This window comes from Drosophila miranda, assembly GCF_003369915.1.
Source record: "Drosophila miranda strain MSH22 chromosome Y unlocalized genomic scaffold, D.miranda_PacBio2.1 Contig_Y1_pilon, whole genome shotgun sequence".
Lineage (NCBI taxonomy): Eukaryota > Metazoa > Arthropoda > Insecta > Diptera > Drosophilidae > Drosophila > Drosophila miranda.
Genome location: NW_022881603.1, coordinates 36,573,640 through 36,644,640, shown reverse-complemented (window position 1 = coordinate 36,644,640; position 71,001 = coordinate 36,573,640). Strand labels below are relative to the sequence as shown.

Here is a 71,001-nt window from a genome sequence, read left to right as displayed (position 1 = left end):
AGACTAATGGCTATTTAGTTGCTGAATGAATTGTCTTTTTTTATTGTATTCAAGAGTCTATTGTTTATTTCTGTGAGTTTGTTTATTCGTTTCTCAAATTGTGTATTTATTACTATTTGCTTATTATAATTTGAAATTATATCATTAAGATTATTTTGGATCATATTTAGGTCATCATGATCGGGACTTCCGGCTATATATTTCCATGCCGTGCCGATCATATCTATAGATCTACTGTGTCGAGTGGGTGTAAGTGTATTTAATATAATATAACCTTCAGTCATTTTAATACGGACATGGACATGGACCTATGAATATCGGACAGTTATTAACTTTTTATGTTACTTTTGTGAACAATTTTTCCTGACACAGTTTTAATTGTAGTGTTATTGTCTTCTTTTACTGTTTCTTTTTTAAATCTTGGAGACAATTTTGATCCTAACCGTGTGTTTATTTTTACGAATATTTCTTGGCCTGGTGAGTATAATATTATCGGTTTTTTTTTCTTGTTGTGATTTTTTAAATCCGAGTCCTGTTTGTTTTTAAGTTTGTCAATATTATTTTGTCGGCTTATTTAGTATTGGTCAGGATTTGTTGTTACGTTTCTACCAAAGAATACTTCTAACGGTTTTCTGTTGGTTACAGAATGTATCGAGAAATTACTCGTAAATGGCCTGATTCAGTAATTCTTGTAATGTGCTATAGATTCCTTTACTTTTTAAACACCGCATTATATCTGAGAGGGTTGAATGGAATCTTTCTACCTGTCCATTTACTGAGCTTTTGTAGGGTGGAGCTGTAAATATCTGAATTCCCAATTGGTCTTTCATCATAAACGTTATGGAAGCTGAATTTAAGGATTTTTCATTGTCAATTATTACATTTTTTGGTACGCCGAAATAAAACAGAATATCATGCAGGGATGGTTTTATATCTTCGATGGATTTGGATTTGATGATTCTTCCTTGGGCTAATTTGGAAAATTTGTCTATTACTGTCAAAACTAAATTTCTTTCTGTGGAATAAATATCAATGTGGTATTGGTCTGTCGTATTTTACTTCCTTACAAATCTGACACTGCTTTACTATAGTGGAAATTTTCTGTTTCATTTTTGGAAAATAGAATTTTTCGATGAGTTGTTTTTGATTTTCTACGGCATTCCTGTGGGCCCTGTTGTGAACTTTTAAGATCTCTTCTTCTTGTTGGCTTTCGTTACTTAGATCTTCTACTCTACTTTGTGTGAACGACGAAAATCTGGGGCATCCACAAATCTCAGAGACTATTAAGGCTAGAGTAACCAAATTTGGTATCCGCACTTCTGTTAGATCTCACTATAAAACGTATATCTCAGAATTTCGCCCCACCCCCTTCCGCCCCCACAAAGGACGAAAATCTGTTGCATCCACAATATTGCAGATTCGACAGACTGATTTTCTGTCTCTCTCGCACGCACTCTTTGCCGTGTCGTTTAATATTAGCGGCGTCTGCCGGAGGAGAGTTATACTGACTTAGTATCGGGTATAACCGTAGAGTTGCGGTGTCCGCAGCAACTCACAACGTTCCCCCTCGTTTTTATGCTACCACTAACGGTGATAGCGTTAAAAGGTTTTTGTTTTAAAATTGGGTTATTAACATGGGGTTGAATATAGCTTTTATTAGAGCCGGTATCTACTAAGATTTTTAAGGTCTGTCCACTCCTCAATCTACACTCTATATAGGGTAGTGAGGAGTTTTTATACCCGATACTCAAAATGAGTATTGGGGTATATTAGATTTGTGGTAAAAGTGGATGTGTGTAACGTCCAAAAGGAATCGTTTCCGACCCCATAAAGTATATATATTCTTGATCAGCATCAATAGCCGAGTCGATTGAGCCATGGCTGTCTGTCCCTCTGTCCGTCCGTCCGTCTGTCCGTCTGTCCGTCCCCTTCAGCGCCTAGTGCTCAAAGACTATAAGAGCGAGAGCAACGATGTTTTGGATCCAGACTTCTGTGATATGTCACTGCTACAAGAATACTTCAAAACTTTGCCCCGCCCACTTCCGCCCCCACAAAGGGCGAAAATCTGTGGCATCCACAATTTCGACGATACGAGAAAGCTAAAAACGCAGAATCTTAGAAGATGACTTTATCTTTTAGAGTGAACCAGATCGTATAATTCGATACTCAAAATGAGTATTGGGGTATATTAGATTTGTGGTAAAAGTGGATGTGTGTAACGTCCAGAAGGAATCGTTTCCGACCCCATAAAGTATATATATTCTTGATCAGCATCAATAGCCGAGTCGATTGAGCCCTGTCTGTCTGTCCGTCTGTCCGTCCGTCCGTCCGTCCCTTTCAGCGCCTAGTGCTCAAAGACTATAAGAGCAACGATGTTTTGGATCCAGACTTCTGTGATATGTCACTGCTACAAAAATATTTCAAAACTTCGCCCCGCCCACTTCCGGCCCCACAAAGGACGAAAATTTTTAAAGATACGATAAAACCAAAAACGCAGAATCGGTGAGGATGACCATATCTTCTACAGTGCAAAATCTGAACCAGATCGTATAATGATTATAGCCAGAATCAAGAAAACAATTTCATTCTTTCTCGCTCTGTCTCTCTCTAACACACAGGTTTCATGGTCGGTTTTGTCAATTGCAAAATATGAGATCAAGGATCTCAGAACCTATAAGAGCCAGAGCAACGAAATTTGGTATCCACACACCTGTGATATCGGACCTTGACCGTGTCGTGTCCAAATTTCGCCACACCCCCTTCCGCCCCCGCAAAGGATGAAAATCTGGGGATATTCACAAATCTCAGAGACTATTAAGGCTAGAGTAACCAAATTTGGTATCCGCACTCCTGTTAGATCTCACTATAAAACGTATATCTCAAAATTTCGCCCCACCCCCTTCCGCCCCCACAAAGAACGAAAATCTGTTGCATCCACAATATTGAGGATACGAGAAAACTAAAAACGCAGAATCATAGATAATGATCATATATATCAGATTGCTGAATCTGGATCAGATCAGATCATTTTTATAGCCAAAAGGAACAAATCAATTTGCACTGGCTACGCAGCACCCGACGTCACGCTCAGACTGATTTTCTGTCTCTCTCGCACGCACTCCTTGTCGTGTCGTTTAATATTAGCGGCGTCTGCCGGAGGAGAGCCATACTGACTTAGTATCGGTTATAACTGTAGAGTTGCGGTGACCGCAGCAACTCACAACGTTCCCCCTCGTTTTGTAAATATGTATGTGTTTATCATTTGGTCATTTAAGGCTTTAACTATTTTTAATCTTAGTTTAAAGAGCTCCCACCGTCCCGTGCCGTCCCGTCCCCCGAGCCGGCCGGGGCGGTGTAAATGCCTGAGGAGGACCTTCTCGATCTCGTTAATTTTCATTTTGCCAGATACCGAAATAGATTGCAGTACAATGCATCATAAAGGTACGCGCCAACAATAGACTGCAATACATTTTTGTAAGCGAAATGCAATTATTAGCAATTAGCCATAGATCCTAGATACGATACGATACGATACATATACGATACGATACGATACGAGTACAGTATTTGATAAGACAACAAATTTTAAAATTCCGAGTGCCAAATTTTCTGAAAACAAACGAAAAACAAAACCCAGAAATTTCACAAAAAACGTCATCGTATCTACAAACAATTTGAACCGATGATCCGAAAGCATTTACCACTTGGAGACTTACTTTAATATTTAGTTGGCAAGTGTAAATAGTTGATACTTTCGCGGAGGTAAGCAACAGCGGAAGGACAAGTGCGCAACTACAAATGTAATGAACGAAATGAAATGTCTTCTTAATCGTTATAAACACCAAAAAGTGCCTCAGTAGTGTGTGTTTTATTGTTTATCCTATATATCGTCTATGACTTATTCGTAGATAAAACAAATGAATAGCCAGTTATTCACACGACTTGTGTGTATTTTTTAATCAATAATTAAACAACAATAAATATCATATTTATAGGTAATTTTAGCGAAGTTAAGTGTAACAAAAGAATAGAGATCAAACAATATTTTTAAATGTAAACTTTCGTCTTTTTAACTAAATTTAAAATCCTCTTTTGGGTTCTTGCGATTTTTGATGCTTGAAGGATGATGTCAGGAGATGATCTTCAGCATCGCAGTCTGTGATCAATGCCTGCTTGAAAATCCATCCCTAGACGATATTTAGAGGAGAAGCGAGGATCAAGCATACCATTTCCGACTGTTGTCGCCTGTCTAAAGGTGGAAGGTAAAGGCCGCCCCTTGGCACATCTCATGAAGAAGTGGCTTTATAAGCATGCTCGGATGATTGCTGCTGCATTTGTAGCTGTCAATGTGTAAAGAAAAATATTATAAACAGAAAAACTGGCGAAGTTTGGCTACACTATGGAAAGGAGCCGAAAAGGTCAGCTTCCTCTGTTCAGAAACAGTGTATTCCGATGTTGCACCTTGTTTTTCACTTATCCATATTCTTAAACAGTAGGTAACAGTTTTTTTCTTTTCTGTGATTTTATTAATTGTTATATTGACAATATTATGATCTTAATTCGTTACTGACCTTGAATACGTTAGCAGTTCTATTGGCTCTAACCTAAATTTTACTGCGGGGAGCACGGGTTTGTTGATCAGATTCTAAATAAAACAAGCGACAACTTTGTGAGTATATAAGTTAATTTTATCCTTATTCGAAGGACAAAATAAAAGATTATTTTGATTCTGTTCACTTTAGCGAAGTGCTTTTATTGAATATCAGAATGTGACTACTTAAATCTAGAATTATAATTCTTAAAGAAACCTATCGATGAACAAGGCAGAGGGACTTCGGCAGAGGCCGAATTGTTGGGGTCTTCAGAATTATTGTAGGCGGCGGCGTCAGTGGCGACAGCGGAGTTGCAGTTATTGACCGGCAATAGGAAGTCAATGTTGCTGGTCGATGTTGGGGGTGAAGAACAGCGGAGTCATCAGAAATGCATTGTCGACATTATCGCAGTCGCGACGTCGAAGACGGGGTGGAGGCGATGGTTTCTCGTGAAGTGCTGACTTGAAGTGGAGCGCATAAGCACTTCCAGAAATACAATGTTTCGGTTCTTGTTTTAGGCAGGAAATGGTTTTTACTTTTTGTGTAAATTGTGACAGAATTCTTGCGCATTGTTATTACAATTGGGTAATAAACTATTGGGCAAGAATTTTTATACTTTTTTCTGTTTTAATTGGAAATAAGAGTATTGAACTCTTAGGGTGTTAACTCTTCCCCTCTTATTTCATTTGTCCTCAAATGAATTTTTAGAAATATGGTATGTTATTAAATTCAAGATTTTGGTTTGTGTTTGTTGGTATCTTTGTATCGGTTTTGATTTTGATGTCTGGTATTTCTGGAGGAATGTTGAGTATCACTTTTTGTGGTTTTCGACACACATGTGATATTATGATCAGTATTATTGCAATTGTAAATAGCGTAATAAGAGTCATACTATTTATTGAGGAGTGAGTTTGAAGGAAGTTTAACTGTTTCGTATTGTTGATGTGAAGTTCATCGAGTGCTTTGAGAGAAAGTATTTTTATGCGTTTTTCTTGCAATGGGCCTACTTGTACCATTGGAGTTTGTGGTTTGGTTATAGTTTTGTGAATGTTTGTAAATTTCTTGTCGTTAATGTTTATTGTATCGTTCCAGTACTTTAGTAAGTACGTGCCCCTTAGTTTTTCATAGCCGTTTTGCCATTTTATTGTTCCGTTGAAGTTATTTAGGAGGAGTGAGTCGGAATCTATTTCTTCTATAGGTTCGATGTGTTCTGCATTGCTGTAGTTACACGAGGATTCTTTCCCTATCAATAATCTACTAATACAGTTATCGTGGTTTAAGTTGATTACATTATTTGTTTTGCAAATTTTTACGTTATTGTAGTCTTTACATGGTTTATTAATTCCGTAAGTGTTCAATTCATTAATAAATATTTCTTGGAAAGGTAAATTAACAATGAGGTTTTTTCGAACGACCGGTCGAATAATGATATCTTTATAGGTTTCTTTTTCTAACTTAGGGATCTTAATAATATAGAGTAATGTGTTTTTATTATATAAAATTGAGACGTCTGCAAACTCAAGCATTTCTACTATTGAATTGAGTGGGGGGTAGTATTTCCTTAAAGTTTTCTTTAATTGTCTCTATTTCGTTTTCGTTAAGAAGGAATGTGTTTACTATATTTATTTTTGCCCATTGAATTGCATATTTTACATTGATTAGTTCTTCTTTTATAAGTCGGGTTTGAATTTGTAGACTAATGGCTATTTCGTTGCTGAATGAATTGTCTTTTTTTTATTGTATTCAAGAGTCTATTGTTTATTTCTGTGAGTTTGTTTATTCGTTTCTCAAATTGTGTATTTATTACTATTTGCTTATTATAATTTGAAATTATATCATTAAGATTATTTTGGATCATATTTAGGTCATCATGATCGGGACTTCCGGCTATATATTTCCATGCCGTGCCGATCATATCTATAGATCTACTGTGTCGAGTGGGTGTAAGTGTATTTAATATAATATAACCTTTAGTCATTTTAATACGGACATGGACATGGACCTATGAATATCGGACAGTTATTAACTTTTTATGTTACTTTTGTGAACAATTTTTCCTGACACAGTTTTAATTGTAGTGTTATTGTCTTCTTTTACTGTTTCTTTTTTAAATCTTGGAGACAATTTTGATCCTAACCGTGTGTTTATTTTTACGAATATTTCTTGGCCTGGTGAGTATAATATTATCGGTTTTTTTTTCTTGTTGTGATTTTTTAAATCCGAGTCCTGTTTGTTTTTAAGTTTGTCAATATTATTTTGTCGGCTTATTTAGTATTGGTCAGGATTTGTTGTTACGTTTCTACCAAAGAATACTTCTAACGGTTTTCTGTTGGTTACAGAGTGTATCGAGAAATTACTCGTAAATGGCCTGATTCAGTAATTCTTGTAATGTGCTATAGATTCCTTTACTTTTTAAACACCGCATTATTTCTGAGAGGGTTGAATGGAATCTTTCTACCTGTCCATTTACTGAGCTTTTGTAGGGTGGAGCTGTAAATATCTGAATTCCCAATTGGTCTTTCATCATAAACGTTATGGAAGCTGAATTTAAGGATTTTTCATTGTCAATTATTACATTTTTTGGTACGCCGAAATAAAACAGAATATCATGCAGGGATGGTTTTATATCTTCGATGGATTTGGATTTGATGGTTCTTCCTTGGGCTAATTTGGAAAATTTGTCTATTACTGTCAAAACTAAATTTCTTTCTGTGGAATAAATATCAATGTGGTATTGGTCTGTCGTATTTTACTTCCTTACAAATCTGACACTGCTTTACTATAGTGGAAATTTTCTGTTTCATTTTTGGAAAATAGAATTTTTCGATGAGTTGTTTTTGATTTTCTACGGCATTCCTGTGGGCCCTGTTGTGAACTTTTAAGATCTCTTCTTCTTGTTGGCTTTCGTTACTTAGATCTTCTACTCTACTTTGTGTGAACGACGAAAATCTGGGGCTTCCACAAATCTCAGAGACTATTAAGGCTAGAGTAACCAAATTTGGTATCCGCACTTCTGTTAGATCTCACTATAAAACGTATATCTCAGAATTTCGCCCCACCCCCTTCCGCCCCCACAAAGGACGAAAATCTGTTGCATCCACAATATTGCACATTCGAGAAAACTAAAAACGCAGAATCATAGATAACGACCATATCTATTAGATTGCTGAATCTGGACCAGATCAGATAATTTTTATAGCCAAAAGGAACAAATCAATTTGCACTGGCTACGCAGCGCCCGACGTCACGCTCAGACTGATTTTCTGTCTCTCTCGCACGCACTCTTTGCCGTGTCGTTTAATATTAGCGGCGTCTGCCGGAGGAGAGTTATACTGACTTAGTATCGGGTATAACCGTAGAGTTGCGGTGTCCGCAGCAACTCACAACGTTCCCCCTCGTTTTTATGCTACCACTAACGGTGATAGCGTTAAAAGGTTTTTGTTTTAAAATTGGGTTATTAACATGGGGTTGAATATAGCTTTTATTAGAGCCGGTATCTACTAAGATTTTTAAGGTCTGTCCACTCCTCAATCTACACTCTATATAGGGTAGTGAGGAGTTTTTATACCCGATACTCAAAATGAGTATTGGGGTATATTAGATTTGTGGTAAAAGTGGATGTGTGTAACGTCCAAAAGGAATCGTTTCCGACCCCATAAAGTATATATATTCTTGATCAGCATCAATAGCCGAGTCGATTGAGCCATGGCTGTCTGTCCCTCTGTCCGTCCGTCCGTCTGTCCGTCTGTCCGTCCCCTTCAGCGCCTAGTGCTCAAAGACTATAAGAGCGAGAGCAACGATGTTTTGGATCCAGACTTCTGTGATATGTCACTGCTACAAGAATACTTCAAAACTTTGCCCCGCCCACTTCCGCCCCCACAAAGGACGAAAATTTTTAAAGATACGATAAAACCAAAAACGCAGAATCGGTGAGGATGACCATATCTTCTACAGTGCAAAATCTGAACCAGATCGTATAATGATTATAGCCAGAATCAAGAAAACAATTTCATTCTTTCTCGCTCTGTCTCTCTCTAACACACAGGTTTCATGGTCGGTTTTGTCAATTGCAAAATATGAGTTCAAGGATCTCAGAACCTATAAGAGCCAGAGCAACGAAATTTGGTATCCACACACCTGTGATATCGGACCTTGACCGTGTCGTGTCCAAATTTCGCCACACCCCATTCCGCCCCCGCAAATGACGAAAATCTGGGGCATCCACAAATCTCAGAGACTATTAAGGCTAGAGTAACCAAATTTGGTATCCGCACTTCTGTTAGATCTCACTATAAAACGTATATCTCAGAATTTCGCCCCACCCCCTTCCGCCCCCACAAAGGACGAAAATCTGTTGCATCCACAATATTGCACATTCGAGAAAACTAAAAACGCAGAATCATAGATAATGACCATATCTATCAGATTGCTGAATCTGGATCAGATCGGATCATTTTTGTAGCCAAAAGCAAGAAGTCAATTTTCAGTGGCTACGCAGCGCCCGACGTCACGCTCAGACTGATTTTCTGTCTCTCTCGCACGCACTCTTTGTCGTGTGGTTCAATATTAGCGGCGTCTGCCGCAGGAGAGCCATACTGACTTAGTATCGGGTATAACTGTAGAGTTGCGGTGTCCGCAGCAACTCACAACGTTCCACCTCGTTGAAATATGTGAATAGGTATTTTGTTTGTCTTAGCTTTCGTAGGTTTGGGTTTTTATTTTCTTTTTCACTTTGGGGTTTTTGTTTCCCGTTTTATAATTTTTTGTATCGCGCGGAAAATTTATTTTTTTTAATTGTTTCACTTTTGCGAATTTTTTTCTTCACTTTATTTTATTTTCACTTGAAAAAAATGTTTTTTTTGTTTTTCGTCGTTTTGTTTTTGTTTTACTTACCTTAACATGTTGGATGTGGTTCCTCCAACGGGCGATCCGGAATTGGTCCCTTTTATGATGGTATCACCTTACTGAGGTTCCTGGACTTCGCTCCTTTTTGGTTGGTTTTCCTGAGTACGGAACTTTCAGGAATTGGAATCGCCGATGGGTCATACCGGACAATATTACGAAATGTTGTGAGTCACACCGGTAATTATTATTGAGACCGACGGCTGCAAGTTTTTGCAGTTTTCGCGAACGTACTAAACTTTGTGCTGTGTTGTTCACTAGTCAGGTCCCTGCTCGGGCGCCAGTTAATTTTATCCTTATTCGAAGGACAAAATAAAAGATTATTTTGATTCTGTTCACTTTAGCGAAGTGCATTTATTGAATATCAGAATCTAGAATTATAATTCTTAAAGAAACCTATCGATGAACGCGGCAGAGGAACTTCGGCAGAGGCCGAATTGTTGGGGTCTTCAGAATTATTGTAGGCGGCGGCGTCAGTGGCGATAGCGGAGTTGCAGTTATTGACCGGCAATAGGAAGTCAATGTTGCTGGTCGATGTTGGGGGTGAAGAACAGCGGAGTCATCAGAAATGCATTGTCGACATTATCGCAGTCGCGACGTCGAAGACGGGGTGGGGGCGATGGTTTCTCGTGAAGTGCTGACTTGAAGTGGAGCGCATAAGCACTTCCAGAAATACAATGTTTCGGTTCTTGTTTTAGGCAGGAAATGGTTTTTACTTTTTGTGTAAATTGTGACAGAATTCTTGCGCATTGTTATTACAATTGGGTAATAAACTATTGGGCAAGAATTTTTATACTTTTTTCTGTTTTAATTGGATATAAGAGTATTGAACTCTTAGGGTGTTAACTTATATGTGAGCTAAACTAGATTTGTGGTCGAAGTGTGCGTGTGCCTAACACCCAGAAGGGAGCGTTTCCGACCCCATAAAGTATATATATTCTTGATCAGCATCAATAGCCGAGTCGATATACCCATGTCTTCCTTTTTTCTCTCTTCTTTTCTTGGCAAAAGTATTTGAGAACCTCCTATTTCAATTTCGCTTCTAGCTCTTGCTTAAGCCGGTTGTGTTTTTTTCTTGCTCCCGCATTCTCCGCCCTTTGCCTAAATATCATACAACATTGTTGTGACTTTGTTTTGATATATTATCGCATCTCTTTAATTTGTTTCTACTTTGTGTTAACCACCAGTGTTTTGTTTGTAAACAAGTGTTTAATATATGTTTGTAGTGGGGCGGATCGAAGCTCAACTCTCCCACAACGCAATTGCTGTAGCCGTCATAAGAAATGAAAACCGGTATATATATAATTATGTGTGTGTATTTGGTTGGACGGTCGCGCGGTAGATCGGCCGTCTGAAGCGGGGGTGAAATCGTAACTGCTTAACTCTATGCATTATGGTGCTTTTTCTGCCGTGAGCGCCGTGTGGATCGTGGATTGTGGATCCGAGCGCCCCTCCGAGCGCGCGAGAGCGAGTTGGGACTGGGGCGCACGGAGTTGGCACAGTGCGCGGAAATTGTTTGCGGCTGGCCTGAACATCCTCCCCCCCCTTGCAGGATTGCAAAGTATAATGGGGTGGCCTATGGCTGGGCGTACGCCCCGGACCCGATTCATCCCAAAAAAGGCGCTCTGGACTTGACAAGGACGTCGACTCAGTGTCGCTCCACGGTCGGATAGGCGTGAGGATGCGCAAAACGGGGGGTGCTCTTGAGGAATCTGTGGATGGCGCCGGGGTTCCTACGACGGGGCGGCTCGCGGGGAGACGAGTGTGTCGTTCGTCGTGAGCCGATGTAGATGGCGACGGTACAGTCGCGGCTGAGCGGGCTGGACGACGAGGGCGGCGTTTTGCATGGTTCGATTTAGATGGCGACGATGCTCCCGAGGCTGAGCGGGCCGGACGACGAGACGTGGGTACGTGGACTAGCGTGTGGTTGTTTTTGCCGGAGTGTTGGTGAGCCAGGCAGTTCCCGCAATACTGGTTGATAAGGACAGCTCGGAGTTTCTCTTCGGAGCTCAGGAGAAGAAATTGGTGGTAGGTCCGTAGCGGATGGACTCCTTGGCAGATTCGGCAACGGTAGGAGCCAATTTCCCGAGCACGTCGGTTCTCCCTGGTGCGGTTGGCGCGGGGACGTGGGGCCATATCTGGGTGCGGAGAACTAAATTGAAATAAAGGCGTCGAAGACACATTAGTAACGATCTTGGAACGGGTGAGATGCACATTTAAGACATTGGAAATTGCCGCCCGGTTACATAGTCTGGTGAGTCTATGTTGATCTAAGGACGGATTCACCTTCGAGTTCAGGCTTGAATTCGGACCGGAGCGTAGAGCTTTCATACAGTGCATATTTTTGAAATATTTCCGTCGGTCAGGAGACCGTTCGAGAACTTCTGCGGAGGGAGCTGGAAGGAAATTGCTGTCGTAAAAAGACCCCGAGTCTTCTACCAGTGTGATAGGTCGTCTGGAAATTTGACTCGAGAACGATGAGATTTGATTCATCACCTGAGGCACTGGACCTGTGAGTACCCAGCCGAAAATGGTCTCCTGCCCGAGGAGAGAGCCACAGATGTTGGTCAGTGAGCCACTTAACTGAATGGACGGAAGGATATCCGCTCCAATCAGGATATCTATTTGTGAACTCTCATAGAAGGTCGGATCCGCCCATGAGAGGTTCGGCAGGTCTTTCGAGACCCTTTCGAGATCGGATGCGATGGAATATTCGCGGCCAATTCCGGAATAACGTAGGCTGTGGCATTTAGTTGTAAGCCCGGCTTAGCCGGAGAACGGATGGAAAAACTGCAGAGCTTCTTTGACTGAGCGGATACGGCATTATTTAGGCCGGAGACCTGTGCCTGGATAAGTTGGAATGGCAATTTGATCATGTCCACAAGACGTTCTGTAATGAACGTTGCCTCTGAGCCAGAGTCGATCAGAGCGCGGGCGTGGAAAGTTTTTCCCAGGTGGCAAATATTAACAATAGCCGTGCCTAGGAGGACAGCACTCGTACCGGCGGCGAAATATGACTGAACGTTTGGCTGGGCTTCGGACGAACTTGGATTTTGTACGCTTGGTACTCGTAGATGTAGCTCGGGCCACGCTGAGGAATTTTGTGCCGTTGTGGAAATCGCCTCGCTGGAGTTTGCTGGATTGCTACGGTGCAGAAGCGTATGGTGCCGGTCTCCACAAATTATGCAATTGTGGGCGCTTTGGCATGCTCGTATCTGGTGGCCCCTTGCAAAGCAGTTCAAACAAAGCTGCTTTTGCTTAATGTGGTCGGAGCGAGCGCCAGCGGGCATTTGAAGGAAGTAAGGGCATAACCGGATTGGATGATACTCTTTGGAGCAGAGATCACACGTGCTCCTCGTTTGATTCACTGTGGTCTCGAACGAGTGGGCACTCCTAGGATAAGGACTTCCTTGAGACCGAAACGGATTGCTTCTCGAATTGTCTGCAGTGCGTATGCTCGCCCTGGAGTGGGCCTGAGTCTCCATGCCTGGATGGTCGTCCTCGGTCACTTCGAGAGACAGGTACCGCTCCGCCAGGAACTTGTCCATGGCGGGCCAGGTGGGAATTTCGGACTTGTGCGTCACGGATTGCTCCCAAAGCTCTAAGGTCGTCTTTGGCAGCTTAGCGGAAATGAGGTACACTAAAACTCCGTCAGCGAAAACGCTGTCTGTGGAGACCTCGGAATGGGGGAGTTCGCGCTGCGCTGCGAACCTGCCACACGAAAATATCGCATGCTCGGCATCCTCCTCCACGTAGTGCCCGCACCAAGAGCATTCTGCGGAGTCCGCGTGCCCGAAGCGATGAAGGTAGCTTCGGAAGCAGCCGTGACCACTGAGGAGCTGAGTCAGGTAAAAGTTGACCTGCCCGTGCTTCCTGCTTACCCACGCGTCGATGGACGGGACAAGCTGGTGGGTCCAACGCCCCTTAGTGGTCGTGTCATGAGGAATGGGTGAGTGTCGTGAGGCACTTGTGGACGGCCCTCTGGAGCTCTTTTAGCGCTGCTGCTGACTCGGTACGGATTTGGGGCAGACAGAAAAGGATCTTCAGCTGGGCCTTGAGTATCAGCCTCTTGTTTTGGAAACGCTCACGGAGGGCGTTCCATGCGGACGCGAAACCCTCGTTCGTAAGTGGAGCCTGTGCCACTATGTCGTGGGCTTCACCGCTGGTCTTTTTGTTGAGGTGGAACAGTTTTTCCACTGGAGCCAACCTTGGAACGTGGGCCACTGCTGGTAGTCCCCACTGAAAACTTCAGTGTCACATGGAGGGAGGCGGCAACCGCCGGAAGTCGGCACTTGAACGGCCAGTTGCGGCGTGTGAGGGACAGTCGGGGGCTCGAGCTGATCGTTCAGTTCGGCCAGGCATTGCGCGTAGACCGCGTAGCAGTCATCGTACATCTCTTGGGCATAAGCTACACCCTCTGGATCCTCTTCCGCCATCGTCACCGAACAGGCCGCGAACACCGCGTCCACCTTTGCCCACAGGCTTCGGAGTTGTTCTCGATGGACTTGGGAGAGCGAGCGGGTTGGTGTGCTAGCATCTGGAGCGCTGAGCTTCTGGTCGAAGCGGGTCAGTCTGCTTGCAGCCAAGGCAAACTTAGACTGTGCGGAACTGGCGGCCATAGTGCTAGGAGCCGTGCGAGGGACTCCCGAGGGGAGCAACAAATCCTCGAAGGCATGTGGTGCGTGAACCCTGGACGTGGTCGGACCTCGCTCAGCTGCGGCCGGACGGGCAGATGTGGGCGTAGTGACTGAGCCGTTGGAGCTGGGTGGATGGGTCAAACTCAGCGAACTCACCCACTTAAACTTCTTGCGAGATTTCTTCTCAACAGTGGGCATGTTTGCTGATGGATCTGCGATAACGCGTAGTGGAGTCGCAAAGGTAGGTGAGCGGAAATGGCGACGTGGAAGATCAGAACTACGAACCGTGGATATGTGGTTTTGGTGGAATTTATTGCGAGTATTTAAATTATGGAAATAGTACACCGTGGCCGGAATATATAGATATAAATACTACGATTGAACTACGGTTGAAAACAATATACTCTAGAAATGCAGGGTAGCGCGTCACTTGGCGTTCCGTTACGGTCAAGCGCGGCACAGAAAAATATTCTCCCAACAACTACAACGCAGGCAAACGGTGGAGAAGCGAAAGCGAAAAGAAAAACGAAAAGAATGCACCGCTGCTGCTGCTTGTATGTGTGTATGTATGGCTGTAAGTGCTATGTACCGCGGCTTGGGTTGAAGAGATGTCAAACAACGGGTAAAACGGTGGATAACCGTTTTATATACAATATGTATATTATATAGATGTGCAAGAATATGCTAATTTAAAATGCGTACGTATAGATACATATGTAAGATAAATACATATGTATGTATGTGCAGTATGTATGGATCGTTATTTTGTTGGTAGTATAATTAGTTAAATAAGGAGGCGCAGTGATTTGTTATTTTATTTCCTTATAAAACCGACAAACTATGGAACGTTGAGCATGCACGGAATAAACCACAAAAATAATTTCAAGAATATGCCTTTATGTTTGTTGCCAGCCGCTTGGACTGCGTTGCGATGTGTACATATGTACATGTATGTATGTATGTACATATGTTAGCAACGAAAGCTCAGCTGGTAGCTGGAGAGGTAAGAATATTATTTACACTGGATCGGAAGCTGAACGCAGGAGTTAGCTCGGATCAAATTAAACCTTTGGAGAAGTAGGAAGCCACAACCGTTGGCAGAACGAAGTATGGTTTAATTTGGAGCTAGAGCGAGAAATAAATATGTACATACACATGCATGTACATATGCCACGGGAACTCGGACTGGGATGGAAAACTCGCACAAAATCACTGCACTATTGTTAGGCACAATCGAAGAGTACTTATCTTGAACTTGGAGCGATCCGCCGATGCTGGCTGGGGTGAGCTTCTCCTTATGGGGAAGGCGAAGATCCGGCTCGAAGGACCAATGTTTGTAGTGGGGCGGATCGAAGCTCAACTCTCCCACAACGCAATTGCTGTACCGCGGTCGCGCGGTAGATCGGCCGTCTGCTTTTTCTGCCGTGAGCGCCGTGTGGATCGTGGATTGTGGATTGTGGAGTTGGCACAGTGCGCGGAAATTGTTTACGGCTGGCCTGAACAATAATAATTCAATATTGCAACGTAACACATCGGACTCGTGCAGGCAATTTGTTATTGTTTTTTGCCCAGTCTGCTTTTCGTTATCGCTTCTTCGGTGTGCACTGTTCTCGCGCATCAGCGTTTGCATCGCCCACACTCTCTCGTGAGCATAAGCGGGCTGCTCGCATTGTTTCTCTCACTCTCTCTGGATTGCCTATACTCTCCCTCTCTGTGGACTTTTCTTTTGTGTCTCTGCTTTGGTGAGTTTACTGCTCGTTTTCTGCACTTCGTTGGATCATCTGCTTTGAATTATTGCCGCTGCAGCTGATTGTCTGGCTCGCTCTGCTGTCTGCTCTCCTACTTTACCTGCGATCTCACTCCGTTCTTTTTTTTTATTCGTGCACAGTGATTCTACTACTGTCCGTAATGGCAATTGTTTGCAGTGCAAAGAAATGTGAATTCGGTGGTGTTATCATTGGTGATTCATTTCTTAGCTGCTGGCTGTGCGACAATTTTGCCCACATAAAATGTGCTGGTGGTGGAAATTTTGGCCGGCTGAATGATCTGATCTCGAAACGCATGGGCCTGTCTTGGTCATGTCTGGCTTGTCGGGAGATTGAGGCCGAAATGCGAACATTTATGAGACAGACTCGAACTGGGTTTCTGGATGTCCGGAAACAATTTGTGGCTCTCAACGAGAAATTTCTTGCCCTTGAATCACTGTTTCTTGGGCTCAACCTCTTGAGCGAATCGCCTAGACGGAAAATTCCGCATAATGATACCAATCTCTTGCAACCTAATCCGATTGGTACGCCTGCCTCCCACCTTCATCCATCGGAAGCATTTCCGTGTAGTCATGCCACGCCGTTGTCTGTAAATCCGCCAACGGTGGCTCCGGAGTTCTTTACACCGAGCAATGTGCTTCCTTCGAGCACCCAACTCCACAACAGCATCAATCCCATCCCTGCAGTTTCTGTGGCCGTCACTTCTGACGCGGTGAGTGCTCCTAGTGCGGGGGTGCTGGTTGCTGACGACGTCTTGCCAATTCCTGCTCCAATTCCTGCTCCAATTCCTGCTCCAATTCCTGCTCCAATTCCTACTCCAATTCCTGCTACAGCCATTGCTGCCAATTCCTCTGCCCTTGTACCGAGATCTCTTTTAGGAGTGGTTCCACCATCTCGATCTCGCTCGGGACTTCAACTTAAAGCAGTGGTCCCTCGGAAAGCAATATTTGTTTCTCGTCTTATTCCTGAGGCTACAACGGAGGATGTTAAACAGCATCTTGCCGCTAAACTTAACACTTCGCCTGTTGATATAGTTGTGACTAAATTTATATTTAAACATAAGCGCAACATATCATCTTTTAAAATTCTTCTCCCTGATTCTTTACTATCCTGTTCTCTAGAACCGTCAATATGGCCTGAGCATACAATTGTGCATGAGTTCCTTCTCAAAGATTCGAGCTCGAATCCAAGAATTACCGAACATGCTCCAAAAAACTGATGTACTATTTTTCCATGCACTATCAGAACGTCCGCAGTTTGCTGGGAAAATTGCGTCAAATTCATACTAATAGCGCGTCCTTTGATTTCGATGCCATCGCGTTTACCGAAAGCTGGCTTAACTCCTCTGTCAATGATCATGAAATTTTCATTGATAGTTACACTATTTATAGAATGGACCGCCCATCTTTTGCAGGTGGGGTTCTGATTTCAGTTAAATCTGTTTTCTCATCTGAGTTATTCCCATTCAATAACATTCATGGAATTGAATTTGTTGCAGTCAAAGTTCGTGTTGGCTCCGCATTTTTCTATTTAACCTTCTCTTACATTCCTCCCAGGTCTGATGCTGAGCTTTACTTACACCACCTCCTAGCAATTAATAATGTTGTTTCTGCATTAGGGTGCAATGGTCGAATTATTGTCATGGGGGACTTTAACCTCCCATTTCTTTCTTGGCTGCCTTGTAATGACGTTGTTTCCAAATTGCCATAATGACTTTATCAATGGCCCTTGTCCAAATTAATGCCGTTAAAAACATTAGGGACAGACTTCTTGACCTCGTTTTTGTTAACGATGGTTCTCTTGCTACGGTATCTAGAGCAAGCCCAATATCTCTCCCTGAAGATCCTTACCATCCAACTTTGTTGATATCACTGGAGTGTACACAATCTGGTGGTGCTGACAGTTCCATGGCTCCTTGTCACATAAAGTGTTTTCGCAAAACAAACTTTATCGATTTAGATCTACATCTCTCGCGTGTTGATTGGTCGTTTCTTTATTCATTACCGAACATAGATGCAACTGTTAACTCGTTTTATAGTTCTATTTACTCCGCCCTTAATACGTTTGTTCCAGATATCCCTGTACCTGTATCGTCCAAGCCTCCCTGGTTCTCCAAGTATTTGTCATACTTAAAAAATAATAAATCTATAAAAAGTACCAGAAGTCTCTATACTCCTCCGCTCGCTCTCTGTTCCTTGCCGTCAATAGTCAGTGTTATAATCATTACCTTTCACAATGTAGTAGTAACTTTCGTAGTGATCCTAAAAAATTCTATTCGTTCGTTAACTCTAAGCGCAAGTCAAAACAGAAGCTTCTGCTGTTGGTATTGCAAATTTATTCGCTAACTTTTTCCAAACAACGTACTCGTCTCATATTTACATCGCATCTATGTCATCTATGGACATATCGTTTTCTGCGGGTCCAGATAAGGTATCAAGTTGCATCTTAAAACACTGTGGCCAGTCCCTTTGCAAACCCTTGACCTTTCTCTTCAACCTCTCCTTGGAACAGTCTTGTCTCCCAGTAATTTGGAATGAGTCCTACATCATTCCGCTTCACAAAAAAGGTTCAAGATCAAACATTGAAAACTATCGTGGTATTGCAAAGCTTTCTGCCATCCCGAAGCTGCTTGAGTTCCTGGTCACCCGGCAACTGCAACATCTTTGTTGCAGCTTGATATCTCCGTCGCAACACGGTTTTTTCAGACATCGTTCAACATCGACTAACCTTCTTGAGTTTTCTAACCTAATCCCAAGTGGTTTTCAAATTGGTTTGCAGACGGATGTAGTTTTTACGGACTTCAGCAAGGCATTCGATTCTGTGAACCATGCTCTGCTTATTCAAAAGCTCTCTTTATTAGGGTTCCCAACGAATCTTCTAGATTGGATTTTGTCCTATCTCTCTAACCGTACTCAACGTGTTTTGTTTTCTAACGTGTTGTCAAATACTGTTAATGTTACTTCAGGTGTGCCACAGGGAAGTCATCTGGGCCCGCTTCTGTTTATTTTATTTGTGAACGACCTTCCTCAAGTTATAACATACTCTACTACACTAATGTATGCTGATTATGTCAAAATCTGTCTTTTTTACTCTGATTGGTATTTGCACTCACGCCTTCAACTTGATCTAAGTGAACTACTATTGTGGTGTTCAACTAATCTTCTTTTTCTGAACCTTTCCAAATGCAAACTTATGACATTTTACCGTCGCGCTCCTCATTTTGTCTCATATGTTCTAGGAAATCATGTCCTTGAGCGAATTTCGAGTTCAAATGACCTCGGAGTCCTTTTTGATCATAAGATGTGTTTCAACACCCATATAGCTGCAACTGTAAATAAAGCTAAGGGTGGTTTAGCGTTCATCAAGCGTTGGTCCAAGGAGTTTGACGACCCGTACGTTACGAAACACAACTGTACATCTCGTTAGTACGTCCTATATTGGAGTATTGTTCTTGTGTGTGGAGCCCGCAGTATAAAGAGCAGCAGGCTGTTATTGAATCCGTGCAAAAGCAATTTTTAATTTTTGCCCTTCGGAATCTTGCCACCCTACCGGTCTAGGCTAAATCTTATTGACCTGCCATCGTTGCACCATCGCAGAATATGCAATGGTGTAATGTTCGTGCACAAGCTCCTTCTTGGGACTGTTGACTCCCAAACTCTCTTGGGTCAGATTGACTTGGCCGTTCCATCTAGACCTACCCGTACTTTTAGGCCTATCCGTCTACCCATATGTAGGTCTATGAACCTGATCATGAACCTTTTAGGGTTTTATGCCATAATTATAACTCCCTCTGTCAAACCCTATCCCCTGAACTGTCTCTTAAACTAATTGCATGCAATATTTATAATCATTTAAATTTAGCTAACTTTTAACTTATCTTTTTCCGCCTTTAGTAACTAAGCACCATTATTAACAGATAATTTGTTAATTTAATTGTTCAAAGTGACCGCCACGATAATTAGATATTGATCTCTAACAACACTGCGCATGTGCCCTGCTGCATATCGATGTTCTCATATCGATGTTCTCTTATCGATATTCTTCTTTCGGCGTCTGTCTCTTGCGTATGTTACTCGGAAGCACATATAATTCTGTATACTAATCTTCTGCTGTCTTACAAATAAAATAACTTTAACAGGTTATGGGCCCAGACACCAATACACCCAGAAACAGTATAAAACAGAAACAGTGAGAAACAATAAACATTGTTTGGTGCTTAGTGAAAAGCAGTGCAAAAAAAATGGCATAAACTCATTAGTGTATGTGTGTACATAGAAAGGCAAAAGAACAAGTTGAACAAATTCGCATTGTGTTTTTTTGATTAGATTTTTGCAGCGAATCGGACCGTTGCCGTGGTTTAAAGTCCAAAATAAAGCAGTCCCAACGGATCAAGAAACACAAAAGCGAACGGAGACTCAAGTGTGTATACCAAAAAGTGCGTATGTCAAGCCGCACAAAACCGCGAGTGTGTATACCCAAAAGTGTGTATACCAAGGCATAGAAAATCGCGAGTGTGTGTGTGTAAATAGCAACTCGGAGGGATACTTAAAAGAAAACGAAAAAACAAAAGAAAGACACGGACAACAGTATTGTCGTCGTAGTTGCTTTGTGCATGAGACGATCGACAGTTACAAATTTTGCACTGTGGGACAATAAGTATAAAAAATGAGTGGAAATATGAATTTCAATATTGAGAAACTGGACGAAAACAATTATAGCACATGGGAAGTTTTGATGAGAAGTGTTCTCATACAAAATGATTTGTGGCCAATCGTCAGTGGTAAAATTGAGCTTGGTGAAAGTAAAACAAATGAGCAACGTGCAGCTTTTGAACTAAAGGATCAAAGGCGTTGGCGTCAATTTTACTTTGTGTTAAATCGACCCAACTAAACAATATTAAAAATTGTGTATCGTCGTCACAGGCATGGCAAAAGCTAAATAAAATTCACAGGCCAAGCGGACCAGCAAGGGTAGTGCTTTTAATTAAACAATTGTTGACGTTAAAAATGTCGGATGGTATAAGTGCACAGGAATATTTGCGGAAATTTCAGGTGGTACACGAGGCTTTAGCAGAGGTCAACATAAAGGTTGATGAAAAGATCTTATCAGTTGTGTTGCTAAATGGTTTGCCTAAATCGTATGAAAGTTTTGTTGTTGCGATTGAGACGCGAGATGATTTGCCGAGCTTGAGCATGTTAAAAATAAAAATTTCTGAAGAAGCAAATAGGCAGGAAGATAGCATTAGCAAGGAAATTACAAGTAGCGCGGAACTACACGTCAGTTATGACAACAACAATTTTAAGAAGGGCAAAAAGTGTTTTAAGTGCGGAAAGGAAGGGCATTTTAAATGCCGTGCTAAAAGCAAGCAGGAAGGAGCAAACAACAAGGGCGCAAACAATAAAAGCGGGGAAAGATTGGGTACAATGCTTTGCGTAACCGAATATGCCAAAGTGGAACCAGAAAAATATGTACCAATCCTAAGTTTAGCTAAGCCAAATGACCAGATGTTAAATGCATGGTGCATAGACAGTGACGCAACGGCGCATCTATGTTGTGACAAGGAACGCTTTGTGTCGTTCACGGAAGATAATCAAAAAGTATTTTTAGCCGGCGGTAAATCACTTATTGCTGAAGGGCATGGAACTGTTCAAGTAAAGTTCGGTGATAGATCCGTTACGCTGGAAAATGTTATCTTGGTACCAGATTTGCAGTACAATTTTATATCGGTCACAAAACTATTAAAACATGGAAAAAAATTGGTTTTGGAAAAAAATCAGGCGATGATTTTTGAAAACGGAAAAATAGTTATAAAGGCACATCTGGAAAATGGATTGTTTATGGTTCAGGACAATCAGGAAAAGTGTATGAACATTGTAAATGTTGAGGCATATGCATTCAAATGGCACAATAGGTTCGGCCATGTACATTTTGACGCATTAAAGGAAATGGTTAACAAGGAGATGGTAATAGGTCTCAAGGGCATATACAAGCCAAAACAAGTGTGTGCAACATGCGCAAAAAGTAAAATTTGCGTGCAACCAATCGAGCACAAACAGGTCAAAGGGCGTTCTAGACTTAATACATACTGATGTGTGCGGTCCAATGCAAAGGCAGTCAATGGGAGGCAATCGATATTTCGCCACATTTATTGATGATTGTTCAAGATATGTATCAGTAAGTTTCCTAAAAACCAAAGATCCGGTTTTCGAGGCTTTTAAAGAATTTAAAAGTCAAGTTGAGTGCCAAACTGGGAGAAAAGTCAAGGTTTTACGAAGCGACAATGGCCGAGAATACATATCAAACGTTTTTGATAATTACCTAAACCAAAATGGAATAAAGCGAAACTTAACAGTGCCATATACACCTCAACAAAACGGAGTTGCAGAAAGGGCCAACAGAACATTGGTAGAAATGGCAAGAAGTATGCTGCTGCATGCTGGGTTAAGTGAATGCTATTGGGCAGAAGCGATTCGAACTGCCACGTATTTGCGAAATAGAGTGGCAAGCAGCTGCTTGAGCGGGGTGACACCTTTTGAAATATAGACAGGTAGAAAGCCAGTGGTATCGCATTTAATAGTTTTTGGCTCAGTAGCGATAGCTCTAGATAAAACAAAGAAATCAAAGTTCGCACAGAAAGGCTTAGAGTATATAATGGTGGGCTACTCGGATACGGCCAAAGCATATCGTTTGGTCAGTAAAGAAACCAGGAAACTCGTAGAGAGTAGGGATGTCATTTTTGTAGAACCTGAAGGGGGCAAACTAGATGCATCATGTTCCAATGACATGGCATCAATTGAGGTTCAACAAAACCAGGACTCTGAACCCGAAATGGATAGCGAGCAATTTAAAGATCCAGAAAATGAGCCAGAAAATCAGGAGGAGATTAGGTCTAGTAATGACATTCTTGTAATTCCAGAACCAATAAGAGGACCAGGACGCCCAACCATAGTACGGACGGGCAAACTAGGACGACCAAGGAAGCAGTATCATATGCTCAATGCGATACTGGCAGCAGACGTACAAGTTCCACAAAACTACGCACAAGCTGAAAGGTCTTCTGAAGGCGAGATATGGAAAGCATCAATGAAGGACGAGTACGAATCTCTCGTGAAGAACGGCACGTGGTCGCTTACTAAATTGCCTAGCGGGAAAAAGTCCATTGGATGCAGATGGGCTTATGCAGTTAAGTCCAATCCGGATGGAAGCGTGAACAGGCTCAAATCACGTCTGGTGGCGAAAGGTTGTAGCCAACGCTACGGGATCGACTACAAGGAAACATTTGCACCAGTTGTACGCCACGCAACTATCAGGTTGATAATTGCACTTGCAGTCGAACATGGTCTCCACCTACATCAAATGGATGTTGTCACTGCGTATCTCAACGGCGAATTGGAAAATGAGGTTTTTATGAGACAACCTGAGGGCTTCATCAGCGAAGTTCACCCAAATCACGTTTTGAGGCTTCACAAAAGGATATATGGCCTAAAACAATCAGGAAGAGTGTGGAACTCTACGTTGGATGCAACGCTGAGACGCATTGGTTTTATACCGACTGTCAACGAACCCTGTCTGTATTGTAAGCCAGGTAAAAATATGTGTCTAATAGCTGTCTACGTAGATGACATTATTTTGGCGTGTAAGGACCTAGATGATATATCTGATATCAAGATAAAGATCGCAGCAGAATTTGATGTGGTTGACATCGGGCCTATGCAATACTTTTTAGGTATTGAGGTGAAAAGTGAAGGCAGTACGGGTGCGATTTCAATCAGCCAACGAAAGTATATTAGAGAGTTGCTCGTACAGTACAATTTGAAAGATTGTCGACAGACGTCCACGCCTCTTGAAGCTGGTTACCAGGTGGCATGCAACAAAGAGGACTGCCGCAGGGTCGACATCACATCGTTCCAAAAGCTAATTGGAGAGTTATCTTATCTTGCTGTTATGACTCGTCCGGACATTGCGCATTCGGTGAACAAATTAGCACAACGTAACAAGGATCCTCATTCCGAGCATGAAGCGGCAGCCAAGCACATCCTTTGATATTTGGCAAAAACTATCGACTGGGAGATATGCTACACATAGCAAGGAAAGGCAATTGAGCGTTTTGTTGATGCAGATTGGGCAAGTGATATGACGAACCGAAAGTCATTCACTGGCTATGTATGCATGTTGGCAGGAGTAGCGGTTTCTTGGGAGTCAAGAAAGCAATCGACGGTTGCCCTCAGTTCCACGAAGGCAGAGTACATAGCCTTATCATCTGCAGCAAAAGAGGCGATATACTTTCGCAGCCTACTGATTGACTTGAAGCTGATGTCCAAGGAGTCAGCTATTCAGATGTACGGCGACAACATTGGAGCACAGCAGCTTGCTAGAAACCCCATGTTTCATGCACGTACAAAGCACATCGACGTCAAGATACATCATATTCGAGAGGTTCTCAAGAGAGGTGAAGTCAACATTGCGTATCTGCCAACCGATGAGATGATAGCAGATGTCCTCACAAAGAACTTAGCCAAGGTTAAGCACCATAAATTTGTATTCGCATTTGGTTTAAAAGATCGTTTATAAGTGATTGAAATGTTATTGAATATTAGTTAAGTATATTTAAAGTTTGTAAACATGCGTTGTGTTGAGGAGGAGTGTTCAAAGTGACCGCCACGATAATTAGATATTGATCTCTAACAACACTGCGCATGTGCCCTGCTGCATATCGATGTTCTCATATCGATATTCTTCTTTCGGCGTCTGTCTCTTGCGTATGATACTCGGAAGCACATATAATTCTGTATACTAATCTTCTGCTGTCTTACAAATAAAATAACTTTAACATTAATAAATAAATAACAAAAATTTATTGTTCCACATTTACCCTTAAGCCAAACTCTTTCCGATTATCCAGGATATATTTTGAAGAATTTGTCGGGTCAAGTCGTATGCGGCCCTTGAGGTATGCCGGTTTACATATATCACTTTATATTATAATAATTGTCATTATGGTTCCACTTGCGATGTGTGAGTGAGTACTTACAGATACAAAAAATTGTTTTATAAATAAAATAGTAGCAAAACCGAAGACCCCCTTGCAGGGACATACCGACGAATCCGACGAATGTCAGATTTACCTGATACTGATAGAACTATCGGTCAAAGTCCATATACTCTGGGCGAATGGGGCTAACAGCTAAAGCGAGGGCCAGGCAACGCCTCCCAAAACAGTTTTAGTTGAAGTACACGGTTTGTATTCTAACGAATTATTTTATTCCATAAAACGACATGGTAGAAATTACTTAGACTATGTATTGTTCTTCCAGCTCCAGGACAGCGGAGGTACTTTTTACACATTGTACAAAATGATACTTCAAAACAAAATATTGATTGGATGGCAACGACCATTTGGGGGGGAGGGGGATAAATCAAACAATTATTTCAATATCCGTTTCGATGGTTAACTGAAATCGAGGATTCAGAGCGGTGGATTGAAGAAAAGAAAGCAAAGGTTAAGATTAAGCAAACTCTGTAGCGGCATGCACATAATGGATATTAGCCTCAAAAATATGGACAAACGAAGGGATGCTCTTATGTTTAGCTACTAGTGGGGGATAAGGATATATATACATATTCTATACATTTCATTCAATATGAATGAGTGTGCCAGGTTCTGGTTACATACTTTTCAGTCAGCATCTAGACCTTTTTTTTTAGTTTTGGGGTGTGCTAAAACAGGTGTGATATTTCTTTCATTGAGTAAATATTCTTGATCAATGTTATTATTATTATTGTGTGCATTGACTCCGTGTTGAGTTCCCTATACAGTCTTTAGAAAATGCAAAAAGGTATTTATATTAATAGCTTCGTGGTACAAAAAATACAGGCACATACAAAATACAAATTAATATCTTGTTAGAAACGAGGAAAACAAAAGGTTTACAAAGAAATAAATGAACAGATCATGGCAAGGAAAATGGCAAACGTCTAGTAAAAAGTGAATGAGATGGGACTATTAATTAATGCTGATATAGTCGTCGTCGACGTGAAATCAATTGTTAGAACTCATTCTCCATATTTGAGCGTACGTTTCGCAGAACATTGTGAGTTTTTAGTATTTGATTCTTGATGTCTTTTTCGACTTGTGCTTTAGCTTTGTTAGCCAGACGCAACTTTTCGTAGGTGTCTTCGAATGCGCGCTTGGTGCGGATTAGTTTACGCCTCAATTCAGCATTTTCTTGTTCTACCTTGGCACAGTCGTGTGTTGTTGTTGCAGACGACTGCTGCTGCTGCTGTTGTTGGGACACACTCAATGCGTTTTCAACGGGTTCTGTGATGAGGGCTCGCTCTCTCGTGAAAAATCTTATTCTGAAATGCTTACCAGCTTTAGCAGCTGACGGCGCCTCATTCTTCAGAAGGGCACGCTGTGTAGCTGTACACAACTCAACGCTGGAGATCCGGCCGGCATCGCTCTCTATACCGAGATCCGGCGAGGAGCTGCTGACGCGCCCCACTACCGCAGTCGTGCTGGCCGGTACGCTGGATTGGTTGCCACTTGGTGGTCCCATGGGCACTGCCACCTCCTCCGAGGTGTATCCCGACTGCGACACATCGCTGCTGTTGGAACGAGCTGGCTGAACGAGTGGGCGCTGCGGCTGCACACCTTTCAAGAGCTCCAACTGCAGCCTGAGCTCCTCTGTGCGCTTCTCCAGCTGCAATTTATCGTTGTAGGCTTTGGTCCGTTCCATGACCGCCTTGGATGCCTGCAGGGTGCTTTCGTCCAGTTGTTTTTTGAGCGAGCGCGTGGCCAGCTCGTTCTCCACGAGAGTCTGCTTCAGCTCCATCTCGTTCTCCTGGTGGTACTCCAGGGACCTCTGCAGCTCGAGCATCTGTTGGGCCTGCTCCTGGTAAAGGCTCAGCGCCACCCAGTCTCGCTCGAGCGCCTCCTGGTGCCGGCGATGCACTTCCTCGAGCTTTTCCGCTGCCACCTGCCTCAGTTCTGCCATCTCGGCCTGGGCCTGGTCCACAGCCTCAGCGTGTTGTTGCTCCATTTCCACGAGCTGCTGCTGTGCTGCCTGCAGTTCCATGTCCGTTATTTTCGCACCTGCTGTCAATGTGCTCTGGGCCAGCTCCAGCTGATCAATCTGTTTGGTCTTTAGATCGATCAGACGTTGGAGTTCGTTCATCTGCTGATCCTCCTGCGTTCCAATGGCCTGCAGGTCGGCCGTGAGCGCCTCGTTGGCGGCCCGCAAGTGCTCCATTTGGTGTGAAATTTCCATGCAGCGCAGCTGCTCCTGCTTGTATCTGTTGTCTAGATCCTCCAGCTGGCATTGCACGTTCAGGACACGCTCGTCCCTCTGGGCTACCTGCTCCTCCAGCTGGGCAATGCGCTCGCTGGTGCGACTGCGCTCCTGCCTGGCCGAGCAGGCGCGCCGCCCCTCGCTTTCTGATTCGCTGGGCTGCCGCTCGGCCGTGGCAAGGCTATGTGAGGTCTCTTCCAGTCCGATGCGGGCCAGGGAAACCTTACGGTCCGGCTCGGACCAGGCTTCCGATTCGCTTTGGTTGTCTGGCTGCTGGGTGGGCAGGGGCAGGGAGCGGCGTTCCTTGCGCAGCTGCTGCCCGTCCGAGGTGCGGCGCTTCTCCAACTCCCGCTTCAGCGCCTTGTTCTCGGCCTTTAGGTGCTCAATCGTTGGATTGATGGAGGCGGCGCCAGCGGTGCGTACCTCTTCATGCGAATTGTACGTCTTGTGGCTGGCATCGGCCTCCGCCTCGGCATCTGCGTCGTTGTACAGCATATCAGAGAGATTGCACAGCTGCGCAAGACTCTGATCGGCCAGCGAGGCGCCAGTGATATTCAGCGTCATGTTCAGGCTCTTGGACAGGTCCAGGCTGCGGTCCACAGCTCGACGCATGGCGTGCCGCCTATCAGCGGCCACTGCACCGAGCACATCCTTGTGCTTGAGCAACGAGTTAAGGAACCCGGCCAGCTCTTCCAGCCGGTTGGTCAGCACACCACAAACATCGGCGTACTCCAGTCGCCACTTATTCGCGCTCTCAGCGTCCGCCTTTACCTGGCGCAGTTCCTGTCGCAGCTGTCCAATCACCGCACTGTTCTGCTGATCCTCTCCCAGGCGGTGGATGAGCACGTCCACCTTGCGCTGCAGCAGCTTGTTGCGTTCCAGGGCTTTGGTGTACTCCAGCTCGGTGAAGGACTGCTGCAAATCAACGGCTGCTGAGCCAATCGACTCTTCGTTTATCTGCGGCAGCGACTGCGGCTGCTGGCTGGTGGCCACCAACTTGGTCAGGCGCTCCACCTCGCGGTTCTTCTCCCACAGCTCCTTGTTGACCAGGTTCTGCAGATTGGCCGTCTTCTTTTTAACCTCCGCCTGAAGCTGCTGGATCTTTAGCTCCTGCTCGGCCATCTTATACTCGTATTGTTCCTTAAGTCCCGAGGATATTTCCAAAAAGCACGCCTCATTGTCACTTAGCGAACGGCCCGTTGCCGATGGCGATATGGTGGCCTTGCTGTTCTCGTTCTACAAATACATAAATATACGTTTTATAATTGTAAAAGGTACTAGTCCCTGGCAGCACTTACTTCTTTCTTAATCGAGTTCTGCTCCTGCGGCTGCTGCTGCTGGTTGAGTCTTTTGATCACCTTGTCCTGGCTGCTCAACTTCTGCATTAGCTTTTGTATGGTGCGGCATGCCTGCTCGTGGATGCGTTCTTGCTCCTTTAGCTTCTCCTGCGCATCCTGCAGTTCGCACATATTGTCCTCCAGTTGGGCGTCCATCTCCTGCTTAGCCTACAATGGAAAGCAAATAAAGTTCAGAGTCTCTTTGAGCAATACTCGTATTTATTGGCTGGAATAGTTTGAATACTTTATAACGATAAATTTGTGTTTGATTCCCACAAAAAACTGTTGAAACATAAACCGAAACGATAAAGACTCGATAAATCCACGAAAGTTACTTTAGTTCATGTGGCCCCAAGCTGTTAAAAAACTGGCGGAATCGCAGAAGGCTGGGAAACGTATAGTTTTGTAAGGGGCGCCCTGGCGCAGCGATTGGCAGCCGCAATGGTCGCCTGGCATAGTTCTTATGAGGCTGATTCCGCTGGTGCTGTGGGCGACGAGGGCGTTTTATTGGTCGAAAACTGCTGGCGATGGGGATTGAGTCACCTTTGCTGCATCCAATGGCATTGCACTACCGACCGCCGACGCTGACTCCCGTCCGCTGCTTCCCAGCACACTGATCGCCGAGAAGTTTGAGCTCAGCGAGGATGTGCTGCCACTACGCTGCAGTTCAAAGGTTACACCATTTCTCTGGGGAAGCAGAGCCTTGTGCTGGCACCTGTTGGCGTTGAGTAAAGGTCGCATCAGACACGAGTCCACCTCCTTCCTGTTGATGATGGCCTCGTACTCATCGACTCTGCTCTTCAGCTGCTCTCTTTCCCATTCCAAATTGTCGTTCTCAACCTTTGGGTGGGGTTTGGGTGACTCGTGGCACCAATCAGCGTGCGGCAGCTCTACTCACATCGCGCTGAAAGATCTTCCTTTGCAGCATGGCCAGAGTGGGCATAATGCGCTTCAGCAATTGGGAATAGTTCTCCAGTTCGGCCTGAATGTGATCCACTCTCACCGTCAGGATAGTTATCTCAGTCCGAGCGACGTGGATTTGCCGCACATGCCCCCTGATGGTTCCCTAAAACGAGTGTCCCTCTCATCATCACCACATGCGTCCTATAACTAGCACTACACTACGCCCCTAATCTCTTGGGAGACACTCCCCTTACTTACATTTGCCTCGTCGCTGCACTGTCGCGCCTTCTCGATTTGCTCCACCAGCTCGGCGTTCTTGATGGCCAGCTCCTGGATCTTGGCCTCGCAGGAGGACAGCGTCTCCTGGTGCTCGGCCTGTGCCGATTTCAGCTGGTCCTGGCAGGCTATCTGCCGTATGCCGGCCTCGACCAGTTCCTGCCTCGACCTCTGGACCTCAGATTCCAAGTGTTTGAGCTTTTCATCGAGTGCTTCTCTGGACTCTCCTTCAAAGGCAGATCCAGTTTCCTAAAATGCACAAGTAGGGAATAACATAGAGGTCATGACTGCTCAAGACATATAAGATACACACCTCGTAGTTGCGCAGATGCTGCTGCAGCTCATCGATCAACGCATTGCTTTCGGTTTCTGCCTTGCGCTGCATCTCCTCGTGCATGGATATGGCCCGAGCGGCGTCCTTCAGCAGCTCCGTCTTCTCCTCGACCGTTTTGCGCAGCACTTCGACCTCAATCTTTGTGTCGATCAACTGCTTCGACAGAGACTCGCCCGAATTGTTTGTCCGCTGGTGCCCCAGCTGGCTCTCCTCCATGAAGTAGAGGCGCAGCTTGAGATTGAAGTTCTCCTTGCGCAGCGTCGACATCTGCTCCTCCACGCTGCGCATAGAACGGCCCGGCATGGCCAAAGGCGAGTGGCTTTCGCCTTGCAGACGGCCCGCATCGAAACTGGCATCTGTGGGGGACACAAGGAAAAGCCCGGTCATTGAGTGGTTTGGTTTGTGTTTGAGCTGACTCCAGAGAGAGTTTTATGTCTGATGCGCACTGGGTTTGAACGGTCTTCGCTGCACGAACCGTCTGGGGGGTCGTGTCAGGCTCATGTCATTCATTTGTTGGGGCCTTGTTCTCATATATGCTCCATAGAACGGTACGGTCCGGCGAGAGATGCGTATAAAAAATATATATTCAAACTGGAAGACCGCTTTCGCACATCTAACATATGTTGTATTCCAATATGTATTGCTAAAACCTAAATACTGTAGCAACCTGAGGCTGCCAAACGAACTGTGAACTGTGGGCTGAGGCACACATTTTTCGAAAAACCTACTGGGATTTTCGTCTGAAATGAAACTTACATGAGTTATCCATGGTCACATCTTGCAAGACCCCGGGACTGGTGCTGGAACGGAATGGAACGCGGAAACAATTAAGGCTCTGGGCTGACCTCTGGATGACATAGACAAGAAAAAACTCAAACTTAAACGTTAATTAATATTTTATTTTCACAAATATTTCGGCAGTGATGTCATAAGACCCAAGACCCCGTCTGACCCGCCCGTCAGCTACAATCTCCCAGCACTGACTCACTCTCTGCACAGCTTCTGTTGCCCGCCGGGGTCTGGGGTTGGAAGCACTCATCGATGCCCTCCAGCGTGCCGTTGCAGAACTGACCGTACACCGACCAGGCCGTCCAGCCCTGCTGCCTCCGTATGAGCCGGGCGCACTGCACGGCAATGGTAATGTCGTCGGTCAGCAGCCGCGTGCAGTTCACGTTGCACTCGTTGAAGGTATAGTACTCCGTTTGATTGGGCGGTGAGCACCAGAAGCGATCGCTGATCTGAAAAAGGCCATAGTCCCGGGAGCCGTCCGCATTGGCCTGCCCCACCGCGTGCGTGTTGAAGCGGCTCTCGAATTCCGCGATGCACAGCCACAAAGGCAGCTCCGACTTGGGCACGTCCAGGATGTAGAGCTGCCCGGCCAGATCGCAGGGCTTCAGTCGAACGGCCAGGGCAAGGGCCAGAACCAGAAGCAGGAAGCACAGCAGCAGCAGGCATAGCACACCACCACTTGATCGGGCCATTCCAAGTCAGTTCCAGTCTCGTACTGGCTCTGGCTCTGGCACTGGTACTGCGGCTCTGACCATCAACGATACAGCTGATCAAAGCTTAATCGGAATCCAAACCGGTTTCAATTATTTGGCCCGATCTGTGATCTGTGAGTGGAAAATCTACGGACAAATGCAACGCTATTCTATTTGTGGCTTGCATTGCACCTTCGACTGGCGGCTATCATTAATTAATGACATGTCTCTCCCTTCCCTACGCTCTGCTCCCCCTTATAAGCTCTCGGAGTGGGAATCTAGTAGTGAACTGAATTTCCAAATCAAAATATAGCCTAGGGTATATACGGTTTTAATGATCTCCGACTCTTGCAGGCTCTTAACTGAAGCGTGAAAATGATAGCCCGAACCCTGTCCCTGTTCCGAGTCTCTTTCAATGATTTCTATGCTCAACTATCTTACAGTTCATTCTACTCTGCTCTAAATGAAACACACCCATTCAAAGTTCTGTGCTTTTTTTGGCAGCTGAATTTCAGTCCAAGTCACAGATGAATGAGTACAAGTCGTACTTCCGCCCCTTAAATCCGTTGCTGCTGGTACTTATTTCCCATCCAATAAAATCGCATATATTAAAGATCGAATGGAACGTTTACTTACCAGAATTGATTGTTGCCCGAGTTCAATGAGAACCGCTTGAATGGCGAACCCTGCGATTCATTTGAGTTATTCAGAGACGTAGAGCGTAATATACCCGCCATAGTATTCACGTTTTCTTCAACATTATGCACTTTTATTTATATATATTGTTCACTTTTGGAGGAAGGGATGTTGCAGAAACTCTATATTTGATGTTTAAATAGGTTCGTGTTTTTTTTTTTAGTTTATATTTAAGAGCAGACACGTCACCGCCTCATGTTGATGTTGATGTTGTTGGTGTTCTTGGCTTTGTTCCCTAAATATCTCGCGATGCACGGCACACGACAGACCACAGACTTCGTCCCGGCCCAAGGGGCAGCAAACTATGAGTCATTGGCTGCCGCCTGCTGTCGATGAGGAGCAGTGAGCCGTAGCACGGAAGAAGCTTCAAAGAACCCGAGAACCGGACGGCGGATAGGCATGATATACTTCTATGGATTGGATGCACGACGTACCCGATGCATATTTTAGCACAGACCAGACCCCTGCCAGAGATGCAGCAGCACTTGAGGCCACTCACACACATAAAGCACATTTATTTTGGGAAATGAGCACACCGCAAAGGCTCTTCCTTCCACATGGCAATATAACGACAATTGCAGGCCAGGCCCGAACACAGGGCTACGAAAACTCTGCCAAACATTTGCACTCATTTGTTTTGGCTACGGCTCTGTCCGTGCCCATAGCTATGGTTACAGAGGCGCTCTTGAAAATCAATGGTCTCCTAAACAACAGGTGGACTCTAAACGTGTTAGGACATGTGTCCTGTTAACACCTGAATTGTACCTCTCCTGGCTTTATAGCCCCATACCGCGGCAGGTATCCGAAGTAAAAGACCCATTCCCGCCTCAGTCTGAGCTCGCTCATCTACCTGGCGCGACTCTCGAATGGGTGTCAGGCTATGGATGGCCAGTGATAATGGCACACAAAGGCGCCTGCAGGATTCAACAGAGCGATACAATAACAATAAACAGAAGTACAGGAGGCATCGTCGAAAGCAGAGCACATTGAGTGATATGTGAGCGCGGAAGGGGGTTGGCTAGCACCTAATATACCGTTAATGCGTTGACTTTGAACATGCAGCCATACATACGTGCATCAGACACTGTACTTTGTCCTGGCAGGAGAAGGGGGAAGGGGAATTACACTCTTACGGTAAACAAAGAAACCCAACCCCTCTCTCCTCTTTCGCTCTCTCCTGCTACATACACGTGTAGAAGTTAACGCCACGGTCCACTGTTCGGTTCATCTGATAAGGCGGGATATCATCGGAGAGGGCTTGCCGCTGCTGTGGTACTGCTGATATGGGTGTGGATTGAGCAATTGGGGATTCGCTATTCAACAACAAATTAATTTCTATACTTTTCCGCCACTAAAATTAGACACACCACAGAGCATCGCTAGCGACAAAACAAATCAACAACAACGACAACACAGACGGGAGCGAGATACTCTACATGCATACACCGATGTACATGTATACACATTGTACATCCGCACACATTCTCATATATAAATATATATGTATTTTGAAGGTTTATCTACAGATGCAGATGCAGTAATTTACATATATTCCGTGACCGTATAAACAATTGTAACTTCACTGCTGTTTTCACTTACACAAATGTACATACACGACCGATAGCCGACCCTTTGATTATTTAAACTGCAAGTTTGTTTTCTTATTATTTACATATGCACATCTATGGGATAGTGTGTGTATATAGAACGACAGAGAATGGCGCAAGCCCAGCAAACGAGTAGATTATCAGCGCGAAATGAATTCAAAATCTTCTACGTCCAAATAAACCGAAATCCAGAACACAAATGACTGAATAAAAACGCGAGGCATCGAGAGACGGAGAAAACCCCAGTGCCAGCCAGCCTCATCTGCTCTGAAAAAGGAAAATGCGCTCTGTAAAACTCGCACACACTGAAAGCAGATGTCACGCATTTCCCGCTGTACCCGGAGCGCATTGTGCGCTGCTCTCGCTTGCTCTCGTGAAACTTTTGGGCATACATATGTATGGCATATGGTATGTACATAAGGGAGGCTTTCACGGACTCGAAGAGTCACCACAAAGAGCGTATTATTCTCCGATCAGCAAATGAATAAACTGCTGGCGCACAGTGGGCAAGATCGAGAAGCCCGTCATCTGTTCTGTTCATTATAAAAACAGAATCTTCCCACATATAGGCAGATATTATTATCAGTATGCATTTGGATTACTTACTCGGCCACACTTTTGGACAGCGCTTCTGCGAGTGTCCTCAGTACTTTTCGGTCTATCTCGGCGGCTCCATTCTCCTCAAGAAAACTGGTGACTGTCTCAATAAGTGTAATTTCCTTCAAGGACGAGCCGCAGGTTAGATTCCCATAGTCGCAAAGGTCGCGAAGAGCCTGCTTAGATTGATCCATGGCTGTATGTCCCGTTTGGGGTGAATATTACTAAGCTTGTTTCCGATTTGTCTATTTCAGCTTAATTTCTTTACTTTTCTTAATTTGGTAAGACACAAAAAAAACACAAACAAGTACAATTATGTTTTTTTTTTTTTTTTTGAAAAGTTACCGCGCATTTACAGCTGTTTTCGGCGTCTACTATCGAAACATTGCCGAATGCAGCCCTGCCTGTGTTGGAGCGTAGCCAGACTGGTGAAAACGGGGTGTCGTGTGTCGATGGGGCAAGGATGGGACAACATCGCCAGTTGACAAGAATTTACATATAAAAACGTTGTTCAACACTGGTATGGCGCGTACCTAAAATTGTTTGCGGAAGGAAAAAATTAACATATTTCAAGACGTTTGCTGATAGTTTTAATCAAAAGACATTTTCCGAAGCTTCTGGGGGCGCCTCACACGCCTACGAAGACGGCGCGAAGAAATTCCCAAAGCTTCATCAATTAAGTCGAAAAACCTGGAATTTACTGCATGGCGTTCCGGAATAACTCTTAAAACGGCTCTTGGAACTCCGCGTCTGGACCCTGAGAAGCATGGCAAGCATAGGAAAGACAAGGATGGCCACGGAGAAGGCGACGGGAGTTAAAATTCGCATGGAAACGCTGAAAAAAAGGGAAGGAGAAGCTAAATCCGCCATGCGGGTAGGAGTAAAGATGGCGGCAAAAAAGGCTCCGCAGCTTTTGGCTTCTAAACTGCTGTGCAAGAAACCAAACTTGTCGACGAACGTGTCGGAAAAACATGTCCACGAACACGACAACAAGCATGACATCAAACATTTCTACGACGAAAGAGAGAGAGAAGACTGAAATAACCGCAAAATCATCGTTAACAAGTATTATGAGGGGCATAAAGGCCCATACATTGTTTGTATCGACAAAATGAGTGCGAATAATGCCAGAATTGCTATAAACCAGTTTGATCTATCCGATCTGCTGCTGAAACAGGGCATTAGCGATATCGAGGAGGTTGCTAGAATGGGCTATGGCAGGTGCAAGATTGTGTGCGGGTCGGCGGAGTGTGCAAACGGGCTAGTGGAAAACAGTGTTTTCGCTGCTCAAGGGTACTCAACCCGAATCTTTAGTCATGCGAAGGGATAGAGCATCGGGTGAACGTGTACCTACTGGCAGGGTGAAACTCTGGTTCAGAGGAGAGCAGTTACCAACCAAAATCAATTTTCTATATTCTAAAGTAGAAGTGAAACCTTTTGTTCAGCTTATTCAATGTTTCAGGTGTTTTAGGTTTGGCCATCTGGCACAACATTGCAAGAGTGGAGCGAAATGTTTCAAATGCGGACAAGATCACAGCAAAGATATTATCTGCTCAGGGCTGGTCTGTGCTAACTGCAAGGGGGAACATGCTGCCACCCACCCGCAGTGTGAGGCCAGGAAAAAAGCGTACGCCATTCAAAAGTGCATGACACTGGAAACCTAACTAGAGCTGAGGTCAAGGCTAGATATCCGATCCTTTTTGATAGAACTTCCCCCAACCTAAGGGATCAAGGGGAATTTCCTAGAGTGGTAACGCATTCGATAGGCACACTCTCGCCAAAATGCATGTAGTTCCTAGTAACATATGTGATACATGCGATAGTATCGATAACGCCACGCATTTAATTTTCAATTGTACGAAGTACAACCACTAACCATACAGCTCAGGGACTTGGCAGCCCCCTGTTCTAAGTATGCCTTATCCGGGCAACGTGGATCTCTGCCCGGACGGACCGTACCCCTTCTCTGCAGCTCGTGGGAAAAGAATGGAAGAATTTAAAAACAAAAAAAATGAGTCTGGCACTCCCCAAATGCCAACAGGGAGCAATCCCAAACAGGGGAAGGCAGCGGCCCAAAGGCCTGGCCCGACCCGCAAATCAGCAGGGAAAACCTGCGCGGCGGAAGATGCTAGGGAGAGCCCAAAGGGGTCCCATCCCGGTGTCGGGGTGGGTGGTGAATTGGCTCCCAAAATCGATACCTTGGCAGAGTGGCTATGCAATCCTGCGGCTGCTCTGCCTGCTGGTAAAGTGGCGGGTGATGAGTCACCATCTACTAGTGTCCAAGCCAAATCTTTTACATATGCCGACAGAAGGAGTGCTGGCAATATTCTCCGTCGGCAGAACGCAAGCCAGATGTCCAGCCCGACGGACAAATGGATAAAGAAGGTTGAGTGGGCCTCGAAGGTGCTGCCGAACTTTGGCAAGGAAGCACCGAAGAAGGAAGCCCCTCAGCCAAAAAGGCAGCGCTCACAAGAGACTCCGGGGCCGACACCGAAGCGCTCCAGAGTGCTGCCTAACACATCATTCGCGCAGATTGCCAGAGAAAGGACGCTGATTGGCGTCCTGGACAAAGGCAGCGCGGACTCCCGGATACCTAGAAACCAGTGGAAGTGGGTGGAAGCGGCACTGGCCGACCGCTGCTTCGAGCTGCTGGAAAAGCAGCCTGGACCCCCCCCGTCTGCAAAGACATGGGCTGGTACCAGGGCTGCATAAAAATCGTAGCCTGTGAAGACGAGCGCTCCGTACAGCTGTACAAAGCAGCGGTAGCGCAAGTCGGGGAAGTCTACCCAGGGGCGAAGCTCGTCGCTGTAGACTGGAGCGAAGTGCCCAGTAGACCAAGGGCGAGAGTCTGGGTGCCCGCCTCCATGAAGGAGCCGGAGCGCATCCTAAAAATGTTGCAAAGATGCAACCCCCACCTCCCAACAGCAGATTGGAAGGTGGTCAAAGTTGAGACGACACAGGGCCCCACAAACCAGGCGGTGGTCGTCCTCAACAAAGAGTCGCTGGCCCCGATTGAGGCTGCCAAAGGCGAGCTCAATTTTGGGTTCAGCTCTGTGACCGTAAAGGTCTACAAGTCGGATGCGGCGGCCGAGGCACGTCCTGTCGACAAGCCAGTTGAGCAGGACGCTGCCTCGGAGATCGAAGCACCCGACGATCACACAGAGATAGACCCAGAGGGCTACTCCACCGATGGCACGCTGAGATGCGACTTCGAGGCGATGTGTTGCCACGAGGAAGTCGAGGACGATCCGGATGCCGACATTACAGTGGTGGAGAACACAAAGGATGTCCTTGAGGCTCCTTTAGATCAATCTCCACCACTGTAAGGCGGCATCCGCTTCTCTTATACTCCGCCTCGAAGAGAGCGGAGCAGACGTAGCCCTGATCCAGGAACCTTGGATAGTGGGAGACAAGGTTTGTGGACTAGGGTCGAAGGAGTACAAGATAATTGTAGCTCAACATGAAGGTAAAACCCGCACCTGCATTCTCGCCAGAAAGCACCTTAATATCTTTCTGCTCCATAACTATAGCGATAGCGACAACACGGCGGCAAGCCTAGAGCTGAAGGGGACACATCTAAGGCTGATGTCGTCCTACATGGCCCATGAGGGAAACGATCCTCCCAACGACCTGGTTCGCAAACTAGCCAGCGACAGCGAGAGGTCGGACATAGACCTATTAATAGGTTGCGATGCCAACGCTCACCACACTCAATGGGGGAGCTCGAACACAAATGTAAGGGGTGAGTCACTTTTCAGCTTCATCCTCAACTCAAATCTACTTATTTGTAATCGGGGCAACGACCCCACTTTTATAATTAAAAATCGACAGGAGGTTATTGACATCACCCTAGTGTCTTCCAACCTGTTAGACATAGTCAAGAGTTGGCAAGTCCTTGATGACCACTCTTTCTCTGACCACAGATACATCGAGACCACACTATCCCTCGAGTGTCCGAAACCTAAGGACTATATTAATCCCAGGTAAGCCAACTGGGAAAAATATAGCTCAGCCCTGGAGGACTTACTCCCCTCCAAAGCACCATCATGCCCTGACACAAAAGACGACCTAGATCGCCTAGTAAACAGGTTCACAGAGGCATGCAACAAAGCCTTCGCGGCAGCTGGCCCCTCTAGCAAACCTAGGGGAAAAAGAAACCCCCTGGTGGTCAAAACAAATAGACATCCTACGTAAAAGCTGCAGGACCCTCTTCAATAGGGCCAAAAGCGCGAACGAGGAGAGCCACTGGGCAGACTACAAAATCAGTCTGTCACTATATAAAAAGGAAACAAGGTAAGCAAAAAGGGCCTCTTGGCAAAAATTTTGCTCGGAAATTGAGGAAACGTCAGAGGCCGCAAGGCTTCGCAAGATTCTCTCAAAAACTAACCCCTCGGTAGGGTATCTTAAAAGGAATGACGGCACGTGGACTAACTCCAGTGAGGAGTCCCTGCAGATTCTACTAGACACACATTTTCCAGGTTGCACAACCATCGAGACGGCACATCTTCCAGGAGAGGGACCGGTAACCTCGATGGATCACATCCTCACAAAAGGTAACATAAGCTGGGCAATAAACAGCTTCAACCCGTTCAAATCGCCAGGCCCAGACCAGGTAATCCCGGCCCAACTTCAGAAGGCCGGGGATACGGCCATCAACTGGCTACAAGGTATCTTCAGGAAGATACTGGCTGTGGGTACAATCCCGCGAACATGGCTTAAGGCAAAGATAGTCTTCATTCCCAAAGCTGGGAAAGCCTCGCACTCAGCTGCAAAAGACTTTAGACCAATCAGCCTATCGTCCTTCCTTCTCAAAACCTTTGAGAGACTCGTCGGGCTGCAACTGAGGACAACTATACACCCTCAGTTGCTGTCAGGCGCACAGCATGCCTACCGGAAAGGAAAATCCACGGAAACGGCTCTTCATGAAGTGATCTCAGCGGTAGAGAAATCTCTGCATCACAAAGAGTACTCACTCATAGCCTTTCTCGATATTGAGGGAGCTTTCAACAACGTTGTACCGGGCGCCATTACAGAAGCCCTGACTGACCTGGGGGTGGACCGTCACTTGGTGATGCTCATTGATCAATTGCTCACATGCAGGACGGTGACATCATCGATGGGATCGTCCGCCCAGTCAAGGTATGTCAACAGAGGCACCCCGCAAGGTGGTGTCCTGTCTCCTCTTCTGTGGAACATAGCAGTCAACAAGATTCTATGTGACCTAGAAGGGGGGGGCTGCAATGTCGTGGCCTATGCGGACGACGTTGCGATTATCTTCTCGGGGAAATACCCCCAAACACTGTGCGACTTAATGTCCACAAAGCTAGCGCAACTGTCGGATTGGACAGAATCGCGCGGTCTGGGAGTAAATCCCTCAAAAACGGAACTCGTACTATTCACAAATAAATACAAGGTCCCGCCCCTCAACCCTCCAATACTACAAGGATGCAGGCTCTCCTTTAGCGACAGTGCCAGTTACTTAGGGTTGGTAATTGACAAGAAGCTTAGCTGGAACCTGAATGTCAAAGACAGAGTGAAGAAGGCAATGACTGCACTCTACACATGCAAAAAAGCTATTGGGCTAAGATGGGGTATGAACCCAAGCATAGTCCAATGGATATATCAAGCTATAGTTAGACCAATACTACTCTACGGAGTTACGGTGTGGTGGCCGGCCCTATCAAAAAGGGCGATCACCAAGCAACTGGGCAAAGTCCAGCGGACTGCCGCCCTATGCATCAGCGGAGCTCTTCGCACCACCCCAAATGATGCGCTAAATGCCATCCTATGCCTACAGAGCCTTGACCTCGCAGGAAAGGAACGGGCAGAAGCAGCAGCAATACGTCTAAGAGACTCAGATCAATGGGTGACACAGTGCATAGGTCACTCAGCCATATTAAATAATAGCAGTACCGTCCCCTCAAAAACAGACTACCAAGTTCCAAGAGAGTACACAGACACTCCCTTCGACACAATCATCCCTCACAGAGACGAATGGCTCGAGGGACTCCCAGGCCCAGATGGGGCCATAAACATCTTCACAGATGGATCAAAGCTGGACGACAGAGTCGGAGGGGGAATCTACTCTGAACAGCTAAGCATAAGGCATTCCTTCAGACTCCCAGATCATTGCAGTGTCTTTCAAGCGGAAGTCATAGCAATCAGGGAGGCTCTAGACTGCCTACAAGCGGCTGCCGTCACGGCAACCAAGCTAAACATTTATAGCGACAGCCAGGCTGCGATCAAATCGCTGAGCGCGATTTCCTCGAACTCGGCCACCGTGGCAGACTGCCGCAAATCTCTGCACGAGATGGCTCAGCAATTTGCTATTAGCCTGATTTGGGTCCCGGGCCACCGGGACATCGAGGGCAACTGTATAGCGGACGAGCTGGCCAGATCTGGCACTACAATCCCCCTTCTCCAAGACAAGGAGGATATCTGTATGCCAATGGCCACCTGTAAGCTCATTATAAGGGAGCAATACAAGCGACTAAACAACGATATGTGGCAAACAGTGCCACGATGTCGCACAACTCGGCAAACATGGCCGACCATGGACATGAAGCGCACCTCCGAGCTCCTCAAGTTAAGCAGGAAAAGGTGCAGCGTGGTCACACGTTCCCTCACGGGACACTGGCTAATAGGCACCCACGCTAACAGGCTGGGGGCCCCACATAACGATTTTTGTCGCAGCTGTAGAGACGAGGAAGAGGAGGAGACAGTGGAACATCTGTTCTCCTCCTGCCCAGCTCTCAGCAGAAGAAGGCTACAGCACCTGGGCTCAGCCTTTCTACACGACATCTCAGAGATGTCCAAACTATGTCCCAGGAGGATAGCGAACTTTGTGAGAGCATCTGGCTGGGATAATTGCTGACAGGAAGTCTCACAACGCAGGAAGGAAATGATCCTATGCGGTATCACAACGGGCCGAAACCGGCCTAAGTGTGACGGGTTCCGAGCGAGCCCGGCAGCCGCCTCAACCTAACCTAACCTAACCTAACCATACAGTATATAGATGTGCCAGTTCATACAACGAAAGCGTCACACACTGGCTAGCGCGTTCAGTACCCCAGAGTGACGTCATCATGAGAGAGAGAGCGCAGAGAGAACATCTTTGCATGTGTTAGTACACACGCAATATGTTTCGACAAAATATGTGATTGTATGCTTTTTCAGATTTTTTGAACTCTCTCAGGTCCGGTTCTGTTTTGCCACCAGCATGTTTTAGTGTATGGGTGCACATGCATTCTCACGTACTTTGCGTGTGTGTGTTTAGTATTGCTGGCCGCTAGAACTGAAATTTGAGTTTGGTTCTTGTCTTGGGTCTTTTGATGGACTGAACTACCGCCACAAAATAAATGAAGAATGGGCAGGGGGTGGGGGTATGGTACACTAGGGCGCGGGAAATGAAATAAAAGCTGTTATTTGTTTGATTTATACCATAAAATATAAAATATTACAATAATATAATTACACATTTATTTCCTTATTTTAAACAGGTTTATTATAAATTAAATTCTCGACTTTTTTGTTTATTATAACTAAAACAATGATGTATCTAATTATACAATATAAGAAAAAATATATATATACTTATATAAATTTGCATAAATATATATATTTCTTTCTATAAATAGAGGATATGCCTTAAGAATGTTCATATATGTAACTACATATATGTTACGGCAGAAACCGCAGTGGCAGCTCTAAATATCACTGCGCCTAACAGCTCTAAATATCACTGCGCCTAACAGCACAGACGTTAACAGCACAAACATTAACCGCGCCGAGCAAAGGGTTAATCAGGGCGAACGGCAGCTATAGGCCATGAAGAGGAAGAACGAAAAGAAAGGCAGCGGAAAAAGTTTACTGAAGCGGTACAAGTTTTTTAGCTCTAGCTCCCATAGTTTAACAACCCGCCCCGATATTGTAAATGAAACACCTGAATAAAACCAACTTGAAGAACAAACCACGGGAGGCCTATTGAACGCGGGAGGCTTATCAAACGTACGGCCCCAGATTTGGAGGCGTTGCCGGCTCGGCAATAATATACAGTATGTCTATTAATTGTTTGCAAAATGTAAAAAGGCACATAAGTTTGACTTCAACATGGAAAATATGAGTAAAGGCATAAGTTGGGGGAATTTTTTTTATTAACTGTTATCAAAATGTGTTTAAGCTGTAGGTATGACGAAAAAAAGGGCAAAATTCCAAGACAAACGGTAAAGAAATTAAAAAAAAACAAAAAAGCGGCATGTATGACTCTGTCTATTAATTCTTTGCAATATGTAAACACTGATTGAAAGAAGACGAAGGAAAAACAAACGGGACATCAAAATCAAAAACGATCAGACGCGTGCTTTTCTTAAGTCTTCTTTGCAGTCATTCGTTTACAAATTTTCTTGCATTCAGTTCAGTTTCTTGTGTTATTTGAAGTTTTAGCAATGCCCGGTAAACTAACCGAAGATAATCTGATACAATTGGTTTATTTTAATTATGGCAAAGGAAAGACAGCTAAAGAGTTGGCCAAGATGTTCAATATTAAGTTGAGAACAGTCTATAATATTATTAAACGTGCGGAAAAAGAAAATAGGCTGGAATTGCAGACCTCTACCGGCAGACCAAAGAAGCTTTCTCGGCGGGATTGCTCGAAAATATTGAAAACCGTGGAAAATAAGCCTCAAACAAGCCTCAGAGAGTTGGTCAATGATATAAAAATTAATCTAAACAAGACCGTTTGCCCTGAGACTGTGCGAAAAGTTTTAAATGTCCACAGATATTCCTCACACGTGGCAAGGAAGAAGCCGTTGCTATCCACAGCTAATATTGAGAAACGCTTAAACTTTGCGATATTTAATGTTGACAAGTCTCTCGAGTACTGGAACGACGTGATTTTTTGTGACGAAACCAAGATCATGCTGTATTATAATGATGGGCCTGGAAAAGTTTGGCGTAAGCCGAATACAGCCCTCCAGTCAAAGAACATTGTGCCCACTGTGAAATTTGGCAAGCTGTGGATAGTAACGGCTTCTTCCTTGCCACGTGTGAGGAATATCTGTGGACATTTAAAACTTTTCGCACAGTCTCAGGGCAAACGGTCTTGTTTAGATTAATTTTTATATCATTGACCAACTCTCTGAGGCTTGTTTGAGGCTTATTTTCCACGGTTTTCAATATTTTCGAGCAATCCCGCCGAGAAAGCTTCTTTGGTCTGCCGGTAGAGGTCTGCAATTCCAGCCTATTTTCTTTTTCCGCACGATTAATAATATTATAGACTGTTCTCAACTTAATATTGAACATCTTGGCCAACTCTTTAGCTGTCTTTCCTTTGCCATAATTAAAATAAACCAATTGTATCAGATTATCTTCGGTTCGTTTACCGGGCATTGCTAAAACTTCAAATAACACAAGAAACTGAACTGAATGCAAGAAAATTTGTAAACGAATGACTGCAAAGAAGACTTAAGAAAAGCACGCGTCTGATCGTTTTTGATTTTGATGTCCCGTTTGTTTTTCCTTCGTCTTCTTTCAATCAGTGTTTACATATTGCAAAGAATTAATAGACAGAGTCATACATGCCGCTTTTTTGTTTTTTTTTTAATTTCTTTACCGTGTGTCTTGGAATTTTGCCCTTTTTTTTCGTCATACCTACAGCTTAAACACATTTTGATAACAGTTAATAAAAAAAATTCCCCCAACTTATGCCTTTACTCATATTTTCCATGTTGAAGTCAAACTTATGTGCCTTTTTACATTTTGCAAACAATTAATAGACATACTGTATATACATATGTACGTAAATACATACATACAATGTACTTAAAGTCGCCGCTCAAATTGGCTCCCGATTGAAGATCGGTACCCAGGGAACACCACGAGGAGGCCATTATATATTAAATGGGGTCAAAAATTAATCCATGTTCCATGTTCACATCCATGTTCCCCGCCTAAAATTAAATCTGTTAGATACATACATATATGTAAATGAAAATAAAAAATAAGCAAAATATAATAAACTTATACAAGTTAAATTTTTATATTAATAAATTCAACGTATTGAGTTTTCTTGCGGACGAAGTCCGTGTTCTTTATTTGACGAATAATTAAAGACTACTTTTCAATATATTTTGAGGCCCTATTCTTACTGTGGGTTCGCGACCGCGGAATGTTGCAGCGATGCAACGACAGCAGTTCAGCCGTCGCGAGGTATTTCTCGGAATCCCTCGCCGTTGGCGGATATCGTCCAGACGCTGATCCAGCAGTTTTGGCGATCTGGAGCGGCTCGTGTCGGTTGCTGGTGTTTTGGCAACTTTGTCGTTAACTTACATACATTTTGTAAAATGAAATAAAAAATCCTACTGCCGCCAAATTTTGAGCTTCTTCTCGTATGATTTTCATTTTGATTCCCTATCATCCTATCTGTTAACCATTTACAATTTTTTCTAATCAAAATCAAAACAAACTGATTGAGCAGATGATTTCGGTGTACAAAGCACGGATCGGAAAATTTAAACCAGTCTGCATGCTTATCTATTTTGACGTTAAAATTATACATTTTTGTACTATGCTTCTTTTTAAATTGAATTTGTGAGACTTTGTCTCGAAATGCCGATTAAATATATCAAAACAAAATATACGAATGTAATAAACTTTAATATTTATGTACATGTGTATGTACATAAGATATTTTATAATTGAATTATAAAATGTATGGGTATTGTCCATGAGAGTATTCAAGGTGCGACCGGCATCTAAATTTTGCTTTGCAGATTCCCGTCGGAAACCGCGCGATTGACAATTGATTTGAAATATATGTATGTAAAACCAATTCCATTTATATTTATGCATATTTATTTAAGTATATATATATTTTTTCTTATATTGTATATTTAGATACATCATTGTTTTAGTTATAATAAACAAAAAAGTCGAGAACCGACGGCGTTTGCATAAGTTTTATAATTTATAATAAACCCTTTTAAAATAAGGAAATAAATGTGTAATTATATTATTGTAATATTTTATATTTTGTGGTATAAATCAAACAAATAACAGCTTTTATTTCATTTCCCGCGCCCTAGTGTACCATACCCCCACCCCCTGCCCATTCTTCATTTATTTTGTGGCGGTAGGTCAGTCCATCAAAAGACCCAAAACAAGAACCAAACTCAAATTTCAGTTCTAGCGGCTAGCAATACTAAACACACGCACGCAAAGTACGTGAGAATGCATGTGCACCCATACACTAAAACATGCTGGTGGCAAAACAGAACCAGACCTGAGAGAGTTCAAAAAAATCTGAAAAAGCATACAATCACATATTTTTGTCGAAACATATTGCGTGTGTACTAACACATGCAAAGATGTTCTCTCTTCGCTCTCTCTCTCATGATGACGTCACTCTGGGGTACTGAACGCGCTAGCCAGTGTGTGACGCTTTAGTTGTATGAACTGGCACATCTATATACTGTATGGTTAGTGGTACAACACAACAAGGCAAAACTTCCCATCTCTAAGAAAATATAATGATATTTACAAATTCTTTGAAAAAGAAAACATCAGCGCGTACCAAACACTAATTGACTTCATCGACGAAATTGATGTAAAGCTATAAACAGTACTCCAACATCTTCTATTCTTTGACTTGGCAATTTCCACCTTCAAAAGGCGGGCGGCCAAATAATCCCACGCTACTCACGTGTAGCTTGGTAACTTAAACCCTAAAAAAAAAAAAAAAGAATTTACATATTTCTGATAAACAAGTAGCACATTAAATGCTATAAACACTCCAGGGGCACGTTTACTGAGCGGCCACCCACGCAGATAGACCATTCCATTAGCTTTGCTTGGATTCGCAGGCATACACAAAAAGATTCGATTCGCAACAGCAGGAGGACGGCACTGCCCGCCTGGCCTCGTAATATCAGCAGTAATCAGAATGTTTGCGACGCTGAAAAACAAAATCAAGGAGGAGACCGGCGAAGATGTGTCTACGTCGGCATCCCAGCCCCAGCAGCGCTATACTAACAACAATAATTATCGGCTACGGAGCCGCCGAGTTAGCATTAATTCCAACTCGGCTGATGATGTGGGCGGTGGCAGTATCTACAACGAGGTAAGAGGCAAAAAGTCTATTTTTGTGTGTATAAACACTGCGAGTATGGTATAACGTCTGTTCTTCTGTTAACATCTGTTAAAGTCTGAACAACTGTGCCAGTTGCGTAGCCAATGCAGTGAGCTCACCACCAAAGTGTCCAGTCTCAGCCAGAGCCTGCTGCAGCTGCAGGAGGAAAAGATGCGCGTCGACAAGACCAACGAGATCCTATTGGAGAGCGTTAGAGTGGCCCAAACCCAGAAGGATATGTACTGCGAGGGGCAGGAAAAGATTCAAAATCTACAGCAAGTGGAAATAGACAAGTTGAAAAATCTCCTTATCTTCCGCGAGCAAGAAGCCGTGGATCGAATGGGTTCGATGCGTCAGCATAGTCAGCAAATTGAGAATCTGTCCGAGGAACTGGAACGCCTGCAACCGATTGAATCAGTTGCAGAAGAGCTGCGCGATGAGCTGCAGCGCCTGCGACATGGCACGCAGCAGGAAAAGAATCTTCTGACCACCACCCTGGCGACTGTGCAAGAGGAGAACAGAAATCTAAAGCTGCGCATGAATATAGTAGAGGAGTCTCGAATGGAATCCCTCACCAAGCTTAGCCCAGAGCAGCAAGTGCAGGCACTCATACGAGAGCACAAACTGCTCGAGCAGCACCTGGAAGAGGCCCACCTGCAGCTGTCCGATATCAAGGGTTCTTGGAGTGGACAGAACCTGGCGCTGGAAACGCAAGTTAGTCGACTATCAAAGCAAGTGGCAGAGGAAACGACTGAGAAGCGCAAGGCGCTCAAGGCACGAGACGATGCCATAGAGACTCGCAAGCAAGTGGCATTTGAGCTGGAGAAAGCCATTGACGAAGTGAAACAACGAGATGATAAGGTAATCATTAATATACCATTACCAGTATTCTTATACCTTGTTTACGCAATTTGAGTGTAGGTCAGGCTACTGGAGGAGGAGATCGATGAGCTGAATCTGGCACTGAAGGAGTGTCGAGAGGAGAATGAGCAGCAAATCATCTTTGAGCGAAACAAATCTGTGAGTGTTACACATTACACTTGTGTGATGGTGATTTCGTAAACGAATTGAATTTTCTTAGCAAATTTTGGAAACAGAGGTTAAAGATCTCAAGGCACGTCTCGCGGCAGCCGACGACAGATTTGGCGAATATGCCACAAATGCCGTGCAGGTGGCAAGGAAGCTGCGAACACAGCTGAGCGAAAAGCAAGACCAACTCGAGGAGACCCTCATCCAATTGGAAGTCGAACGCGAGGAGAAAATGACGTCAATACTTCGAAATGCGGAGATCTCTCAAAGCGAAGATATACTACGGCAGCAACTGCGCCTCGAGCGCATCGAAGCGATCGAATTGCAGGATAGAACTAAGCAGCTTGAAAATGACATGGGCGAGGCCCAGAAAGCCCTGCAGCAGGTTAGCAGTGCGGCAGAGGAAAATATCCAGAAGCTTGCTAAGTATGAAGCAGTACAGCTGGAGATCATGGAGAAAAATAAGGTGAGATGGAAGTGAAGTATTCGTGGTACTTAGACTCAATGTTTCTATGCTTTGCCGGAAATCAGACAATAAAAACGCTTAATCAGAGATTGGTAGATCTGAAAAAAACCATGCAAAAGGAATTCCGCAGCTCGCAAATCTCCTCAGAGAGTGAATCCCATCATCAAGCTATAACTCCCTATAGGAACCATAGCACAGCGCTCGAGTCGCTTGCAGGCGGCGACAAAGCCAACTGCATCATAATGGACGATGTCAATTTCCAATATCTAAAGCATGTTGTTGTGAAGTTCTTAACAAGTCGAGAGGTATGTTAAATTATCTGCTTGCTCATCATAGTATATGTATCCTATATCCATCTGTTTGCATGCTTCCTGTTAGGTCGAAGCCCGTCACCTCATCCGTGCCGTCTCCACTTTACTGCAGCTGACATCTGTGGAAGAAAAACTGTTACACGACACATTGAATTGGAAAATGAGTTGGTTTGGCATGAAACCTGCTTAAAATACCTTCCAATATTCGCCCTTTGCAATATTTCACGTATCTATTTGTCTTCGTCTGTAGTCAAATTCATAATGTTCATGCATATGTACAAACTACATACGCCTCACTGTGTTATTTTGTTCATCAATAAGCATTCCTTTTTGTTAAATAGTATTATTAATTTCTACCGTTGTGATTTTTATAAATAAAAACCATTTATGTAAACCATATCATCTCCAAATGGGCTTTTTATACCCGAGTATAAAAGGAAGCGTTTCTGTGTTTAGCAGCAATAGCAAAGTCGATACAGTCATGTCTGTATTTCCGTATGCCAACCTTGATGAGCGGCGAGATCTCAGAGACTATAAGAGGTAGAGCGCAAACAAATATGGTGACTGAAGAAAATTATAGAGAATGATCTAGAGATTGCTTAATCAGAGCGGATCATTATTATATCCAGAAGGAGCAAATGAAATTGGAATGGCTACGATACTCCTTCCACGCTTTTACTCATTCTCTCTCCCGCACACCCTCCTCCTCGTGCAGTGTGCGTGCTCTGGCGGAGGGAAGCTATGGGAGAGAAACGTAAAGTAAAATTGAATACATACGGCAGGCTTCGTTTTTCACATAATTTGCGTTTTGCGTTTTCAACCAAAACGTTTCGTTTTTAGTTGCTCCCGTTTTCGAAAATATTTGGTATCGATATGTTTTATGTTTCTCATCGTTTCTGACAAACAAAAACAGCGGATCGACCGGTAGCGTTGCTTCGTAAATTAATAAAAATGCCTTTTATATTTTCAATTGCTTGCTTTGAAGCAAAACGACGGCAGAAAGTGCGCGATTTACGAAGATCAAGACATCTTAGATGCAACACCAGCGTACTTAGCATGTCTGACGAACGGTGAGCAGAAGCAGGCAAATTGAACATTTAAATTGTAATGGTCAGGTTTTCAGGTTTGTGAAGTCATTTCGGGTCGACAAACATACTTTCAAAATGATTTTGGAGAAAGTTAAGCCGCATCTGCGTGTTCAACATTATCACACTCTACGCAATTGGCTGCAGTAATGCGATACCTCGCCACTGTCTGCCACCAGTGGGCGGTGGCTAAGGACCACCATATAAATGTTGGAAGAAGTACATTTGGAAAGATTATTCACAGGTTTATTCCCTTGATGCAGAATCTGTTATGTGGTGATGGAATTTCGTTGCTAATGGATAATCATCAAGTGCAACAATCCCATGATTATTTCCTTGCGAAATTTCAATTGCCTCGAATTTTTGCCTGTGTGGATGGAACTCACTTCAGAATACTAAAGCCTGTACAAAACCACTTCGTGTTCTACAATAGCAAAGGATTTTATAGCATGAATGCCATGGTTCTGTGCAACTACAACATGGAGATCTTAGCTGTTGATGCCACTCACCCCGGTTCCTGCAATGACTCCTTCATTTGGAACTACTCTTCTGCTAAAGTATATTTGTCCAGGAACATCAACGATAAATTTGTTTTGGCTGATTCGGGTTACGCTCTAGAGAGTTTTGTTCTGACTCCCTATAAGAGCACCGAAATAGGCACTCATCAGCACAGATTCAACGTAAAGCATGCTGAGGCACGACAAATCATGGGTCGCACAATTGGAGAACTCAAAAGCCGATTCCGTTGCTTGCAACGCACTTTGACTTATCAGCCAATATTTTGTTGCCAAATTATAAATGTGTGCTGTGCCCTTCACAACATTTGCAGAAGACGTAATGTCCCTATCGGGGAGAATATTGGATTTGTCGACCACCTGGACACCGAAACAACAGAAAATGAATTCGAAGAGACTGAATTCGAAGAAACTGAAGATAATGAATCATATCTACGCGACAAAATAGCTCTGGCTATTCCTCATTAAAATAATTTTTTTAGACATGTTTTAATTTATTTAAATTTAAGCTGTTTTTCATTACAATTTTAATTTGGCTAAAATTAAGTAGGAGCAACTACTCGTTTCCCCATTTTAAAAATACCAAACAACTTCCCCAATCACATGCTGGGCGTAGCTTGGACTTCTGAACTATTTTTGGTCGCCATTCACAAAACTTCTTACTAATAAATGACCGGTTTTTGTATAAGGCTGTTATGCGCTTGAATTAATTTCTTTCCGACGTTCCGATAAAAAAATCTGATGCAGCCCCGTTCCTACCAAACGAAAAATGTTGAATTGGCAAATTTATTCAAAACCAAAATTTGAGATTGGGTTAAAAAAATTATTGGCCATTTATTTTGCCATCTATTTTCTCCTTTGCAAGATTCGTTTTGTTGAGTAAAATGCCGTTTACTTTTCATTTCGGTGAGTAAAATATTTCGGTTTTAAAAACGAAGAAAACTTAAATTTTGCGAAAACGGCAGCAGCAATTTTTGCGTTTTCAAAAACAAATCGGAAAATTGATGCGAATGTTTAGACCGGAGCCTGCCTGATAAACATTCTTCTTTTGACTGCCTTAAATAGATTACATTTTCCTTCATTATTTAATAATTTAGCCGGCTTGATTGCTTGCTGATCTGTGTACTAGGCTATACAGAGCATTGATATCATAATCGTAATTAAAATTCCAAATCGTACATAACCAAACAAAAATAACGCAGGTTTTCTGAATTTTCGCTCTCAAATCGTACTTACGTACAACATTTATTCCAATTGATTGCATTTAAATCCTTTTCGCTCATACACTTTCAAAAAATTTGTATTTAGCGCGCACCACTCGAATCCAGTCGATAGTATAGATGGCCTTCCTGCTTTCTTCGAAACGGTTATTGGTTCTCTTCAAATCGGTTAAGGCTCTCTTTTTGCTCTCTCTCAATCGGGTATGAATCGGTAGCAACAATGAGTCTCATTCCATTCTTTTAAATTATATACTTTAATTATTGTACTTGGATCGAAACATGGGGATGATTGGAACTGCATTCCCAATCATTGAAAAGGTAAACCCACCGGGATATGTACGTGTTGTTTATATTCTGGAGCTGAAGCAGATTCAGGATGTTGTTCGGCGAAAATTGGACCTTGGATGGTGAACCATTCAGACATTCGCAATTATTGGGGAATATTTGTTACACTTGGCTTGTTTCCCAGGGGGCAATGCCGGCTAGCTGTCGACCCCAGGGCTGGGTAGTTCCCCTTGCCCGCCAAATGTGGACAAAACGAGGGGGAACGTTGTGAGTTGCAGCGGACACCGCAACTCTACAGTTATACCCGATACTAAGTCAGTATGGCTCTCCTCCGGCAGACGCCGCTAATATTGAACGACACGACAAAGAGTGCGTGCGAGAGAGATCCTTTGCGGGGGCGGAAGGGGGTGTGGCGAAATTTTGAAACAAACTCGTCTCGGTCCGATATATTAGGAGTGTGGATACCAAATTTGGTTGCTCTAGCTTTTATAGTCTCTGAGATCTAGACGCTAATGTTTTACTCTAAGCAAAGCCGGCTATGCTACGTGTGTGTTAGAGAGAGACAGGACGAGAAAAAATGAAATTGTTTTCTTGATGCTGGCTGTCGGGTCAAGCAGCTTAAATATTTTAAATTATTGCCAGTGGTGCGGACCAAAGGAAATGCATTTTGGTGTTGTCGTTTCCAATGCCCCCAGTGCAAAGATCATTTGCTACCGCATATGCGCATGCAGCGGAATTCTTTCGTCTCCTTATGTCGCAATCTCTCGGACTCGGCTTAACAGCGTCCCCGAGCAGCTCTAACGCTCTCGGGCTATCATACGCTCTCGCTCGCGTCTAAGCTTGCTGCATAGGGCCCGGCAATTTGGCCCGTCAGCCCTTGCATGGGCAGTCTTGAGCTAATCGTCGCAGCTATTAGACTAACATCCTCGCATCAATCGTTCGCCCCAATCATCCCCATATGTACATACGCGATAAGGTGGTTTACATATGCAAATAAATTGTGAATTATAAACAGCCTCTCGACTTTCATTAACTTCAAATTGCAACAGTTGTTAAAAACGCTTAATAGCTTAACATTTGGTGACCCCGACGTAATTGTGCAATAAATAATCCATCAGTGCAATCACAAACTAATATAGCATTCAAAGATCTTAACTAATAGCCATCTCAACCAGTGTCATCGACCACATAAGTTATCCATACATATATACACCGGCCTAACCTGCATATTCGGTAGTGCACGGAGCTGTTGGCTTGCGCTTCTCTTTTCGGTCATCTTCCCGCAAGAAACGTTTCTTACACCGGTCGCCTTTGTATATACAGTTCGTACATAGCTGTTCTCTTGCTGGGCTCGGTTCTTGTCGTCTATTGCTCGTGTTACTCTTTGCGATCATCTTCCCGCTAGAGACGTTGGTCTTTCTGCTAACGCTGCCGCTACCATGGAAATTAATGCTGCTAACGAAATTCCAAAGACCAGTGAGCAAAACAGGGTGTCTTTTTTGAAGCTTAAGTCAACGGAATTATGCGAGAAAATGAAAAGGTTAGCTACCGCTCGGCAGAATGAGTCGTCAGACTGTGACTACTACATGCTCGTGGTAAAGCAAGAGCAAGTCGAGAAGTTGATCAGCAAATTTGAGATGTTTCACGGCTAGCTTGAGGAATTGGATCGAAGCGAAATTCACAGTGGTTTGTGTGACATTTTTGAGTCACTTGCAAGCTCGCTGAAGGCGGCGATTATGAGGGAAATGGCTAAGAGTAGCGGCCGCATGCCGTTTCATTCTACCTTGTCTGGAGGAAATACTACGGTTGAGTTTGCCGGCTCGCAATTTCTACCTCACCGTAGACAAGTACCATCCCTGCCTCCTATACAATTGCCGACGTTTAGCGGCGGGTATGCGAACTGGACGGACTTTTATTCAATGTTTGCCACCATCATCGACAGCCATCCGGACTTAACAAACATAGAAAAGCTCCAGCATTTGCGTTCCTGTCTGCGGGACTCGGCATTGGAGACTGTTCGGTCGCTGGAAATCTCAGATGGCAATTATGCTGTGGCATTAGATTTGTTGGAAAACAGATTCAATAATCGGCGATTGGTCTTTCAGGAACACATCAATGAGATCTTGGCGCTCCAGGCTGTGGAACCTGGGTCAGTGGTCATGCTTCGACAAGTTCAATTCACATATGCGCGCGCTCCAGGGTTTGGACACCACTGAGCAGATCGCAGGATGCATCGTCGTGCAGGAAATTCTCCGAAAACTGGATCCAGCGAGCCAAGAGAAGTGGGAGGAACGATTCAACGACCCCGTATTCGCAAACTTAATTCCGTCGTGGGAATCTATGGCCTCGTTTTTGGAGCAGCGATGCAGATCATTGGAGACGATGGACTTTTCTATGGCAAGCTATACGTTGAGCAATCAGGTGGGCAGAAGTAGAAAGCATAATAATTCTAGGTCCACATTGCTTACAACGAACCAAACCGTAGCACGCTGCGCGCTGTGCAACGATGGTGCTCACGAGGTCCAGCTCTGCCAGAAGTTTAAAGCGCTGTCCCCCACAAATCGCCATAAAGAAGCCAAGCGGCTTTCGTTGTGTATAAATTGTCTCAGAACAGGGCATCGATTACTTCAGTGCACCTCGAGCAACTGTCGTACCTGCGGGGGTAGACACCATACCCTCCTTCATTTTGGTAGCCCTGAAGATAGCGCAGTCCAAGGGAAATCAGTGCCGTATACTCCATCTCAGTCTGCACTGTCTGAGTCTACGCCGTCTGAGCATACCACTGCGCACTCTACTTCAGCGGCTACCTCGTCTGCCCTTATTGCCCAAGATCTCAGGAATGGTGTTGTTTTACTTGCCACGGCCACGGTCTTAGTCAAAAATCGTTCCGGAGTTTTAGTTCCCTGCCGAGCGTTGCTGGAGCACACTTAGGCCGGTTTCGGCCCGTTGTGATACCTCACAGTTGCATCTAATAACTTCTCGTTTCGCGAATCAGCTTCAGCTTCGAAAAATGAAATCATCGACTGCAGTCTCGGGAATAGGCGACTCTAGCTTCGTCACGGATGGATTTTCGGTCAACGTTAGCCTGCACTCTCGCTCATCGGATTACTCAACTCTCATCACTGCCATTGTAGCATCTAGCATAACCGATCGGCAGCCAAGCTTTGGAATTGACACTCAAAACTGGAACATTCCATCTAACATACCACTAGCTGATCCGGAGTTTTATAAGCCGCAGCGCGTCGATCTGCTAATTGGCGCAAGTCTGTTTTTCGAGCTCCTGTGTGTTGGTCAGGCCAAGCTACTGCCAGGATTGCCTTCAATTCAGAAAACGCGCTTGGGATGGGTCGTGTCTGGAAGTTGTTCTCGTTTAAAAGGTTCCACGTTGATGGTCTCTCGCGCTCGGGCCGTAGCTGCTGAGGATAATAGTCCAGAGGATCGGCTTGAGGTGCTTCTTCGGAGGTTTTGGGAGGTAGAAAATTGCATCGAACCAATAATAAAGTCTACCAAAGAAGAGCTAGATTGTGAAGCACACTTTGTGCAGCATTTCCGTCGACTACATAAAGGCGATTATTGTGTTCGGCTGCCAGCAAAATATAATTTGGATCTCCTTGGAGAATCTTACAATCAAGCGCTTCGTAGATTCCTGACCCTTGAGAGAAAGCTAGATCGTCGCCCTAATGTTAAATCTCAGTATGCAGCATTTATAAAGGAGTACCTTGATTTAGGCCATATGTCTCAGGTTCCTACCCAGTCAATCAGCAACTGCCGATATTTTTTGCCTCACCATTGCGTCATGAAGGAAGATAGTTCTACGACCAAGCTTCGCGTCGTTTTTGATGGATCCGCTTCAACCTCATCTGGATATTCCCTGAACGACGTTTTAATGGCTGGTCCCGTAATCCAACCCAAACTGTTCCATATTCTTGCTCGATTTCGGTCATACGCCGTTGCGATTACGGGAGATATCTGTAAGATGTATCGTTGTGTAAGAGTCTCGACCGAGGATAGCAACTGTCAGTGTATTCTGTGGAGAAACTCCAGGGAAGAAGACTTGCGTGTGTTTCAATTGGACACCGTTACTTATGGGACGAAGCCTGCGTCCTATCTATCTGTGCGAGCGATGCATCAGTTAGCAATAGACGAGCAGATGGCGTTTCCAGTTGGAGCTGAAATCCTTCGCCGTGACTTCTACGTGGATGACTTGATATCTGGAGCCAGCTCGCAGGAGGAGGCTATCCGGATTCGGGAGCAAACTACTGGAATTTTGTCTAGAGGTCAGTTCAGATTGAGGAAATGGTGTTCGAACGTCCCTGCTGTGCTGGATGGAGTTCCGGAAGAGGACAAGGAAACATTTTTGAAGTTCGACCCTGGCAGCCATGTGACTAAAACTTTAGGACTTGCGTGGGATCCGGTTTCTGATCTACTATTATTTTCGTTCTCGGCCCTTCAATCTTCTTTGAATTCCTGAAGGCGCTCTGTTTTGTCATCCATAGCGCGATTCTACGATCCTCTCGGACTAGCTGGTCCCGTAATTACTAAATCCAAAATCTTTCTCCAGCGTTTGTGCCAAGAGAAGTTGTCCTGGGATGAAAGCCTTCCAGTCGCACTGAACACCGAGTGGCAGGAAATATGCACCAGTTTTGGTCAGATTCGTCGACTTGAATTTCCTCGGCTTGTGCTCCTTCCAGACTCTACGCTGGAAATTCACGGATTTTGCGATGCCAGCATCGAGGCTTATGGTGCATGCATTTATGTCGTGTCCAAGGGTCAGCATTTCAGCAGTCACTTACTTTGTGCCAAATCTCGTGTGGCTCCTTTGAAGACACTTACAGTACCAAAGTTGGAGCTTTGTGGAGCGGAGTTGCTGGCTAGGCTCATATCTGAGATAGCTGGAATGAATGTATTCAAGGGAAGGTGTTACTGTTGGTGTGATTCTGCCGTTGCGCTCTCTTGGATTCGGGACGAGCCGTCAAGATTTAATACTTTTGTTGCAAATAGAGTGTCAACGATTCAGGAAATGACCGAAAAAATGGAATGGCGCTATGTTCCCACAGCTTTAAACCCAGCCGACATTCTGCCTCGAGGGGCTCATCCGACTGAGCTGAATGAGTCACCTCTTTGGGCTCATGGTCCTCCATTTCTTTGCGGCTCCTCAGATGACTGGCCACCCACTGTGCTACCTGATAAGCCAGCCCTTGAACTTCGTCGGAAGGCTCTTCTGGTCAAATCGCCCTACATGGACATTATTGCTGATTCCAAGTATGCGAATTCATTTGCTTCTTTGCAACGCGTTTTCGGACACATTCACAAGTTTTGCAACCGAATTCGCGCCCCGGACTCACTGTCTCAGACATCATGAGATCCCATTTTCATGAGCGGAATCTGCACGCTGGTCCTCGAGCTTTGCTTGGACTAATTCGATCCCAATATTGGCCTATTGGGGGGAGGAAGACGGTAAACAAGGCAGTAAACAAGTGCGTAAGATGCTTTCGACTGAAGCCCAGGGTATTGGAGCATATTATGGCGGATCTTCCAAAGGAGCGGCTCGATGGTTCTCATGCCTTTGAGATCACAGGCGTGGACTTCTGTGGGCCGTTTTTCTACAAACCGGAGGCACGCAACAAGGCTCCAATCAAGTGCTACGTCTGCGTCTTCATTTGTTTCGCTACCAAGGCTGTTCATCTGGAGCTTATAAAGGACTTATCCACAGTTGCTTTTCTACATGGACTAAAGCGCTTCATATGTACCAGACGGAAGCCGCGGCAAATTTGGTCAGACAACGAAACCAATTTTGTCAGCGCTAAGAATGAGCTGATGGAATTAAAGCGCCTGGTCCTCAGCGATGACCATCAGAAGGCGCTTCTGGATTTTTGCTTCGTCGAGGCTATAGACTGGCATTTCATTAATCCGCGCTCCCCTCATTTTGGTGGTCTATGGGAGGCTGCAGTGAAGACGGCCAAGTACCACTTCTACCGTGCGATAGGCAACTCGGTTCTTGGATTTAACGAGCTGCGGACGCTGTTGTGCCACATCACGGCAGTGATTAATCAAGACCTTTAGTTTCAATTTCAGAGAGCCCTGCCGATCTATATGTTCTAACTCCAGCGCATTTCTTGAATGGTGGCCCTCCTGCTTCGTTCGCTTAGCCTGACGTCACGCAGCTAAACTTCGATCGCCTGGACGGCTGGCAGCGCGTTTCGTGCCTGCAGCAGCTCTTTTGGTCCCGGTGGAAGGAGGAGTACATAACGTCACTGCATCAGCGCTCAAAGTGGCGCACTGCGAAGCCTAGTTTAGCAGTCGCAGATTTGGTTCTTGTCAAGGATGAGAATCTTCCTCCCATGAAGTGGCCACTGGCGAGAGTGGTCGAGCTTTTGCCTGGACGAGATAGCGTTGCCCGAGTTGCTGTGCTGAAGACGTCATCTGGAATCACCAAGATGCTGTTGAAAGTCAGGCTTCCAACGGGGGAGTATGTCGGGTCAAGCAGCTTAAATATTTTAAATTATTGCCAGTGGTGCGGCCCAAAGGAAATGCATTTTGGTGTTGTCGTTTCCAATGCCCCCAGTGCAAAGATCATTTGCTACCGCATATGCGCATGCAGCGGAATTCTTTCGTCTCCTTATGTCGCAATCTCTCGGACTCGGCTTAACAGCGTCCCCGAGCAGCTCTAACGCTCTCGGGCTATCATACGCTCTCGCTCGCGTCTAAGCTTGCTGCATAGGGCCCGGCAATTTGGCCCGTCAGCCCTTGCATGGGCAGTCTTGAGCTAATCGTCGCAGCTATTAGACTAACATCCTCGCATCAATCCTTCGGCCCAATCATCCCCATATGTACATACGAGATAAGTTGGTTTACATATGCAAATAAATTGTGAATTATAAACAGCCTCTCGACTTTCATTAACTTCAAATCGCAACAGTTGTTAAAAACGCTTAATAGCTTAACACTGGCTATAATAATAATACGATCCAATTCAAATTCTGCAGTCTAAAAGATATGGTCATTCTCTACGATTCTGCGTTTTTGGTTTTACGTATCTTTAAAATTCTGGATGCCACAGATTTTCGTCCTTTGTGGGGGCGGAAGTGGGCGTGGCGAAATTTTGAAATATTTTTGTAGCAGTGACATATCACAGAAGTCTGGATCCAAAACATCGTTGCTCTAGCTCTTATAGTCTTTGAGCACTAGGCGCTAATAGGGACGGACAGACGGACAGACGGACGGACGGACAGACGGACAGACGGACGGACGGACAGACGAAAAGACAGACATGGCTCAATCGACTCGGCTATTGATGCTGATCAAGAATATATATACTTTATGGGGTCGGAAACGATTCCTTCTGGACGTTACACACATCCACTTTTACCACAAATCTAATATACCCCAATACTCATTTTGAGTATCGGGTATAAAAAAGCGGGCGAGAAAATAGGTTGTAATGCAGAAAATTTTACTCACAGCCGGCAAGGAAGATCTAGAGCAACGATGTTTTGGATCCAGACTTCTGTGATATGTCACTGCTACAAGAATATTTCAAAACTTCGCCCCGCCCACTTCCCACTTCCGCCCCCACAAAGAACGAAAATCTGTGGCATCTACATTTTTAAAGATACGATAAAACCAAAAACGAGGAATCGTAGAGGATGACTATATGTTCTATATCGTAAAATCTGAATCAGATCGTATAATTATTATAGCCAGAATCAAGAAAACAATTTCATTCTTTCTCGCTCTGTCTCTCTCTAACACACAGGTTTCATGATCGGTTTTGCCAATTGCAAAATATGAGTTCAAGGATCTCAGAACCTATTGGAGCCAGAGCCACCAAATTTGGTATCCAAATCCTGTGATATCGGACCTTGACCGTTTCGTGTCCAAATTTCGCCACAATCCCTTCCGCCCCCCCAAAGGACGAAAATCTGGGGCATCCACAAATCTCAGAGACTATTAAGGCTAGAGTAACCAAATTTGGTATCCGCACTTCTGTTAGATCTCACTATAAAACGTATATCTCAGAATTTCGCCCCCCCCCCTTCCGCCCCCACAAAGGACGAAAATCTGTTTCATCCACAATATTGCAGATTCGAGAAAACTAAAAACGCAGAATAATAAATAACGACCACATCTATCAGATTTGCTGAATCTGGATCAGATCGGATCATTTTTGAAAGCAAGAAATCAATTTGCAGTGGCTACGCAGCGCCCGACGTCACGCTCAGACTGATTTTCTGTCTCTCTCGCACGCACTCTTTGTCGTGTCGTTTAATATTAGCGGCGTCTGCCGGAGGAGAGCCATACTGACTTAGTATCGGGTATAACTATAGAGTTGCGGTGTCCGCAGCAACTCACGTTTCACCTCGTTCTGTACTCACTTCAAACTTTCTGTTTTAAGCACAAAATTTCAAATTTCGACGTTACTCTTTCGTCCACGCTCCACGATTTCCATAATCCAATCCACGTTTTCTAATATTTTCACTCCTATTTATCCCCTTTTCCCTTACTAATACATATAACTAATCCTATTCTATTCCTTATATCCCCAGTACGGCTCCAGCTCCCCCCGATGTCACCATACACCATCGAGCCTCCCTGGACTTCCGCTAGATGGCGCGTCGCCCTCAGCCCTGGCCACCTATCGTTCAGGTGGGACTGGAACACCACCACGAGTATGTCGTCAGTCCCAGGAGGGACAACATACGCGTGGTCATGCCCACCGGATTCCGGAACACTATCGAGCACACGCCGGCGTGCCCTGCATTCTTCTGCCGCGCCCAACGTAGGCCACACCCACAACTCACTACATTCTCAGGTCTTTGGCGTGGTACACTCCTATGGGACGGCCGTTAAGGTCCTCCAGAGCATACGCGTTCTCTCCTAATGGCTTCACTACCCGGCATCGGATGAATTTGCGCGCGAACTTGGCATTAAAGCCTTTGCCGAAGTCATTAAGGACAAAATTTCGGCGGAATACCTCTTGTCCCGGCCTCGCGTAGAACACCCGAGCTCGCTGGTTGTACCTTACCCTACTACGCTCGTATGCCTGATGTAAACTAGTGCGAATCCTCTCTTGGATGAGTTGTCGCTTGTCCTGACCCTCCAGCAGCGATATGTCCTGCTCGCCGATTGACCGCAGTCGCTTTGCCAGCTTGTAGCATGACCCATGCAAATACATTTGCTGCCCGAAGACTGCAAAGAACGGTGTTACGCCTGTCGCCTCGTGAACCGAGTTCCTAATAGCCAGTTCTATCTCCGGCAGATGCACATCCCAGTCCCGGTGATCGTCTTCCAGATACGCCCGAATCGCGCTGAGTACTGTGCGATTCACGCTTTCGGCTGCGTTACTCTGCGGAGAATACACTGGCGTCCTCATATGAGTGACTCCGAATGCATCGGTCATCTCCTTAAAAGTTTTCGAGACGAACTGAGCCCCATTGTCCGAGTGAATCATCTCCGGCACTCCAAACTTGTAAAACACCTCGTGAACGAGGAATCTTACAACTTCCTTTGCTGTGGCCTTGGTCATGGTCTTTAAGAATGTGAACTTAGAGAACTGGTCAACTACAATAAATATCCACGCCTGACCGTTCTTTGACCGCGGATATTTGCCCAAAAAATCAATATAAAGTTTTTGGAACGGGCGCTCAGTGACCACTTCTTGCCCCATCCCGACCTGCATCCGATAATTCTGCGCTTTCGACTCCTTGCACACGGTGCACCGTCGGATATAATCCCGCACCTCTATCGCCATGTTCGGCCAGTAAAACTGCCTACGCAATAAGTGAAAGGTTTTCGCGATTCCTCCGTGCGCTGTCTTCTCTTCCGAATGTGCTTTGTCTATCAACGCGGCCGCCAGCGAACTCGGAACCCACAATTTCCAGACGGCGCCCTCCAGTTGATCATCCAATCGTTCAAAGCGCATGCGCTTCAATATCATGCCGTCAACAATCTGGAGATCAGGTAAGCGGTCTTGGTTCTCTGTTATTTCCTTCCTTAACTCCTGATATTCTCCAGATTCAGATTGGCAATTCAGTTTGGCAGAAAAAAACGCTATGGGCCACTCGCTCTGCTCGTCATCCCGTTGGAAGAGTACGGCTCATACCCCATAATGTGAGGCGTCGCACTGTATGTAGAAGTGCCGCTTGAAATCCGCGTGTACCAGGACGAAAAGCGAAAAAGGGAATTTTAAGTCGACGCTGGAGATATGTATATATCGTCTGATCGAGACGCGACAAAATCCCCTCGATGCTAGGAAGTGGGTAAGCATCCTTGATGGTTACTTTGTTGAGCTTTCGGGCATCGAGACAGAAACGATTTTTGCCCGGCCTTCGCACCACGGTGGTTCGGTTGCTCCACGGACTATCACTGTACTCGATGACTCCCAAAGCTAACATTTTGTCCACCTCACCACACACCACTTCCTGCATCGCTGGCGACAGCGGGTAATGTCGATCCTTCACAGGCTCGACCTTCTCCACCAACTGAATTTTATGAGTCTCTCTCGACGTCCTCCCCAGGCCTACGGCTTCGAAAGTCAGAAACTCTGCCTTCACCTGATCCAAGGCTGCCTTTTGCTCTTCTGACAACTCCCATTCTTCCTGCACTATCTCCTTCTCCGGGCCTTCCACATAGTGAGCGACTTGATCAGCCAGCACTTCTTCCACTAGTCTGTGAGATGCCCCTACTGGTCCTTCTCCCATCACCTCAGGAGCCAATGAGAATACCCGCCAAAAGTCTACCCCCAAGTAAATTTCCTGTTCCAAGAAAGGGCATACGAAAAACGTTAATCTTTTTACCTCTCCCTTGTATTTCACCTGTAATTCTACTCGGCCAACGATTGCGCGATCTTCCCCATTCGCTCCCTTCACTATAGAAGAATATCGACGAGCCTCCACGCCCAGCTTCTCCAGGAATTCCTGACCATTACACCCTAGCATGCTGTGTGTAGCGCCTGAATTAAACAGGCCTCGCACGGACTCGCCCATTATAGAGATTTCTGCGAAAACTCTCGGGTCTTTCTTGCAACAACGCTTTACTGAAGCAATCACCTGCCTCCTCATAGCTCGCCTTGGCTTAAAACGGGATCTCGCCTTTCTCACCCGCACCGACAGTGCTCGCATACCATCCACTCGTAGTTCAGAAAATATTCTATTTCGGGTTTCTAAATAATTTCTTAATCGCTCTTCATATGATAAGTTCCTTAACCTAGCATGCAAATTACGTCTATCTAATTCAATTTTATTTTCTTCTACTTTCTCTGCGCAGGCCCTTTCTGTGAGCGTGATTCGCCTGCTTGGATCGCACCCCTCTTCACGTTTCCCGCGCAATTCGGACAGGTTGGACAATATGCATCGGGCTCTTGTCCGGTAGCCTAAAATTCGCCTCTCCGATGCCATACAGTCCCTAAATCCATGATCGGTCTGCCCGCAGTTCCAGCAAATCAACTTCTGTGGAACACGCTGTGTCACTTGCGCTTCCTCAATGACCTCTGCCTCTTCATCGCTAATCGAACGATCCGCTACCGCAGTTATTTAATTTACATGTATGTTCGGTCGACACCTAAGACACTCAAACTTCAAACACATTCAACACAACACAAAACCTAACAACAAAAATTTCTAACAGTTCTTCTTCTTCTTACAATATTCATTAAGAGGGGGACACGTGACTAGCCGGGACCAGTAACCGCTCCAGTTTCTGCGCTCCACTTGACAGTCGCCCTACGGATATCCTACAATTACGAACACCACCTTTGTGCGGCCTGTCATCTACTCTAGTCATCGCTCTAAGCGATGGCCGATAAACGAGAAGCCTCACGGTGCATGAGCTCACTTTGCTTGTGATTTGTTCCTGTCATCCATCATACCGATCTGCCATGACAACAGATGCATCGTGGGTTGTCTTTACGACTCCCGGGCCACCTACTCTTCAGCACCTCTCGGCAGACAGACAACAGGTTCAAAAACACGAAAGCGGCTTTGTTTTACTTTTTTTTTTACTCTAACTTATTCCAATATCACATTCCATAACAGATTTATTCGATATCACAGTCCACCTGCCTGGTGGACTATTGCCTATGTGTCCGTCGCAAACTCCCTGTCTATTTTTTTGTTGAACGGCAGTGACTTACGTTCACTTGCGACATCGAATAGCGACAAAATGTTCAACTGTAATTCGTAAGGCCCTATCACATATTTTATATTTCCGTTAACTGCCTCCGTCTATCCATTCCTAGCATCAATCACCCCGCGACATTAAGGACCAGCTTTACGCTCACCTTAAGCCTGCAGCAGCGACTTCTGCCGGGACAGCTAAACTGCACTTCGCGAGCTGTCGTCTTCTCCACAAAATTTATTATTTTTTTTCATTCCCCGCATCTGCCTTTAGCAGCCCGAGTGACATTTGTTGTAATACCACCCGAACCTGCGTCAGTCCAGATGCATGCGAATTCGAAAATAAATTTGGGCGCCATTTGTTACACTTGGCTTGTTTCCCAGGGGGCAATGCCGGCTAGCTGTCGACCCCAGGGCTGGGTAGTTCCCCTTGCCCGCCATATATAGACAAAAAAGAAGACATACTACTTCTCGAGACATCAAAACTAACAACAACCTAAAAACAAAGAAAATCATAAACAGACGGCTATCAAGTGGGTGAAGCTTGGGTTTTATCACTTCGCGCGCCCGCCCTACCTGTGACCAAACACAACGTTCATTTTGGCCACCCTCTGCTGGAACGGTAACGGCTGGCCTAATCCATGGCTTACGCCACGCGTCCTCCCTCTATTTTAATTTATTGCATCATGCTTCAATATATATCCAAGCTTTTTTAATTATAAATTGACAATTTCATCTTTCTCATTAATAAATAGATATACTCAAAATTATCACTAACCAAAAAGAAACACCAAAACGTTCGACACAAAGGCAAACACGGAAATAACTGCTGAAATTTCGTTCAACCAACAGGGATACCCTCACCCATACGTAATGGAATATGTGTAGATGAGTGGATCCAGTTTTACGGGAGTTAATTAATTAATTACGGGAGTTAACTCGGGCCCCTACGGAGACTTAACCCACCAAGAGCTCTTGTTAAGGGTCCCCGGGACATAAACAATATTTTTCCACAAATCGCTCGACCAAATACGGTGGACTGACGGGACCCCCGCGTCACCCACTAAGGGTTAATCTTCTGGAACTGAACAGCTGATCGCAGATTTAGGTTCGTGAAAGGTGTTGTTGTTTTTACATATTTTTTCAATGGCCAAGATGTTACGTTAAACGGTTTAAGCTAATACTAAATACTAAATAAAGGACAACACACGGAACAAAATAACATTTAATGTGGAACGGTGTTTGGGGTGCGGATTATATATATAAATAATAAATTTATATAGGTCCGTGTATACGTTTTTTTTTTTTTTTTTTTTTTTTTTTTATTAATATACTTATTTATTTGCTCTATAATATATACTATACAATTTATATTTAACTAAATTTAACGGACAAGAGTATGTTGGGACTAGGGGCCCCGCGGACTGCGGTACTGCCGCAAAGCATTGCTTCGCAGTGGCGTGGACACCTACTCCGTCTGCTCCTTCCGCCTTCTCTTCAAGGACCTAAGCGTTCGCATCACGCTAGAGGCGAACTCCGCGGCCGCTTCCCACACCTTCGGGTCTGCCAGCATCAGCGGCACCAGAGTCTCGGTGCTGACCCTAGACCCTGCTGCTGTCTCCAATGTCTGACGCTCGAGGTCAAATCTGTGGCAGTCGAAGAGGACGTGGCGAGCGTCCTCCTCTATGCCTGTGCCACACTGTGCCACACTCCTCTGTCTCGTGGCCGAAGCGCTTGAGGTAGCCGCGGAAGCAGCCATGTCCGATCAGTGCCTGGGTAAGGTAGAAATCCACCTGGCCGTGCTTCCTTTCAACCCAGCATGCTATGCTTGGGATGAGGGTGTGGGTCCATCGGCCTTTGGGTGAGTGGTCCCATCGAGTCTGCCATCTGTCTATGCTGGTCCTTCTGGCGGCGTCCTTAATTTCTGCTTTGGAGCGTACCTCGGCTGCACTGTCCGTCATGGCATCATGGATCTCCTTCCTCTCCCTTATCAGCTCCCTGAGCGGAACTTGCCCGGCAATGACTAACGCGGCTTCGTCTGAGATGGTCCGAAACGAGCACGCGATCCTAATGGCGCACAGTCTGTACGTTGCCTTCACTCCTCGCATGTAGCTCCTCACCTTCGCGGCTTCTGCCCACACCGGTGCGGCGTAGAGCATCTGCGACGTCACGACGCTCGTCAGCAGTTTCCTCTTTGCCTGCTTTGGCCCTCTGGTGTTTAGCAGCATCCTGGATAGCGCTCCCGCGGTCCCACCGGCCTTCGTGTGGACGTATTCCAGATGCTCTTTGAAGGACAGGCGCGTGTCGATGAGGACTCCAAGGTACTTGATGGACCTCTGCGATTCGATCGCGGTCCCACCAACCTGCACTCTGGCGGTCTCGACCACTTTACGGCTGGATATCAGGACCGCCTCCTTTTTTGGGCCGCCAGTTCCAGCCCCGCGGCGGCTAGCCACGCCTCGACGGCTTGTATGGCGACGTTGGCAAGCTCCTCCACTGCGGCAAGTTCCTTCGCTACCGCCACTATTGCAACGTCGTCAGCGAAACCCACCAGGTTAGTGTTGGCTGGCATCGGGAGGCGTAGGACCCCGTCGTACATGGCGTTCCAGAGCAGAGGTCCCAAAACGGAGCCCTGCGGGACTCCGGCTGAGACTTCGTATGCCCTAGAGCCCTGACATGTGTCCATTGTCAGCACCCTATTGCCGAAATAGCTGCGCGCTATATTCAGTAGGTAGCCCGGGATGTTGAAGGACCTCAGTGCCTCCAGCGTCCGGGTCCAGTCGGCCGAGTTGAAGGCGTTCCTTATGTCCAGTGTCACCACCAGACAATAGGACTTGGTTCCGCCTCTCCACCTAGTCCCAGCAATGGCTTCGTCCGCCGTTTGTACGACCCTCAAGATGGCGTCCAGCGTCGACATCCCTTTCCTGAACCCGTATTGGTTCTGGGAGAGACCGCCTGCTGCTTCGATGGCTGCGCTCAGCCTCGCACCGATCACCCTTTCGAAGACTTTTCCCATGGAGTCCAGAAAGCAGATGGGCCTGTAGGAAGAGGCCACCCCTGGCGGCTTGCCCGGCTTGGTTAATAGTAGCAGCCGTTGCCTTTTCCACCTCTCGGGGAACGTCCCCTCTTGGAGGCATTTGTTGAAAAGGCCCGCAACTTCCCTCGGGAGTAGAAGAAGTGCCAGCTTCAACGCGCTGTTGGGGATCGCATCCGGACCCGGAGCCTTCCTAGGTATCAGGTTTCTGCCTGCCTGCAACACCTCGGCTTCCGTAACCTCGCAGATGTCGCTCGGGCTATGCTCGAACCGCAGGGAGCTAGGGATCTGCCGTCCTCGAGGAAACAGTGCCCTGACTATACCCTCCAGTGCCTCTGGATCTGTTGGAGCTTTACTGCCCGCGTTCAGCCTCTTCACCACCATCCTGTACGCGCCTCCCCAGGGGTCCTCTTCGGCGGCATCACACAGCTTAAGGAAGCATTCCCTCTTGCTGTTCCTTATGGCGGTCTTCAGATCCTTCCTCGCCGCTTTGTAGGTCTTGCTGCATCGGGCCAAGCGCGGTGTGCCTCTGGCTCGCTGGAGCAGCCTTCTGGCTCCGTGGTATACGTGTGCGCGTGTGTGTGTGTAAATAGGGTTTCGGGGTTTTTACGTGGTGAATGCGATGTGGCTAGAATCGCCCTGGCAGCTAAATCGTCCTCTTTCACCCTCCCCCTTCACACGGCCCGCGCTACTTGGCTCACACACGCGCAACTGGAACGAACTCACTCAGGTTCACGTTGGACAGTCTTCTTCTCTGCAGTCGACTTTCTCGAACTCTGTTCCAGTCCTGAGGGCGACGCGCCATCTAGCGGAAGTACCATTACAATAGGTTGTAATGCAGAAAATTTTACTCACAGCCGGCAAGGAATATAGCCACTAGAACCGTGGGCCGGCCGGGCCCACGGTCGTTGCATCGCCTTCCAGTGCGTGCCACACGTTTGGTCTCATTCACCACGTAAAAACCCCGAAACCTTATTTACACACCCACACACACGCGGAGACAGCGACTGTAGGGAAGTGAGCGCCCTTGACTCTTAATCTTCCAAGGAAGATAAGATTAGTCAACAGCGCTCGCAAAGTTCTAGACGTTGGACAGGAAAAGACGTAGAACACCATGTGCGGAGTTGGCCCTAGTAGTAGTTGTGGTTCCTTTCCCCCTTATTATTGTTTTGCCGTATTAAGTGTTTTTGTGCTGAAGATCAGTGAGTTAGCGTTATAGGTAGTGTTTAGGCGATTGTTCTGAAAGAAGAATAGATAAGTGTAGTGAAAAGATAAATAGGATAGTTCGAGGTAGGGAAATATAGGGCCAAGTTGATGAGCGCGTACAACTTGCGGTCTAAACAGAAAATGACCCGCAGGTCTCCTCCACCAGGTAACCTCCAAGGACAGATGCAAGGCGGTGACACACAGGGCGCTGAGGGGCGTGGAGACGACAGCTGGAATTTGCCAGGCCAATCCAACGCACTGCCCTCCGAGATTCTCTCAGGAGTAAATGTCGCCATAGCGCAAGCACAGGAGACGTGGAGAGGCAGCATGGCAGATACCCTGAGTAAGACGCTGCAGGAGTCTGCGGTATTGGCGATTGAAAGATTCAGGCCATATGTGGAATTGATGCCGTTGACGGTAATCACTGACCACGCCAGCCTTAAGTGGCTAATGTCACTCAAGGACCTGAATGGGCGTCTAGCCAGATGGTCATTGCGGCTGCAGAGGTTCGATTTTGAGATCGAACACCGCAAGGGAGTCGAAAATATAGTGGCGGATACACTATCGCGCTGAATCGAGGAGGTGGTTCTAGACCCAACGGAAATCCTCGGATTCCAGACGACGGAATTCAAATCAACGCAATACCAGGAGTTGAAAGAAGAAATCTGCAGGAACAAAGAATTATGGCCTGACCTGCGAATAGACGGGGACCTGGTATTCAAGCGAATGGGCTTCGCGCAAATCGACGACCAAGTGGAAGGTTCCATGTGGAAATTATGGATTCCCGCGTCACTGACGAAAACCTTCATCGCGAAGGCCCACGAAGACCACACAGCTGGACACGGTGGAATGAAGAAGACCTTGCATAGGTTAAAAAGGCACTACTACTGGCCGGCGATGACGGCACAAGTGCGGGAATACGTCCGAAGCTGCACCGAATGCAAGGAATCCAAAGCTCCCAATTACCGTAGCCAAGTCGGGATCGGTCAGGAAGTGGTCACGGAGAGGCCATTCCAAAAGATCTACATAGACTTCCTGGGAAAGTATCCCAAGTCAAAAAGGGGACAGGCCTGGATTTTCGTCGTCGTAGACCACTTTTCAAAATTTACCTTCTTGAAGGCGATGAGGGAGGCGACCGCTGCGAACGTCGTTCAATTCCTGGTGCAAGAGGTATTCTACAAATTCGGGGTGCCAGAGGTGATCCACTCCGACAACGGAAAGCAGTTCCTATCGAAGGCGTTCATGGACATGGTCAGCGGCTTCGGGATCCGACACATGCGCACAGCAGTCTACTCGCCGCAAAGCAATGCAGCCGAGAGAGTAAATCGGACGATACTCGCTGCAATAAGGACGTATTTGGAAAAGGATCACAGAGACTTGGACATCTACCTACCGGAAATCGAAGTGTCAATCCGTGACTCGGTGCACGAAGCCACAGGAGTAACGCCGTTTTTCGCTGTATTTGGACAACAGATGTTTCTGAATGGGAACTGCTATAAGCTGGCGAGGAAGCTGCAGAATAATCTGGAACATGAAGTGCACGCATTAGATCCCGCGGATAAGCGACATCTCATTCGCGATGGACACGGGGATGAAGTTCTAAAGGGATTTAATCACCTGGTTACAGGAAACGCGCGGGAATGGTACTGGCAGTATATCCGTGATCATGGCGGTGGTGTTTGGCAGGAACTAAGGGGCGACTTAATTGCTCGTTTCCGAGGCACGGCGTCCCAGTTCGACCGCATGAGAGAACTGCGAGACAGAATGCAGCGGTAAAACGTGAGTGTGGAAGACTTTTTCCATGTCATGAGAAAGCTCGCGTCGAGGTTGGAGATGCCACCACCTGAAAAGGAGATGGTAAAAATCGTCAAAAGGGCACTCACAGATGAGATAGCGAGTTTCGTCTACGGCTTACGGGTTTATTCCTTAGACCAACTGCGGGATGAGTGCGTGGAAATAGAGGCACATCTGAAGAGGAAGGCTCGATCTTCGTGGCGAGGAGCACCCAAAGCCACAAACTATGGTCGCGGGGCGAATGCGAACGTCAGCGAGGTCGCGCAGGATCGGTCGAGTAGCGTTGAAGAGGCAGAGGTCATTGAGGAAGCGCAAGTGACACAGCGTGTTCCACAGAAGTTGAATTGCTGGAACTGCGGGCAGACCGATCATGGCTTTAGGGACTGTATGGCATTGGAGAGGCGATTTTCTGCTACCGGTGTGGAAAGCCCGATGCATATTGTCCAACCTGTCCGAATTGCGCGGGAAACGTGAAGAGGGGTGCGATCCAAGCAGGCGAATCACGCTCACAGAAGGGGCCTGCGCAGAGAAAGTAGAAGAAAACGAGGGGGAACGTTGTCAGTTGCTGCGGAGACCGCAACTCTACAATTATACCCGATACTAAGTCAGTATGGCTCTCCTGCGGCAGACGCCGCTAATATTAAACGACACGACAAGGAGTGCGTGCGAGAGAGACAGAAAATCAGTCTGAGCGTGACGTCGCGCGCTGCGTAGCCAGTGCAAATTGATTTGTTCCTTTTGGCTATAAAAATGATCTGATCTGATCCAGATTCAGCAATCTGATATATATGATCATTATCTATGATTCTGCGTTTTTAGTTTTCTCGTATCCTCAATATTGTGGATGCAACAGATTTTCGTCCTTTGTGGGGGCGGAAGGGGGTGGGGCGAAATTTTGAGATATACGTTTTATAGTGAGATTTAACAGGAGTGCGGATACCAAATTTGGTTACTCTACCCTTAATAGTCTCTGACATTTGTGAATATCCCCAGATTTTCATCCTTTGCGGGGGCGGAAGGGGGTGTGGCGAAATTTTGAAACAAACTCGTCTCGGTCCGATATATTAGGAGTGTGTGGGGCTATGCTACGTGTGTGTTAGAGAGAGACAGGGCGAGAAAAAATGAAATTGTTTTCTTGATTCTGGCTATAATAATTATACGATCTGGTTCAGATTTTGCACTTTAGAAGATATAGTCATCTTCTACGATTCTGCGTTTTTAGTTTTCTCGTATCGTCGAAATTGTGGATGCCACAGATTTTCGCCCTTTGTGGGGGCGGAAGTGGGCGGGGCAAGGTTAGGTTAGGTTAAGGCGGTAGCCGGGAGGGGGGGATAAGAGCCTCCCGCCCCCAAGCTCACTTGGACCTATAAAAGGTCCGTTGTGTTGCCGCATGGGCATGTGCC

The 71,001-nt window shown here is 45.4% G+C and overlaps 3 protein-coding genes and 4 long non-coding RNA genes across 11 annotated transcripts; 5 read left to right on the top strand and 2 right to left on the bottom strand.

The window, feature by feature from the left end:
• Positions 1-24,689: 24,689 nt before the first annotated feature.
• On the top strand, positions 24,690-25,724 carry LOC117190095. Its single transcript, XR_004473646.1, has 2 exons — positions 24,690-25,134; positions 25,212-25,724. It is a non-coding gene; the product is annotated as an uncharacterized LOC117190095 (long non-coding RNA).
• On the bottom strand, positions 25,136-34,666 carry LOC117190093 (centrosomin-like). Of its 4 annotated transcripts, XM_033395178.1 has the most exons (7): positions 33,812-34,077; positions 32,153-32,334; positions 30,792-30,835; positions 30,015-30,391; positions 29,684-29,950; positions 28,484-28,690; positions 25,136-28,421 (listed from the first exon to the last, which is right to left on the bottom strand). In XM_033395178.1, the coding sequence occupies exons 2-7, from the start codon at positions 32,251-32,253 to the stop codon at positions 25,944-25,946; spliced, it is 3,474 nt and encodes a 1,157-aa protein (XP_033251069.1). In that variant the 5' UTR covers positions 32,254-32,334; positions 33,812-34,077; the 3' UTR covers positions 25,136-25,943. The 4 variants fall into 4 exon arrangements, with proteins under 4 accessions (XP_033251069.1, XP_033251068.1, XP_033251070.1 ...); XM_033395177.1 differs by lacking the exons at positions 32,153-32,334; positions 33,812-34,077 and adding an exon at positions 34,426-34,666; XM_033395179.1 differs by lacking the exon at positions 33,812-34,077 and having other exon boundaries at positions 32,153-32,745.
• On the bottom strand, positions 30,914-32,133 carry LOC117190094 (lysozyme 1-like). Its single transcript, XM_033395181.1, has one exon. It carries the CDS (start codon positions 31,514-31,516, stop codon positions 30,995-30,997), a length of 522 nt encoding a protein of 173 aa, XP_033251072.1. The 5' UTR covers positions 31,517-32,133; the 3' UTR covers positions 30,914-30,994.
• Positions 34,667-45,999: 11,333 nt separating the features above from the next.
• LOC117191023 (golgin subfamily A member 1-like) lies at positions 46,000-48,717 on the top strand. Its single transcript, XM_033395998.1, has 6 exons — positions 46,000-46,531; positions 46,616-47,401; positions 47,462-47,560; positions 47,622-48,035; positions 48,101-48,340; positions 48,414-48,717. Exons 1-6 carry the CDS (start codon positions 46,355-46,357, stop codon positions 48,534-48,536), a joined length of 1,839 nt encoding a protein of 612 aa, XP_033251889.1. The 5' UTR covers positions 46,000-46,354; the 3' UTR covers positions 48,537-48,717.
• A 523-nt stretch (positions 48,718-49,240) lies between these two features.
• On the top strand, positions 49,241-49,663 carry LOC117191024. Its single transcript, XR_004473916.1, has 2 exons — positions 49,241-49,416; positions 49,470-49,663. It is a non-coding gene; the product is annotated as an uncharacterized LOC117191024 (long non-coding RNA).
• A 12,501-nt stretch (positions 49,664-62,164) lies between these two features.
• Positions 62,165-62,391, top strand: LOC117190643. Its single transcript, XR_004473779.1, has 2 exons — positions 62,165-62,196; positions 62,325-62,391. It is a non-coding gene; the product is annotated as an uncharacterized LOC117190643 (long non-coding RNA).
• Positions 62,392-63,505: 1,114 nt separating this feature from the next.
• LOC117191315 lies at positions 63,506-63,931 on the top strand. Of its 2 annotated transcripts, none has more exons than XR_004474004.1 (2): positions 63,506-63,627; positions 63,687-63,931. It is a non-coding gene; the product is annotated as an uncharacterized LOC117191315 (long non-coding RNA). The 2 variants fall into 2 exon arrangements; XR_004474005.1 differs by having other exon boundaries at positions 63,507-63,627; positions 63,711-63,931.
• Positions 63,932-71,001: the final 7,070 nt, after the last annotated feature.

Bases quoted from the DNA above. Each gene is read 5' to 3' on its own strand.
- LOC117190093 (XM_033395177.1), bottom strand. From the start codon at position 34,610: ATGGATCAATCTAAGCAGGCTCTTCGCGACCTTTGCGACTATGGGAAT. The intron at 30,836-34,425 runs GTAAGTAATCCA...ATTCCGTTCCAG, and splicing joins CTGTCCAAAAGTGTGGCCGA to CACCAGTCCCGGGGTCTTGC. The intron at 28,691-29,683 runs GTAAGTAAGGGG...TTTCCATTGTAG, and splicing joins AGTGCAGCGACGAGGCAAAT to GCTAAGCAGGAGATGGACGC.
- LOC117191023 (XM_033395998.1), top strand. From the start codon at position 46,355: ATGTTTGCGACGCTGAAAAACAAAATCAAGGAGGAGACCGGCGAAGAT. The intron at 46,532-46,615 runs GTAAGAGGCAAA...CATCTGTTAAAG, and splicing joins GTGGCAGTATCTACAACGAG to TCTGAACAACTGTGCCAGTT. The intron at 47,402-47,461 runs GTAATCATTAAT...ATTTGAGTGTAG, and splicing joins TGAAACAACGAGATGATAAG to GTCAGGCTACTGGAGGAGGA.
- LOC117190094 (XM_033395181.1), bottom strand. From the start codon at position 31,516: ATGGCCCGATCAAGTGGTGGTGTGCTATGCCTGCTGCTGCTGTGCTTC.